We start from the raw sequence: 61,276 nt of genomic DNA on the forward strand, positions 1-61,276 counted from the left end.
TGCCACTCAATTTCTTCTTAGATTTTTATTTTCTGAGTAAAACACTGTGTAATTACCGCATTCAAAATGTCTATTTCCTGTCCATGTTAGCTTGCTCACCCCAAGTAATTCAATGTTTATACATTCTATCTTTTGTTTTATCTAGCTCTCAACTCATGCTTTTCACATTTCTTGTTCCTATAATACATGTTGTGTAGCTTTGGATTTTTCTTTTAACTCTGAGCAGCTGAATGTCCTTTCAGCTTGAGTCTAGTTGCATAATTAACCACAGCCTGTCATAGTTGTCCTCTGCTCTTCCCCAGTAGCTCATTGAGTGCCTTCTAACCTGAGAGTTTCATCTTCTTGCACTTTCTTTTCTTTATTTTGGTTTACCTCATCATAGGGTTTCAATGATAAGACATTCAAAAGAGGTTTATCACGCCTCCTTCTGCACAGTACTAACCAGCATTAACTATGGTGTCACTACTGTTGTCTGTGAGAGATCCGCTGCCAGTGTCAACCCCCCCCCCCAAAAAAAAAAAAAAAAAAGGAAATTCCGCATGCCCGATAACTGTTTGGTACATTTAGTCTGGCTCCTCAGCAAAAGCCTGTCGTGGAAGACCATACCAGCAGCACTGCCGCCTTTAGCATAGCCTCTTATATCACAAGAGCACACAGGCCCACCACCATGGAAAAGTAGTGCCATGGGTGAGTCTTCCCAACTAAGTTTTACTAATGACAAATAATTGCAAACTTATTATATAGAGTTCTGGGTTCTAAGACATCCTCTCCATGCTATGGCTAGAAAGCAACATCTGTTCTGTGGTTAATCTTAATCTAAGAACAGAAATGGGAGGCTGTAAAGTGGCCCCAGTGTTTCAGCAGCAAAGGGAAGGTCCTGACAGGATGGAAACTGATGCAGGTAGAGGAGGAGTGGTAAAGCACTATGGGAGATTGCAAAGGTTGCATCTTACAGTTGCTTACTGCCAGCTGCTGGTCTAATTCCAAATCTGGTTCTCTCCATTGTTACCCAGTGCCAGAGAGCCCAACCCCATGGTGTTAACTATGGTCAGCAATTATACAGCACACAGAGCCACTCTCTGTCCAAATGTCAGTTTATCTTTCAGCATGAAAGATTTCACAGTATCAAAAAGTAAAGAAATAAGAACCCAGACAGGCTGGTGTGCCAGCTGTCACTGTCACAGCTTAACCTATGTTCTTGGAGTAATAGGATGGACATAGTTGAAGGGAGAACAAGCCTGGGTAGACCCAGCAGGCAGAGTCCGACCGCCACCACAGCTCACTGCTGAGGTTATGGTTGTTAAATATGTGTGAGAAATGGTTAGAAATACTGTGCAGGTAGGATTTTGAAGAAATAAGGGGATTTAGGTGTGCCGCCAAGTTCTTCAGCTGAAACCACAGGAAATCAAAGGTAGATGCCAGGCTGGTGTGGTAGGACAGTCCATATCACCTATGAGAAGAAAATTATCAGGACTGGCCTAGTGAGGATGTCAGAATGATTGGGTGCTGGAGTAATACTGAAGAGCACAATTAAGGCCAGCAGCAGCTAAATGTATGAGTCCACTGTTGCCATGGCTTTAAGGTAGAGGTGAGCATCCTGTAACCCTACAGATATTAAGTACTAGTTCCATCATCCCTCTGCAGTGGCCATGATGCCACAGGCTAACTGGAACTGGAATTAAGCAATATTGGGAAGGCCACAGATTTCCCCAACCTTGTTCTAAGAGGAAAGATGCATATACATGGAAGTCGGCTGTGTGGGCTCAATTACAATAGAGCAGGTCTAGTGTACAGCAACAGTAGGACTACTCTACCTTTTTGTCATGGGTCTACCAATGTCTTTGTAGGGCTCTCCAATAACTGTTCAATCTAGAGATGTAAAGGGGTCATGTCATTGATACATTTTTCGGATAGATTGTGATTAAGCAATAGTGTAATCTTTTGTTAAGAACAAAAAGTTAGAGGATTTTGCTGAGTCAGCTGTGGACCTTTAAGGGCCCATTTACACTGTAGAAATAATGCAGTTTGACATCACTTTAAGTGCTATTGCTCCATCCTCTGGAACCCTGGGATTTGTAGCTTTACAAAGTCTAGCTTTCTCAGCCAGCATGGCAGTGCCTCATAAAATTCCAAACCCCAGGATTCTATAGGATGGAGCTCCGGCAGTTAAAGTGATGTCAAACTGCATTATTTCTAGTATAGATGCATTGTAAAACTCATTTTGCAGTAGCAACAACCAACCTGCTATGACATCACAGCTCTGATGATACTAATTGGGATTGTCACTCCCACTATCATCAGAGAAGATATTGCATTGTAGGATGCTACAGCAGGGGAAGAAGCAAGCCCTTAGGGTGGAGCTTGAATTTGTAAACAGATGACCAGAAAAGGGAGAGTGGTCTTTTCAGCAGAATGGGATGGACAGCTGCAGCAGATCTGGGAACCAATTCCTGCTCCTTCCTGCCACCAAGAGCTGTATCAGCTCTGTACCCACACTACTAAAATTCCATGGCAAACAAGGAGGCCTCCTTTGAATCCAGCAGGAGAAGCTCCTTTTAAAGGGGGTTTCATTATTTACTACGTACCTAATTTCAGAACTGTTTAGGTTCTATCAATGCTAACATACAGAATTACGTCAAATGAGGTTGTTTCCATACAAGACTTTCCCATGTAGATATCACTTCCTTGTAGGAAATAACACATACATGGTCATGTGTAAAGAGCACAAACATGTTTATTTTGTTGCAGAAGCCTGCAGCCAATTCATAGTGTCCTGCCGTATGTAACGGGTACATCTGACAGGAATGCACTTATCTATGGACAGTGTAGACAAAGTTGCCTACACAGAAGTGATATCTCCACTGGAAAGCTCACAGTCTTATGGGAAGTGACCTTAAGCAGCTCCAGAACATGCCTTAAATTCTCAGTCTGGAGCTTCATTGTTCAGGAGATGAAATTGCTGTGTACCAGTGGGTTATAAGGCTGCTTGTCTGAGGAGGAGAAGCAGCCCTTCCTCTGATAAGAGATTCCTGGAGAAAACACTGCATGGCATGGCATGGCATAGCACAGCATTTCAGCTGCAAGGATAGCATTCCCTGAGATGAGGGGAGCACAGACGAAGACTGAATGAGACATGCAGTTTCCAGAAGTTGGATGACAGCTGTATCACACCTAGAAGCTGTGCCATTGTTTGTGCCAAGAGATGGATGGCGTAGTCACACCACTGTGCATGGCAGCTCCATACATGCTATCTGCCATTCTGTGAATCCAAAGTCACTGTGTGGACCCGAAGTGAGCACTCAAGGGCACAGGTTCCATCACAGTGGCTTGCTATAGCTGCCCATTCCTCCCAATGGGGTCACCACCCTTCCCCCAGGGACCAGAAAAAGCCAGAACAAACAACAGAAAAGTTGGGTTTTTTAAATAAAATAAAAAATTAAAAAGTCCTTTATTGGGTGCAGCCTGGTCCCTGTGCCACGCTGGGCCTTGGCCGATCAAGACTGCCCCTGGGCTTGGGGCGGCTCAGTCAGGATCTCCCCGAACGTCGAACACTGAGAGGTGAGGGACACAGGGGCTATCCAGGCCCCACCTATAGGCTAGGAATAGGAGCCCCAGGGGGAAAGGGAAGGAGGATAAGGGCCAAGGGTTGGTGAGGTCAAGTGTCTCTCTATGGGTTTGGGGGAGGAGAAGTAAAGTGTGGGGCCCTGCACATATACCAGGGATGCACCGCACACCTCACTGAGCTGCACTTGAAGTGGTTTTCTTCAGGGTGAAATTGGTCCAGTTCACAGCCACTTTCTGCCGGGTCTGCTTGGCTGAGTCCAGGCAAAACCTGCAAGCACAGAAAATCCAGTGAGGAGGACTTTCATCCACACACTAGAAATGTAATTCTTTTCTAATTATGTTCTTGAAGGAAAGCAAGTAATCTGAATCTTTCTTGTCAATATGACAAAGCCTTTGAAACTGACATTTTCAAGAGTCTAGTCTTAGACTCTTATTTTGGTGCAAAATGTTCATGTCTTGTGTGTATGCAGAAAATCCTATTTTCTATGCAGGAAACAGTATTCACATACTGTTTTCTGTGCAAAAAAGTCCTTGTGCACATTTTGTTCAGAATTAAGTCCTGAACTATGAAGATTCTCATCAGTTCAGGATTCTCATCATCAGGGTTTTCTGATACTTGCGAAACACATTACTGGCCATTTTTTGAAATGTTCAAATATTCTTTCTATCCCTATCACACACTCTTACACACAAGATAAAAGTTGCATTTTATTGTGTCTGTAAGCATGCAGTGTCCAAACATCTGGTGTCTCTGCAAAATTGAGGGGCAGTTGTCTAGGATTATTTAGAGTCCCATTTCTATGACAAAATGTGATCGTTTGTAAAATATAGGAGGCAAAGAAGAATGATATGAACTGTTAGAAGGAAGCTAAAAGGGCAGGGATTTGGGGAAATCAGAGACACAAAGGATGAAAGAAGTCAGCCTTACAGGTAAAGGGATTAAGGATGACAATGTACAACAGCTGAAGAAAAAGAGCAAAACAGGTAGTGAGCTCAAAACTGGAAAACTGCAGGGAGAAGGCTGTGATTTGAGGGAAAGACAGGTGGAGGAGATGGATTAATGAAACATGGGTCCAGTGAAAAAGAACAGCTGGGAAGAAAATCAGGATCAAGATGACTAGAAGCTGTTTGCAAAACAAACAAGCATTTTCAAAGCAGGAATGTGGATGGTCCTCCAGATGTTGGACTGCAAATCCCAGTATTCCTCACCATTGACTATGTTGGCTAGGACTGATGACTTCACAGCTGGTGGGATTATGGGGAAGGTAGTATGAGAGTGATAAATATGGATTAATTGGTGGATTCTTGTAGCAGAAGGAATAAATGTCTAAATACAGAAGATGATTGAAGGTAAGGATGGTCTCCAACGTCTTTGAAAATGACTAGTACTCTTCTAAAGGAATCCTCCCAAAACTTAGATTTGTCCAACTAACAGCCTGTTCCCAATGGACAAGGGTTTCAAGCAGCAGATTATGTACAGCCATTTCTATATGACTTCTGACTTGGTTTTAAGACAAACTGCCTTGACTACTGTGGTGAGCAACTCTTAATCAATGGGAGATGCACAGACAGTGTGATTCACAACTTTTGATGCCATTGACTTTGGTAAAAAGAACAAAATGTCTTGGAAAGCACCTTAAGGAACAGGTTTTATTTGGCACAAGTATTTATGGACTGCAACCTGCTGCAGCTACACAATAGCCACAAGGTGCCACAAGACTTTTTGATGTTTTTATTGCAACTGTAAAAGCTCTCTGGAAAATGTTGCAATGGAAGGTTATTATGGTTTCCTTCAGCACTGCTTGGGTAGGATTGCTTTTTGGGAATACTCGGATCTAAACATTTTCTTTCTAGATTGCAGGATGATTCCAGATGCTGATATCAGTGGCTCCTTTCTACCCCATGGCACATGCACTACACAGTGCTGCAGAAAACACTTTATCCCTTATACGATTTACCATATATATGAAACCAGAGGGTGGAATTTGTTGAAAGGAATTTGAAGTGAGGTATCATCAGTATGCACTGTGTTTCTTTTAGATCTAATCCACATCTAGTAACTGTGGTGAATGGGTACTTGCCAGAATGGGTAATAAACCAGATGAGAACAAATGGAAGTTCACTCTAGATAATACTGAAGTACTGCTGGCTAATAAGGGATACCAATGGAAATGATGCTTGTGCTGTATTCTCCTATCAAAAATGAGGTTTGGCGCTCTGAAATACCTTTAGATCCAGTTTTATTCGTGGATACCCATAGAGAATCTACTGTTCAACACATTTTTTGCATTTTGAGTGAAAAATATTTACCCATTTACTCTGTAATACTAGATACAAATGCATTATGTTCTATTAGAGACTTTCTATGAGAAACATTTTAAAACTTAACAACTGTTTTAGAATATGGTGGTCAGATGATTTCACTGACAGCTACCACACTGTTGGTATTTTGCTGATATTGAAAGTTCAGTAATTCAGATTGTCAGTGTTAATGAAGCTTTGAACAGCAAGAATCAAGGGCCATTTTTTTCTCCTAGACAGAACCTCTCCAAATGATGATATAGTCTCCTGAGGGCATGATCTAGGCATCCCCCTTATAGAGAGCTAGATAGGTGAGTACCAGCTAAGGTCCCTTGTTCTGTTAAGTTAAATTCTTTTTAATTTTAAGCCATCTAAAACTCCAATTTTATGGAAAGGTGGGGTAAATTTTCTGGAATCAAAATCATTTCACATATTGATCAAGCAACACGTTGAGTTACACAGGTCTTGTATCCTGCCTAAATAACAGTTCACACACACTGAATACTGTACAATGATGAGTAAAATGTCCATTTATGATTCTAGTTACAGGCAACCACCTCAAATTTTGTTCTGATTGCTACATGGAACAGTCTATCCTGTACCCACCTTCCCATAATATGCTGCACCAGGGCTTCTCCTCCCCAAACAATAGATGACACCTTCTCTGCCCATTATAACATCAAATGATACAAAATTACAGGGCAGAAGTGTGCATATATCTGTACCCTAACGATGCTTACAACATTTGAAAGAATAATTTACAGACGAAACCTATAAATGGACTTATGTTTGGACATTTGATCAGCTTTTAAAAAAACTTAATAATAATATGTTTTTCTCCCTTTTCATTTTTCTGCTTTACTATATTGGAATATAATACTGAGAACCTTCCTTGTGTATTTCTGTTATGCATTTAAATACACAATGGAAAAAACAATAACTTTCATATCCCTTCTGAGCTAGTCTCAGCCATGTCTGGCGCTGGTTTCCATTCCCTTTCAGGTCACAAAGTCCCATTGTCTAATGCAGGGATGGGCAAAGCCTGGGCTGTAGGCCACAAGTGGGCCCCCTCGGGTTAATTTTTTAAATTTTTTTGCCCTGCAGAAGATTTTTATTATCATTAAAAGGAAGGTAAACTATAATTTCAAATATAGCCAAATGCTCTAGGAAAGGAAATTAATTTTCTTTATTTATTTCTTTGTAGAAATATTTAGGGTCAATTTGTATATTTTAAATATATAGAATAATGTGTGTTAATAAAAAAATATTTTTTAAAAAATTATTTGCTCTAAAATGCCCCCAAATACACTCTAAACGAAATGGGGGGGGGGGGGGCATTTTTTCCATGTTTGAAGGTGCCCCTAGGCCATTTTAGCTCTAAGAAAGGTCTTTTTAAAAACAAGTAAACTGGAAAAACAAAGGGATGCAGTGGTTTAGTAGTTAAGACACTAACTTTGATGATCACAAGGTTGGGAGGTCAGCAGTTCGAGACCCAAGTGCCATGTGACAGAGTGAACTCCCATCACTAGTCCCAGCTTCTGCCAACCTAGCAGCTTGAAATCATTTAAAAGTGCCAGTAGATAGAAGGTACCGCTTTGGTGGGAAGGAAACAGTGTTCTGTGCAACCATGCTGGCCACATGATCAGAATTGTCTTTGACAACGCTGACTCTCTGGCTTAGTAACGGAGATGAGTACTGTCCCCTACAGTCGGACACGACTTGAAAATCTTGTTAAAGGGGAAACCTTGACCTTTATAAATTGGAAAAAGGCTTGTCCTTGGACTAAAATGGCCAGGGGCTAAAAACATGGTGGAAATGTATCCCACAGCCCCTACAGGTATTTGGGGTTATTTTATTATAGGGCCGGGATGGCAAACCTATAGCATATGTGCTGGAAGTGACACACGACACCATTTCACCAGGCACGGCTGGTGAGGGAGAAGGCGGAAGAGGCACTCACGGGCCAGTTCTGCCTCCTCCCTGCCATTTTCAGGTCTTGCGTTGTCTCTCTGACACAGTGGGAAGCCAGAAAATGGCACTCGGGGGAAGGATCCAGAGGCACGCACGTCTAGCTCCTCGCAGCCCTCTCCTGGACTCTCCAAGACACTTGCAGGCCGAGAAAAGGGCGAAGGCAGGAGGAGCGACCAGCGCATGCCAGTGGCTCCTTTTCTGGCCTCCAACTATCTCTAGAGAGATAGCTGGGGTCTGGGACAGGTCTGTGGGGAAGAGGGATGGGCCACGTGCCCAGTCCTCTTCCACCCGGCTTGCCATTCCTCCACCCGACCGGCTGGCCCTTCAGAAGCCATTCCGGTGGAGGAAAAGCAAGTCAGGGAGGAGAGGCTTGGGTCGCATGCCTGGTCCTCTTCCCACCAGCTTGCCTTTCCTCTGCCTGAACAGGCCCCTCGGAGCCTGTTCCGGTGGAGGAAAGGCAAGCCGGGGAGGAGAAGCTTGGGTCACGTGACTAGTCCTCTCCCCTAGCATGTCTTTCCTCCTACCAAATGGGCCCGTCGGAGCCCGTTCTGGTGAAGGAAAGGCAATCCGGGGAGGAGAGGGCGGGCTGATGTCTCCTTCTCCCCGCAAGGCCTTGCTAGTCTTGAGTTGTTCTTTGAGGGACACCTCAAGACTGGCAAAGCCCTGTGGAGGGAAGAAGGGGCAGCGAGGCAATGCCGCTTTCTCCCTGTGAGGCCTTGCTAGTCCTGAAGTGTCCTTCGAGGGACACTTCAAGACTAGCAAAGCCCCACGGAGAGAAGCAGGGGCCGCAGGGCAACACCTCCTCCTCCTCAGGAGGCCTTGCTAGTCCTGAGGTTTCCTTCCAGGGAACACCTCAGGACTGGTAAAGCCCTGAGGAGAGGAGCAGGGGCTGTGGGCCAACGGCGCAGACCCATTGCTCATCTCCCCCACGGGCCCTTATGGGCCCCCAGTTGTCTCTGAGAAACAGCTGGAGGCCAAGGGAAGGGCACGTCACCCCCCCCCCCCAATTTTACCAGCTTCTAGCTGTCTCTGAGAGACAGTTGGAGGCTGGGAAAGATGGGGGGAAGTCCTACCACCAGAAGCCCCACCCCCAAGGGTAGAGGCCCTGCCCTGGCATGCAGCCTCCTCCTGAGGAGGCTGAAGCCCTGCCCCCAGTGTGCGGACCTGAAAAGGTTCACCATCACTTAGGGGGTATGGACCTTGCAGTCTAACCTCTCATAATAGCCCACCCATGGTCTAATGGGAGGAGGTCTTACCTCTTGAAGTACTCCACTTCTCTGTCAGTTTCATCCATTTCCACACCATCCAAGTCTTTGGGCAGGAACACATCGTCTAGCAAATCAAAACAGCAAAAATATTCATTTTCTAGGCACACAGTGTCTCAAACATAAGAGACAGTAATGGGGATTTCCTTCCCAAACTAAGGATATGCGCTCAGACACCTAAATCAGGAAACTTCCCTGCAGTGATCCTGAAGTCCACATCCTGGAGGCAAAAATGGAGATAGCAGGATGCGTATGAAAGTGAATGATATTATTATTATTATTATTATTAAAACTTTATTTCTATAGCGCTATAATTATACACAGCGCTGTACAAAGTCGGTAAAATTAGGAGTAAATAAAAGCCTGCCTAAGGCGTACATTCTAAGATAATAACAATTAAAAGAGGAATAGATAAAATTACCATATAGAAAGGAAAAAACAGATTAAAAACATCAAATATCAAACAAATCACATCACATCAAATCAAATATGATAATGATCTATCCCATGTTGGTAATGCAATAGCAAGCGAGAGGGATAAAAACATTTGATGTCTCTCAAGACAGCATACAGCGGAGCCAAGAAAGTTCACTTCTCTTGGTATGTACATCGCCTTCCCTCCTAGTCTCCCCTCCCCAAAAAAAAACCACACACACACACAGGCCATGGGGAAAGCCTCTAATACTCACCAATGGAAGGGCTTGCTTTCTCCATTTTGTTCCTACTCTTCTTGCCTTTACCCTTAGGCTGGGGCAAGTCATCTGTGGCAGCCATGTGAAAGAGATGCCTGTCATTAGTTCCAGGAGGTGGCTCTTGGTCTGACTGTTCAGCTCTGCTTTCACCTCTCCGGCTCTTCCCATCAGTGCTCTTCTCTTTGTCAGCCTTAGAGCCACCACAACCCCATCCCTGGCCCTGTCGCAACCCTCTGGCACTATCACTTTGCTCTGTGCTGCCGCTGCCTCTTGCGGCATCCAAAACAGTGGCCTTAGGAGGATTCTTCTGTCCAGCCCCCTTGGAGCCAGAATTATCACTAGTTGTGAGAGTCTCTCCCTTTTTTGCTGGGCAGCCTTGCCGCTTAGCCTTCCTCTGCTTTCCTGTGGCTGGCACATGTTCCTGCACCTCCACTCCCCTGCCTGGCACTGTCTCCTTAGCCTCATGGCCAACCCCACTTTCCTGGGGAGAGTCTGTTGCCTTGGGTGACTGAACCCAAATCATGCGGGAGAGATTGGGCACAGCGTTGAGCCGTTTCACCACGCCATTCTCAGAGGCTGGTGGAGGCACCTCTCCAGGACTTTCAGCCCATCGGGGGCCAACTTCATTCTGCAGCAATGTATGATTATGTGGTGCACCCAGGCTGAGTGGAGACAGGTCTAGGTCAATCTCCTGCAGCTCAGAGGAGCCATTGAGGTGGGAGAGCAGGTTCTTCTGTTCCAGCACGGCTGCTTTCTTGGGGAAATCATTGACATCTAGATTGAGGTCATAGACGCTGAAGCTGGCACGGATGGAATCCTTGATAGTGTTTTTGATCTCTTGCAGTCGGCTGCTCAAAAAACTGTTAACTCGCTCCAGTTCGAGCTGGGGCCACTCTAGCAGTTTTTCTTCAGCCAACTCCTGGTCCTGACCTGTGGGTGGAGTTCGGTCCACTCGCTTCTGGGCCTCAGCCTCAAGCTGCGCCTTTTCCTTCTCCTGAAGCATGAGAAATTAACAACATGAATCCTATTAAGAATGACAGCATGCCAACTAACAGCCCAGAAAAGGAGGTTCGGTGGCAAGACTGAAGGACAGCAATCAACCAGGGGCTGAGCCAGATGAGCTTTTCAGTCTGACAAGCCAATGTTTTTATGCAACTGCATGGGCACTGTAGCAAACCACCCTATATACCTGGAGAATTGGTGCGTGGACCAATGAGATGGCATGTACAAAGCCTGCACTATGACAACAAACCTTAGGGGAGAGTTGCACTGCCAGCAATTTCCCACAGCATACAAACTTCAGCAAGGCACCTACATCCCTAGCCCTAAACCCAGCTCATGGCACTGCAGCATGGGGGGAAAGGATGGAATTTGAGACCACAGAAACATAAGACAGAAAATTTGTTTGGCCAAGCTCAGGAACCCAGATGGAAATGATGGGAAGCATTTTGAATTTATCATCAACCACAGTAATCTTTTCAGCTCACTTTGATTTCTGATTTGTTCACACATTACAGTGGTACCAATGACTGTAAATACAGAGTGTACAGATGGGGAACCTTCCTTCCCCTTGGCCTGCTATCCCCTGGGCAAATCTGTTGCAAAACTTATGACAGAAGCAGGTATAAGTAAAATCATAAGTGTGCAGTGCTAAAGTCTCTCTCTCTCTTTACACACACGGTCTTAGTCCAACTAGAATGCTGCCCCACTTTCTATTTCTACTTCAGAAAAATGGTGAGCGATGGAAACTACTGAGGTGTATACAATTTCACGTGGTATGGAGACAGTAAAAAGGGAGACAGCCTTTACTTTTCTCTTAATACTTTGGCCAAGACTCATCCACTAAAAATGAATGGTGGGAGATTCAGGACAGACAAAGGGAAGTCTTTCATCATACAGTATACTGTTAAACTATGGAACTCACTGTCACAAGATGTATTGATGGCTTTCATATTGGGTGACTTTAAAAGAGTATTGGATAAAGCCATGGGTAATGGAGCTATCAGTGGCTACAGATCAGGATGGTTATATGTCACCTTCGGTATCAGAGGGACCATGCCTCCATGTATCAGTTGCTGGAGAATGTACTCACAACCTGCTGATGGGCTTTTCACTAGCAACTAATTGAGCACTGTGCAAACAGAATGTTGGACTACATAGGCCTTTGGTGTGATCCAACATGGCTCTTCATGTTAAATTTTAAAAACTTATATTAAGTTACTAAGTTTTAAGAAGGTTTCAGCAAGAAGAAAAGTGAATGCCACGAGCCAGACAGAAAGGCCCTGCAGGCCAGTTTGGGCACACAGAGAGGCTTTGCACATTTTACATACTAATTCCTGACTACTGCGCAATACCAGGCAAAACACCATGACTGAAACATACTATATAAGCAAGAATTATTGATGCAAGTTCATAGAAAAACGTGCTGTGAATTTGCATCAACCTCTTTCTCTGAAGTTTTTTGTTACTCTTCTTTTGTCATCTGTGTTTTTCCTCTTTGTGCTGTTTTGATTCAAGTGAATAGTCAGGTGAGCCCCCTTTGAGAAAAACTCAGGGGAAGGGAACAGAGCTGGGCTTCATTCGTGGGAAGTATTCAGGAACCGATAGACAATTGCCCTACCCCTGTGGGAAAAGGGAATGCTATAGCAATGTAGACTAGACTCTTAAAGCAAGTTCCTTCCCATTCCCAGTCCCACCCATGGAATCAGGCAGGCTCTCCCCTTCATGTGCTAGGAGGTTTGAACCCATTTGCTCTCTCTTTCACATATCGCCACAAATGCGCTCAGCCCACCTTTTTCTTCTGCTTGTGGCGTGCCCGTTTGGCTGCCTTGGCGCTATTGAGGGGCTTTGGCTCAGTGCTGTTGATGTAGTCCAGGAGCTCATCCACATCCCGGTGGTCTACAGCTGGCTCTCCTGAGCTGCTACTGTGCCCCAGCTTTTGAGGAAGCTCCTCTTTTCTTTTGGTCAGCCGAGAACGCAGCTTCTCCCGGATCTCAGCGTAGTTCCGGCTTGTCGGAGCAGCTGGAGGCTGTGGACAGAACTGGGCTATTGGCCTATTGTTGGTACAACAGGATGGAAAGCATGGGAGTTGCCACCCCACAATTACTATGCAAAGCTACTCCTAAGAATCTTTTCAAAGCTTTCCCCTTTGTAAAGCTTTTCCCACTAACCAAGGCTTTGCAGAGATTCGCAGCAAATTAAATCCACATCAACATTTACACCCAATTCTGCAGAAGCCTAAAGCTGAAACAGCTGAGAACAAGAGCAGGGCTTTCTTTCAAAAACTCTAGATAGGAATAACTGGTCAGGACAGAACTGGCCGAATTGTGAGGATGACTAAGGCTATAATACTGAGGGAGCAGTGTGAAGGGAGCATGTCTGAAGGCTATAAAGGCCAATTGCTGAGCGACTATGTATGCCATGCCTATATTGCCAGCATGCCGTTCTTCAAAAGGCCATACCACCCACATATAACCAAATGGGTTTACAAGCAAGAGTCGTTAATGTTTTTACTTACCGCATTGTGGCCGAAGAACTCACAGTAGCAGCAGTCACAAAACTTCCCATCTTTCTGGGTTGTGGAGGAGGAAGTACAAGAGCTACGTTCAGAGCTGCTGTCCTCATCCTCACCAAGCCCCTCATCTGCTTCACACGACTGCGATGCATGACAACTTGTACCGTTTGGGAACTTGTGGCCCTTACAGGCAGGGTCCCTGTGATGTGGGGGGGGGGAGGAAGAGTGGCACAAGAAGGAGAGAAAAAGAACAAGCAGGTGAGAAATATCCATTGTGATCACTTCATCTCCTAGAGGGTGTGTTAAACTGAAATTTGTAGTCAGCAAGCGACTAGATGAAGATCAATAAACAGGTGCTCAGACCAGATCTAATGGTGGAGGTCAGTGTGTTCAAAAAGGAGCAGCACTCCCATGGAATGAGAAAGTTCACACCATGTGGAGGGACACTTAGATCCAGCCTCGAGCTTGTCTTGGAGAGCATGTCTTTCACCAGTTTTGACTAGTGCACCAATTTGGAAAAGCATGGCTCTGTTTGCAGTTAACTATGACCAGATTACTGTAACATGGAACTGTGTTTTGAAAATTGTTTAGAAATTTCACCCAACCCAGAAGATTGAGTGAGATTATTAACAGCATTGATTCCTCACTTGTGTTGAACTGTACTGGCTTCTAGTTATGTTTTCAGCAGCTCAGTTCAAAGTCCTGGATTTGACATGTGCTTTCAAGTTGACTGTCAACTTACGGCAACCCAGTGAATTTCATAGGGTTTTCCTAGGCAAGGAATCTTCAGAGGTGATTTTGCCAGTTACTTCCTCTGAATTATAGCTGACAGCACCTCGTATTCATTGGCGATCTCCCATCCAAGTACTAATTGTCTCAGACAAATCTCTAAAAGGTTTGGGAGCAGAGTAAGTTGACAGTAAGCTTTTCTTACATAAACTTGCCTCATTATTGAGATCATCAGTGAATATCCTGCTCCAAGGAATATATTCCTTGTCTTCAGGGGCTATTAGGGAAAGAACATTTTCTGTTGGAACCCTCCATTTTTGGAACAGCCTGCCCTACACCCAAGGAGATCTGTCCAGAGTCAACCAAAGTTTAGGAATTGCTCACTGTGGTGTATCTGACAGGTCATGCATATTACTGTAGCTTGACTTCTACTACTGTTTGATTGCATTTAGTATGTTTGAGATTTTCAGAATCGTTTTTGTTCTTTGAGCTGTGAGTCACTCTGGACAGGGAAAGATATATAAATATTTGGGTGGGGGACACACAAATCAAATCCCACTCATGTCCTCATTCCTGCAAAGAGAACATAACATTTGTGCCCAACTTCTCACATTCCTCCACAAAGGGCAAAAAATCAAGGCAGTATCAGTTTTTAACGATGCAAGTGAACTCTCAAACATTAGTGGAAGGCAAATGAACAAAATACAATTGTCAGATTTCACCACTTCTGTTTAAAGCATGGTTGGGGACTCTTTAGCACCTACAGACTCCACCAGTGAAGAAAGAAGAATTAGGCAGGTGAGCAACTGAGCTCACCAGAACTCTTGAGCATGCTCCTTAAGGCCAAGACTGAGCTGGCTGTTTTCCCTCACTAGAGAAGGAAAGGGGGAAATGAAATCAATTTAGGACTTAACTGGCACCATAAGGAATGCATCCTTGGGGGTACTGGCTGAGTCTATTTCACTCCTCTCTCCCCTCTCCTAACAGAAGGCACAGTAGTAGTGAAACTGACTCAGAACTCATCCAGTGCCTGGAAGAGTTGCATCTTGCTTTGTGCCTCTTTCTGTGAAAAGGAAAAGGTGGGAAGGAGCTGGAGGTCAGGGCTTTGAAGAAGAGCTTCCTCCGACATCTCTTGGTCCTCCTAAAGGTAATTCAGCTCTGAGACCAATTCAGTTCTTCATCCTTGATTTAAGGATGCACCAATCCTCCTTAGGATCATAGTGGTTTTGACAGATCTTATCTCAAAAGGGTGACATGATAGCAGCAGTAAGAATCTTATTTAGACAAAATTGGCTAAATAATATGATCCCATTGATACAGGATATAAAAATTACTAGAAATGGCCAAATCGGATAAACTAACATGCCTTTAGAAAGAGAAACATGTAGATAAATTTGCAAAGGATTGGGAATGTGTAATATGTATATACTCAAATTAAAAACATCTTTAAAATTATGTTAGAATCAAACGTTTTTTAGTTGAGGGACAGTATGATTACTAGAATCAAGCATCAAGCTCTGCTAGGTTGAAAGTCAATGTATGTAGCTGAGGATGAATGTAATTAAATGATGTTTGACTTCTGTATGATTTTAAGTGTTGTAACAGAAAAAACTTTTTTTAAAAAAAAGATGTGTTGGGGAAGCATCCCTAAAAGTCGCAGAATTGCTCTGATTCCAATTCTTGTGGCTAGAAATCAACATTCATTTGGCAGCCAGAGAGAACGCAGCTGCTTACATGTCACAGGTGATGGAAAGGCTCACTTTCTGCCTTTTAGGCCACTGGTGTGACTGGCTCAGTTCATTCACACCAAACAGAAGAATTATATTACACTGTTCTAAAATGTATTACCATGCAAAGGGACCTGCGATCTAATGAAAGCAATGAGAACTTTTGCCTGCCCAGGCAAAAGTTTGCAGCATACTATCCTGGGGAAGTTGCTGAGAAAGCAGTCCATTTGGCAACCCCGGCAGCCCTCACCAGCCAGAGCTCCACTCACCTGTTGGTGTTGGGCAATTGATGTGAGGCAGTAGGAGGACCCAATGAGCCACTGCAATGGCCGTTGCATGGGTGCGTGCAGCCTACAGGAGGTGGTATCTTCAGCAGTGGCACATTGGCAGTGGGTAGGTGTGGGCTCTTACAAGATCCGGTTGGAGGGGACTCTGCTCCTGGCTTTGGGGCTGGTGTGTGTGGACTGAGGGCAGGTGCAGGGAACGGGGCCGCCAGCGGTGAGGAGCTCAGGTGGACGTGAGGAGGAGAACTGAAGGGTCCGGGGTGCGCAGGCATCTGCTTTGTCGGGAGGAGTGCTGGTGGCTGCGAGGGGAGGCCTGTGGGGCTGTTGGGAGGAGCAGTGAGGTCCACGTGCCGATGGTGCTCCGAGGAGTGGAAGGCCTCTCCTGCAGCCAGACAGGAATAGAGAAACGTTGGGTCCAATCTTAAGAAAACAGGCTTCTGCATATGGTTCTGTAGGACAGAACATCCCACAGCTGCTACGCCCACACAGTAAATGCCTTCTGACAGAAACTACAGGCTCCTCCCCAGAAATATCTCTCCTCCTCTAATCCCTCCAAAGCTCTAAGACCATATACGTAGACCCTGCAGTTTAGTCCATCCCAATGTAGTCACCATACCCACAGCTACAGGTTGTCTCCTAGTTGGGATACTTTTCCACAAATGATTGTCATAAAACAGAGCATGCTAGGAAATCCAGCCACACAGGCCCACATTCAAAGATATGTACAAGATCCTTCCAAGTTGGGTCTCTTATGCTAAAGTCAACAGCAAGGCAACCCAGCATTAGGGCCCACAGAGGCTCCAGGAGGAAGTTAGAGCCCTCAGCAGGGGCCCCCACAATGTGGTGGCACTTTTGCCCTCCAGGTTTGGTCTGTTGGCCTTCCCCAGGCCCCGCACATACAGACCTGGCGGGGTGGGTCTTCGGCACATGCTCTTGAACTGCTTGGGAAGCGTTTTGCAGAAGTCGAGTGAGGTAGGCAGAGGTGAGCCTGGGGTGCCGCTGGGAGCTGGGGAGAGCGCGTGGCTGTAAGGACAGGCTTTGAGCCCACCTCCCACAGCAGGGGCCTGGATGGCACACTCCGGAGGGAGGCCGGGGTGCTTGTCACCTGCAATGGAGTCAGAGATGGAGCTGGCTGCTCTCCAGGCCTCTTGCTTACCTCCCCATTTGTGGCACATCAACTGGGCCCAAAAAGGGAGTTTGTGGCCATGGAGGCCTCTGGTAGATCGTCAAGGGCCCAGTCAACAAGGGGCCTTTCTGGAAAGCACTCCTTGCCTTCAGAAAAAGAGCGAGCCACAGGCTTGTGTACAGCCATCTCTTCTCAGAAAGAATATAGTGACAGGATGGCAGATACCAGCGCACACTAGCAGTTGTGACCTCCACCCTGACCCACACCAATTTTCATACAACTTTCTAAAAAGAAGCTGTAGGGAGAACCCCACAGCTAGAAGGGAGAAAACCATCACTAGCGCAGTGCCAACCTGAACTCACCTGGTACAACAGGTGTTCCCCCGAGGGAACTCCCCGGAGCTGCCCCATTGACATGCTGGGAGTTCCAGAGCCCCGAGAGCTTGTGCGCAGACAGGAAGGAACTGGGGTCCCAGTCTCCTGAATTCCCATGGCACGAGGATGAAGATGACGAAGATGAAGAGGAGTGGGAGCCTGCCCCGCAGGACTGTGACTTGCAGGCTGTATGTGACAGTGAGACCTGCAAAGAGAGAGCTGATGGCTCAGAAGACAGCATGTTCTCTTAAAGCTAATCTTGTGTGGAATGGGAACAAAGAATGTCACTGTGGGGCATAATGGTCAGTGTTAGACCGGGACTTAGGAATTCTATGTTCAAGTCCCAGCTGGGCCACAAAACTAACCAGTCACTTTCTCTCAGCCTGACCTACCTCACAGGGTTGTTGTGAGGATGAAGAGGAGGAGAGCTATGTACACCACTTTGCACTCACTGTAGGGGAGGCAGAATAGGAATACAACAAAAAAATAACAGCTATCTGATTGCAGTCAGGATATGAGTATGCCCAATGCAGAAAGACTTTTTACGCAGAGTGTGAACTTTAGCTTCTGCTACGCAAGGGCATATGTCCTATAGTAAATGATGAGCCTTGATATAATGCTTACCGCTAGTGCCTGCTCCTGGACTGCCCTCCTTTCTTCTTCTTCTACACTCTGCCTGCAACTCTGGCAGATCCACAGTGGCATCTCTCCCAGCAGATTCTGCACCAGTGTTGGTACGAAGTCTGGGGGCAGCCGCTCACCTGGGGATACCAATCCATTATGGGATGGCCCTCCCCAGTCTTTACGCTCCCGATGGCACAGCAAGCAGCACGTCTGCACCGACTGGTTGGAAGTAGGCAGCACCTGCAACAAGGCACACACAAAACATCCTGAGCACATCACTGACAGGAAACACATAGGCTGCCACTTTGCTAAGTGATAGTCTGATCTGCTAACCACTACCACTTTGTACACAGTGCTTGCAAAATTATGAGCATACCTCCACCTTAGAAAAGTTGTTTTTTGAAGTACAACTCCCAGAATCCCACCGCCAAAATGGGTAAATGCACTTCTGTCCACAATTAAGACAACAGTACATTAAAATGTTTTTACAGCTGTATATAGATATATGACCAACTTGGATGTTTTTAAAAGAAATCATTCATTTTTAAAAATAAACAGAATTGTGTTGACAAATTATTTTTGTGGGGGTTAAGGAGGATTTCAGAACAGTATTAAGTATGCCAAATATAGTCCACTCTGTCGCAAAGGGATTTTAACACCATATCCAGTTAAAAAATTAAGTGCACATGATTCATTTCAACACAACATTTTATTAAGTAAGAGCAAATGGATATAGGAATCTCAGGGCACATCTACATGGGCCATTTGCAGCGGTTTCCCCCCAACCCCACATCGCTCTACCAAGGCAACACAGGGTCAAGGGCCCAATTTGACTGTGGACTATGTAGAAGTGGGAAGGGCAGTCCTGCAGTGAATCCAGGACATCTTTGTATTAAACTGAATTGAAAAAACTCACCATTTGCTCCAGATATTCCCAGAAAATCCAGAGAATTTAGGAGTAATACTGAGAGGTTGTCTACACAGCGATCTGCTGGGTTGCCTGCTGACACCCACCGGTGCAGGTTGTTCTTCTAAGGTCACAAAGAGGTGCCCAGTCAATGTGGTCAATGCCGGGTGCCTCATTTCTGGCCTCAGAGGGAGTGATTTGCAGGAACGGGCGGCACCACAGAACACTGTGCAGACAGTCGTCCAGTGTTGCTCCAGAATGTACAGGTAACAGGGAAGTCAGGGTAGCTTCAGAGCCAGAATAACCTGGGGGAAAGAGATATTCACCTCTACAAGTTGCACAGTCACTGCCAGCACATCCAGAAGTGATGCTGCATCACTTCCAGCCAAAACACTTAGGAAATTTGGGGGGGGGGGGGGCAAGGAGGGGCAAGAAGAACTAAGTGCCACAATTTTGTGACAGTTTGAGCACACACACACCCTGAGTGTTTCAGACATGCTTTTGGCCTCAAAGTACTTTATGGAGAATGTCCATGGGTTTCAGGAATTACAAGCAGAATCCCAGGGCCACTTGTGACATCTTCCCCACCCCAGTAATGCTCCTGCACCCTGTGTTACCCAGATTGGAGGCGGGCTTCTGGGAGCGGCACACACAGCCTCCCTTGGTGCCACCCTGTCCTTCTCCTCAGGAGGAAAAGAGCAGGATGGCCCTGGGAGGGAGGGCCTGATTGGGTGTCACCCCCCCCTTCTGAGGTATCACCTGGTGCAGGCTGCGCCACTGCCCACCTCTCTTTTTTGGTATTGCTGTTATTGTTTGAGATGTCGAGCAACAAGTTGAGAGCCCATCATGGTTCACACCTGGACTGAATGTGATACAAAGTAGAAAGACATGCTGGTGAAGGCTACTCTTGCCACCACTCACTACAAAGGGCCATATGCATAGCGATAAGCCAACAAAGGCCAACAATTTTAAACCTTGCTCAGACTGACAGTCTTTCAAGTTGCTTTTGGTTTTCTTGTAACAAAGAAAAATCTGCTGGGTATTCAGAATGTGAACCTGAAGTGCCTTTTATTATAGTTTTGTCTTCAGATTTCTTTCTCTCCCTTATGCTTTTCAGACAATGTAGCCTAAGAAATGAAAAAAACCATGTGGGTGTTAGAGGAAGATGAAGAACAGAAAAGAAGAGCTGAACAGGAGCAGAGTGATGGGTTGGTGCTTCGTATTGGTTTATAAGTAAAAGTTTTTTTTTTATTTCTTGCATCCTTCCTGCACATGCATTTCTTCTTACTCTCACTCATTTCTTTTTTCAGTTGGGTGAATGGGTACGAAAAGGGGCTTTCCAAAATGCACGTAATTGTTTCCTTCTCTTCCAGATACAAAATTGGGCTGGAGGTGGTGGAGGTTCACTTTCATGCCAGTAAGGTTTTAGTACAATAATTTTACATAAATTTAAACACCAAGTTTGAATTAACCTTAGTATAATAAGTGTCTCCTTTTCAATATGAATGTAATTACTGTATGTTTTGTAGTTGTCTCGTGTAAACATAACTAACATTCCTATTGTTGCCATCAACTGCTTCTTAGAACTTGGAAAGTTACTTTTAAGAAGAAAAAAATATGACATGCTGAAGCCATCTAAAACTAAGCAACTGATAGGCAGGATGGTATTTTGGATCCCAGAGTATCATCTTCCAACTGCTCAGTTACTGATTATGATTATGTCATTATAATAATTCTTCTGAAAAGTAACTTTCCAAATTCTGCTCAGCCCAGTATGCTGCTTTTCAGACCCAATATTTTCAGCACTATCTCAAGACCCTGCGCACTCAGGAGGCAGGCAGCCTGTCCTTTGCTCAGTTATTAGTGTGACTGAAGACAGTGGAACAGCTGCAACATGCAAGGCAGAGAGATGATCTTGCTGCTCCTTTCATTCTTCCCACACAACTGAGACATGGCCGTTAGCTTCCTGTCTGTCTCTGAGGCGGAAGCCAGGCAACAAATCGGCCTCAACAGTGCTTAGAGATGGTGACAAGCATGAAAGAGTTAAGCCAGGGTCGCATTGTCTCCTCACCAACTGGAAAACCAGGACAATGGGTGGTGCATCTAACTGCTGCTGCAAAGCAGATGGTTTCTCCTCAGACACAAGGTGAGACAAAGCACAAGGGCAAATAGTGCACTGGAAGGAGACAGAAGGAAAAGTGGCCTCCTTGACTCACAATCACTGCAGGAACAGGTGTGCTCAAGGGGTAGTCACACCGGGACATGGGCTGGGAAGTGTCAGACCACATCCAGTAAAGCAGACACAGCCCATGAAGGGGAAAGAATTAAAAACATATCACAAGTAGGGGAGGAAAAATCATATATCTATCCCCTGAGTCAACAGCTGAGGCAAGTGGCTTTTCTAGTATTCTTTCATTATTATAAAGCCTGAACATTCCATAAATCATCTAGACAATTTGTCTTATCAGGAAACCTGACATGGAGAATGTACCTTGGAATGGACAAACCCTAAACACATGTCCAAAACTTCACATCAAGTATGGCTGTGTTATAGCACGTTTCTGAAAGATATTTGTACTGAAGGCAGGTGCCCCATATTTGCAACCCACCCAAATATGTATCCAAATTTCTCCTTCTGACACCACTGAAACAACCAAATACAGTATTCAAAGCTATTGCAAGGATATGCCATTAGCAACTGTAATAGAAACATCCATTATGAGAGTTCAGTATTCTCATTTTAAATCAACCAGGATACAAGTCTCAAAGTTTGTCATTGGGATCAAACCACTTCCCTGTCTTGCATTAAGCCTTAAGTACCACTTTGAGAAATTTTAGCTTTCAAATACATCCACTATACTAATACTGCAGTTGTGACTATACAAACAGGAGATAAGCCTTCCTAAACAAATAAAAGTTCTTCTCTGACACATACACACTTTAGTTTATCAGTGCCTCCATTGGGTTAGGACTGTGGCACAGGAGGCAAGTTATATGGACACCATGGACACAAATAATGGATCTAAGTACAAATCAAGCTCCAGTTTTCACTAGAAGCCAAAATGAGGCTATTATAGTTTGGACATATCATGAAACAATATGACATGCTTTAAAAGATGATAATGCTTGGCAATGTAGAAGGCAGTAGGAAGTAAGGAAGACCACATTACAAATGGATTGATTCAGTGATTGATTCAAATATACAGTATGTAATTTAGCCATTTGGCAGGAGATGTGGGAGAAACTTAAACTGATGAAAAATGACTTCAAGAACTTTAGATCTGTGATTTTTGATATGGCAGAAGACAGAAAACCAGATGATACAATGGAGCATCCGATGGGAGGATCAAAGGGAGATTAGAATGTGAAGAAAAAACTATGGATGGTGATTTGAAGTCAGACCAAAATAGTTTTGGAGATTTAGAAATGATTTTGGAGGAACAAAACAAACTACTGGATGTACTGGAAACAATGGCAAAGAAAGCAATATCACTGGGCACTTTGGAAACATTCGAAAGAAGAGTATTTGGATGATTTACTTGAAAGGCAGTTGAAATTTTGGAGGGTGGAAGGCTGAAATTTACAGTAAATCCATTGGAGAGAACAGGGAAATTGAGGGGAGCTTTTGAAAGACAACAATGATCTCTGGTTCTCAGCTAGATCTTTGGAAGGGGAGAATGATGAGGACAAAGTTTACAGGATCAATATCAAGGTTCTTTTTTTACTTTGATAATTTATGTTCATAGGCTGAAATTGGAAAGGTTTAATTAAAAAAACTCTCAAAGGTTGATTTTTTAAAAATTGCTACAGAAATTCTGTTGCTTGTTTGAGACTGACAAAATAAGGTTTATTGGAGCCAAGATACCATCCTGTTGCCTGATGTTTGATGTTAGTTTACTTTAAATAGTGTTGTTATAAAATAAGTTTTTTTAGGTATATGAAACTTAAGAAATTGTTTAAAATTATATTAAGGTTGATTTATATGTATGTTGGAGGGTCAGATAGTCAGGAAAGATAAAGATTGAGCTTCCCTTATTTGAAATGCTTGGGACCAGAGGTGTTTTGGATTTCAGGTTTGTTTTTGTTTTTTTAATTCTATTTTGGAATACCTATGTTTGTATGTATGTATGTATGTACATACTGAGATATCTAGGAGATGGAGCTCAAGTCTAAACATAAATTTAATTTCATTTATGTTTCATACATACCTTACACATAACCTAAAGGTGTTCTTATACAATGCAGTTGTCCCTACACATTTGCAGCTTTGATCTTTGCTGATTTGGTTATTCATAGATTTGATTAATATCTTTCCAGGGATCTCTAGGTCCTCCAGCAAGACTCTATGGCCAACGTCCAGCATAGGTCATTCTGGAAGATCTAGGGAGAACATCTCTCTAAGAATCTCTAGGTCCTCCAGCAAAATTCTGTGGTCAACATCTGGCAGGTGTTGACCACAGACTTGTGCTGGAGGACCTAGAGATTCCTAGAGAGATGTTATCTCAAATGAAAAACAAACACTGCTTTATTTGCATTTTTTCCACTTTCACAGGCATTCTTTACCCCTAACCACAGAGAATATGAAGGGCTCACTATATTTTTAATAATTTTGTGCATGAAACAATGTTTGTGTACAATGAATCATCAAAAAGTAAAGGTGTCACTATCCCAACTACCCATGGGAAAAGTTCGGGTTTTTTTTTAATATTTCAGATTTTGGAATTCCAGATAAGGGAGACTCAATCTGTATTATTATGAAGAAGAGAGGGATTAAAGTGGAAATAAAAGTAGGGGGACTGTCTTGAGAACTAGATAAGGAAAAAAATAGCTACAGTTGGCCCTCGGTATCCACGGACATGCTATACACGGATGGCAAGCCCGTGTTATCCTCAATGGTGGTGCACGCACATTGCCGCACTGCCATTAGAGACAGCCCCCACTGTCCTGTGGCAGTGCATGCACACAGCCATGGTGACATTAAGTGATAGTATAGTTTTTTGTGGGTTTTTCAGGCTATGTGGCCATGTTCCAGAAAAGTTTCTTCCTGACGTTTCACCAGCATCTGTGGCTGGCATCTTCAGAGAATGCTTTGCCTGGAAAAAGTTGGGTGTATATATACTGTGTGAGCCTGGGAATGCAGGACTGATTTGCATGTGTATTGTGCATTGCATGTGCATTGGATATAGCTTTGTGTGATGGACTAGGAGGAACTTCCTGACAGTAAGGGCTGTTCAACAGTGAAACACACTCCTTCCTCAGAGAGTGGTGGAGTCTCCTTCTTTGGAGGTCTTTAAGCAGAGGCTGGATGACCATCTGTCAGGGATGCTTTGATTGAGATTTCCTGCATGGCAGGATAAAGGGGTTGAACTGGATGACTCTTGTGGTCTCTTCCAACTCTACGATTCTATGATTCAATGACTCTGGAGACCAGGATTCGATGAAAATCTGATTCTCTCCAACAGAGAAGGCTAAATATCTTACACGAGGCACATGTCGATGACGTGGCTCATGCGTCATGTCCAAATGGTGCGGCGCAAAGGGACGTCACAGCGCTTGTCACACTCTCTCAGCATTAAGGGAAGGTGAAGGCAAATCCCCTCTGAACAAATCTTCCAAGAAACCCATTGGGCAAGTCACACTCTCTCAGCCTCAGAGGATGGCAAAGACAAACCCTCTCTAAACAAACCTCCCAAGAAAACCTCTTGAAGGCGCACACTTGCACACACCCAAGTCACCAAAGGCAAACTCTCTGAACAAACCAAGAAAACCCATTAGGCAAGTAAGTCACACACTCTCAGCCTCAAGGAAAGACTGGCAAAGGCAAACTTTCTGAACAAACCAGGAGGTTTTGAAATTCCTCCTGGGCAGAAATGTAGGACATGTCCTGGATAAAGGATGACGTCTGGTCACCCTGGTAAAATGGAGGACATTTTTACATTGCTCCTGGGCAGGGCTGAAATGTATGCTGTATCCTGGATAAAGGAGGACGTGTGGTCATCCTACCAAAAATGAAAGGCATTTTTACATTCATCCTGGCCAAAAGGTTGAAACATAGGACACGTCCTAGAAAAGAAGGACATCTGCTCATCTTACAAAAAATGAGGACATTTTGAAATTCCTTCTGGGTAGAAGTCTAAAATGTAGGATGTGCCCTATAAAAGGAGGCCAAAAAAGAGTCAAGCCTTGATATCTGGACCCCAGAACATACTCACACTCCCAGAATCCCAAAGCCATGAGCCAGAAAAGAGCCAAGCCTTGATATCTGGACACCAGAACATACTCTAACTCCCAGAATTCCATAGCCATGAGCCAGAAAAGAGTTAAGCCTTGATATCTGGACCCCAGAACATACTCTAACTCCCAGAATCCCATAGCCATGAGCCAGAAAAGAGTCAAGCCTTGATATCTGGACCCCAGAACATACTCTAACTCCCAGAATCGAATAGCCTTGAACCAGAAACGAGTTAAAGCACTGCCAAACCTGGTTATTTCTTCAGTGTGGATGCAGCCTGATGCAGCCTCTCATCCCTCCCTCCCTCTCCTCCAGGGCTTTTTGGCTCCTCCCCTTCAGGCCCCGCAAAAAGTTTAGGGGTGGCACTTGCCCTTCTCCTGGCTTTGCCAGGGCTGGGAGGAGAGGAAAGGGCGCTTGTTGGAGCATGCACGTGTATGTGCGCAGCCCCAAACAAACGCTAGGGTGCCACTTACGCTTCTCCTGAAGCCTAGAGGAGCGCAATTGGCACCCTGGTGTTTGTTTGGGGCTGCGCGCGTGCATGCGCGCGCTCCAACAAGCGCCTTTTCCTCTCCTCCTGGGGACGCACAGCCCAGCAAAGCCAGGAGGAGCGCTTTCAGCACCCTGGGGTTGGAGCTGTGTGCGGCGCGCACGTGCGCTCCAAGAGGAGCGCAAATGCCGCCCTTGACCTTTTTGCACCCCTAGGCGACTGCCTATGTCACCTGTATGCTAGAGCCGGCCCTTTTAGAACACCAAATACACAGATAGTGGCAGGGACGTAGCTAGGATTTTAGGAAGGGGGGGTCCAGACTAAGTGCCACCATTATAATGGGGCTTGGGTGTGGTGGCGCAGCAGCACACACCATTCATTTTTCTAATGGAAGGGGGGGTCCAGACCCCACGAACCCCCCCCCCCCTTTGGCTAAGTCCCTGACAGTGGGGTGTGCCCATCACATCACGTCTGCTGGGCAAGACAGAGAGAGTCTATCTGGCCCAGTATCTCTACTCTACATTCTCTGGGATGAAGAGAATACAGTACTATGCATTTCTGGGTATCATCTGAACTTCTCTACAGTGAGGGCTCTTTCCAAGTAGCTTGATCACTCTGGCTATGCATCTTGGTCTACAACTCCAAATTCAAGCCCCTCCCCCTGTCATGTTTGAACGTATGTTCTTGCAGCCAGGCAACCTACACGATTGCTGAAAACAGAATGGGACAGACCTGTGTCTGATTTTGATCATGAAGAACACGAGCACAATGAAAAGTAATATAAAAAACCCCACAGTTTTTAACATAAGCAATTCTCCCCTACGAAAACTCAGGTGGAACAGTTCCAGAATTGTAACCCCTCACATACAGGTCTTTGTTCTAATGACAGACTTGGGGGTATACTTATCAAATTTGCAGATGACACCAAATTAGGAGGCGTAGCTAATACCCCAGAGGACAGGATCAAGATTCAAAATGACCTGAATAGATTAGAAAGCTGGGCCAAAGCTAACAAAATGAATTTCAACACTGAGAAATGCAAGTTACTGCACTTAAGGCAGAAAAATGAAATGAACAGATTACAGGATGGGTGACACTTGGCTGAACGAGACTACGTGTGAAAGGGATCTGGGAGTCCAAGCAGACCACAAATTGAACATGAGTCAACAGTGCAATGCGGCAGCTAACAAGGCCAATGCAATTTTAGGTTGCATCAATAGAGGTATAGTGTCTAAATCAAGAGAAGTATTAATCCCACTCTATTCTGCTCTGGTCAAGCAACACCTGGAATATTGTGTCCAGTTCTGGGCACCACAGTTTAAAAAGGATGTTGAAAAACTGGAGCGTGTCCAAAGGAGGGTGACTAAAATGGTGAAGGGTCTGGAAACCATGCCCTATGAGGAACGGGAGCTGGGGGTGTTTAGCCTGGAGAAGAGAAGGTTAAGAGGTGATATGATAGCCCTGTTTAAAAACTTGAAGAGATGTCATATTGAGGAGGGAGCTAACTTGTTTTCTGATGCTCCAGAAACTAGGACCCAGAGCAATGGATGCGAGATCCAGGAAAAGAAATTCCACCTCAACATTAGGAGGAACTTCCTGACAATAAGGGCTGTTCGGCAGTGGTACACACTCCCTTGGACTGTGGTGGAGTCTCCTTCTTTGGAGCTCTTTAAGCAGAGGCTGGATGGCCATCTGTCAGGGATACTTTGGTTGAGAGTTCCTGCATGGCAGGGGGTTGACTGGATGGCCCTTGTGGTCTCTTCCAACTCTATGATTCTATGATTTTATGATTCTATGTGTGTGTGAAGGCGCTCCTTCAAATCACCAGTCACCTTGTGGCAACGTCATGAATTTCATAGGGTTTTCTTAGGCATAGAATACTCAGAGGTAGTTTTGCCATTTCCTCCATCTGAAATATAGCCCACAGAACCTGGTATGCACTGGTGCTCTCCCAACCAAGTTCTTACCAGAGTTGACCTTGCTAGTGTCCAAGGGATCTAGTGTCTGTAGGGTATTTAGACAGATAGCTAGCCATAATTCTAAATTTCGTTTTCACTCATCTCATTTTGTGGGGAGGGGGGAACCCATGTCACATGAAGATTAAGTAAATGCAAGATTTGCTCCCACTGAGAAAAATAAGAAAGTTATCTTCATTACTAACAAAGCATAGGGGTGGCTTCAAGCTGCCCCTGACAAAGCCAGATTGGGGTTGTGGCAGCTGAACACCGCAGCTCCAATCTGTGTGGCACTGGCTCTATTTCTGGCCGTGGAAAAGCCACCTTCAGGGGTTCTTCTGTGGCCCCACGGCAGCTTCCCGGCCTGTTGGGGGCTTGTGGTGTGTAACCGCCACTCCCCCAGGACACCCAGTAGCCGGCCCCCACATGAGCAGCTGGAAGCCAGCTTCCAGTCAACTTCAGAGCATGTGGTATCAAAACGCCATGCTCTGAAGCTGCCTGGATAGCGGCACAAACAAGCAGTCTGTTTTGGCCCCAAAAGCCTCATTCTCTGAAGACATGCAGAGATATTGTACTACATAGTTTCACAGCATGCTATTTCAGTGGATGATAGATGTTATTGGTGACACAGAGTCTAGAATGATGTACTTGGCTGTTCAAGGTAATCATTAGCTTAGAACCCGGCAAAAAACTCAAGAATCTGTTATGTTAATTCTTCTATCCACAAATATCTTGTAGCCTACTAACATCATGTGCAGCCCAATGAAATATATGCTTACTTTACAGAAAAGCTCACTGAGTTCAGTGCAGCTTACTTCTAGTCCCTGATCATGAAGCACTAATTATTTTTTAGAATTTCATACACATATGGGTAAAGTTATCCTAAAGCTGCAATTAACATCAAATCTGTCTACCCAATGACAAGGTTTATAACACCTTTTACAAAAAGATCCCCCAGTACCAACAGATTCTAACAGATCAGCCTGATATAACAACATCATGGTGTCAAGAACAAGAATCTTGTCTACTCTGAAGCAGGTCTAAATTTTACAAAGATGCAATAACTACTCAGCCAGGTTAAAAGTGTCTAGAAATACTTCTCACAGAATAAGATCTATCCCAGAGTAGTGATTTCTATCAAAGTATCACCAACCCATAGCTACAAGACAGGGCTACTGCCAGAAGACTGGATTGAGATTGCTAAATGATTTCTGCAGATAACATATGGGGGAAAGCTTAAATTCCTGCTTAGATATACCTTGAATCAATTCCAAGCTTCTCTTTACTACCTCTGAAGTTTAACAGCAAATAATATTTCAGAAAGAAACCCCATACAAAATGAGAAGTATTAGTGTTAACTTCAGCAGGAGAAAGTATTTAGAGGAATTCACACGAATATTAATGGAAATAATATTTCCATTCAAAAACCACATCATCATAGCCAAAACCCTCACTAGCTTTATAACTTCAGCTCCATGCCTCCTTAGTCCTGTACCCAACAGCAAACAGAATTATTAAACTTGCTTTATAAGGCAGACACCCATATTTTAGGACATTACCAATGAAAAAAATGGAGTCAAGGTAGGTGCACAATATATCCATTCTATTTCTGAACACATTTGGTTTATATACATATGGTATTTGACTTGAAGGCACACAACAACAATATATATACTCAGGCCCCGTCTGCATGGGTGAAAACCCCCATTCCCATCCTGACGCTGGTGCTGCCTGATGACACAACCTCTGGTGAAATGCTGCAGGTCTTCTCCATTGTTGGCAAAGTTATGGCCTGGTGTTTCCTCCAAACCCCTGGATTACCATGGGGCTTTGTGGCATATAAACATCTAGACACAAATTGGGCTGGCCTGCTGTTCATGGGCCAGGCACCGCACCACTGCTCTTCCCTATACTGAGCCTGTCCCCGGAGTCATGGCTACTGCTTCCCTATCTGCAGGAGCTCTGTGGCAGGCCACCCTGTGTGCCACCACTACTCCTGAGGGTGGACTCATCAATGTAAAAATGGAGAAGACTGGGTAGTCCGTCACCCCCCCCCCCCCCCAATCACATGGTCCCTCTACCCTCTCTTCTCATTGTCACAAAAGCAAGGTAACTTTCAGGAGAAGCCATGGCACACCAGGCAGCCTGCAAGTATGGAAGCAGCAGCCACAGCTCCAGGGATAGGTGACAGGACAGCCATGCCAATGGCTGTCCTGTCAGCCATTTTCCCTGGAAGATTAACCATCCATTATGAAACCAAGCCCTCCCTCCAGTCCATCTGCCTTGGTCCAGGCCTTGGAGGTAGAGAGGAACTGCTGGACCTCTTACCCTTTCCCTCCACCACTCCCTTCTCCTTCTGTGTCATGTCTTTTTAGATTGTAAGCCCGAGGGCAGGGATCCGGTTAGCTAAAAAGATTGCATGTACAGCGCTGTGTAAATTTACAGCGCTTCATAAATAAAGGTTAATAATAATAATAATGCAGTGTGGACCCAGTTGGCCTGTATGAACAACACTGCTGCCACCCCAGGTTTGGTCCAGTGTGCACGCCTGCCATTGCAGCCAATCCAAGGTGAGTTCCAGTGCACAGTGCTGTAGAACTGGTCTCACATATATGGCCAGTGCAGACAGGGCCATAGGCCTATATTTTTCTTCAAAGTTAATTACTGGGCTGCATTAACCAGAAATTGATAGAAATGCAAAAATTCCCCTCCTTTCAATCTATCACTCACTTTACATATACCTAGGGTTGCCATAATTGTCCACTTTTACCAGGGACAAAATGTGGAACAAATTCAAGACCAAACTGTAGGACAACTGCAGGACAAAACTCAGCCCAAAATGTAGGACATTGAAGAAAAATGGTGGACCTTAAATGTCCTACATTTTGAGCTGAGTTTTGTCCTGCAGTTGCCCTACAGTTTGGTCTTGAATTTGTCCTACATTTTGTCCCTGGTAAAAGTGGACAATTATGGCAGCCCTACCCACCTTTCCCCCAAGATTACAGCTTATCTTCCCATCTCTTGCAGATGGCATTTATTTTGATTTCCTTCACCTGTGGTATCCCCTTCTGCTCCTTAAAAGGAACTCCTATGGGTGCAGTGCTATTCTCCAAGAGATTCATATTGGCAGATTTTTTAAAAATGGAAGTGTTTTATGTAAGAAGTTAGAAGCTGGTGATAAATTCCACCATAAGCAGATATACATATAAAAACTTCTTAGAAAATTACTTAAGGAAAAATTTCATTGGTTGGTCTGTGATTGAAAAGCAGATTTGTTTTTTTTTAAAACTATTTTGATTTTGGTGTATTTACTGTGTGTACTCATGTATAAGTCCAGAGATTTTAGTTTAAAAATTGACCCAAAAAAACTGGGTTGACTTATCCACAGGTCAGTGTAACGACTGTACCTTAATTTTTATTAATATAAGAACCATATCTGAGTAGAATGGTAAAAAGCGAGAGCTTAGTCTATCCTGAGAGAATCTAAAAGAAGCACTGACTAGCTCTCTGCCACAGCACTGCTTCTTGTCTTTTTGAATGTCTGGGTGAGAAAACAGCAGTGTGCTTTGGCATTATTTTCCTTTAAATCCTTTGTTATAGGCCCCTAACTTTTACCTTCAACTTATACACGGGTTATATCAAAATCCAAAATTTTAGCCCCAAAACCTGCCCGTGATTTATACATGAAGTCAATTTACAGTTGACTATATACAGTACTCTAATGTAGGAGGAAACAACAAGTTTCTTTACATATAAAGCAGTTGTGTTAACATGCACATTTATGTAAATTTACCATTGAAAGGCCCGATACAAACAGGCCAAAATAAAGTTGCTTCGGGTCTCTTTGGAGGTATGCTGTTTAAATGATGCATGGGTCCTAAGAGTCTGGAAGTCGCGCCAAAGCCACGCTCCAATCCTTAGCACTGGAGCGCAGCTTTGGCGCAGCTTCTGAACTCTTAGGACCCATGCATCATTTAAACAGCATACCTCCAAAGAGACCCGAAGCAGCTTTATTCTGGCCTGTCTTGTATCAGGCCTATGGCAGCTAACCTAATTACATTTTAGTTTGCCTAGCAGACCTAAACAGAACAATGAAAGATGACTACAGAAAAAAAATTAGTAGAACATATAACCAAACAGGCAATTTAACTCTGATTTTATATATTGTGACTTTTAGGTCCTCATGTACGCTTGTAATTGTAAAACTCAGTACAGACTTGCAAATGTTTTAAACAATAAAACCTATTTTCCATATTAAGTGCATCTACCTAATAGTTTCTCAGCAATTGACAAAAAAGTAGCAGTTGTATAAAGTCAAATGGTGGTGTCTTTAAAGTACTGAACTTCTGTTTGTTTGGTGAATGGCTTTCTACTAGGACAGATAAACATATTGGCTTTATCTAAGCACAGTACATAGCAAGTCTTATCAGCAAAGCAGTAGAGCTTGGAAAAATTATTTTTTAATACTACACCTCCCACAGCCAAGATAATCATATCCATGCTGATTGGGGGATTCTGGAATGTACAGTTCCCAAAACTAATTTTTTTTGAAGTTCTGCAATAGAAATATAGACTTTGAAAAGATTCCATCATACTTTAAACAAATAGATCCCTGGGTGCCCTTGCCAAGATCATCCATTAATATGAAAGCACTAATATGGTGCCGGGATGTACTTGCCTGTTAAATAGCAGGCCAGGCAGTGTCCTATATTTTTTTCAGGCCCAGTGGTTACCTTCAACTCCTTACATCTCCCAGATAGAATCATAGAGTTGGAAGAGACCACAAGGGCCAGCCAGTCCAACCCCTTGCCATGCAGAAAGCATCTCCGACAGATGGCCATCCAGCCTCTGCTTAAAGACCTCCAAGGAAGGAGACTCCACTACATACTTGGACTCCCAAATCCCTTTTACACATAGTTTCATTCAGCCAGGTGTCCCCTATCCTATATCTGTTCATTTCATTTTTCCGTCCTAAGTGCAGTACCTTACATTTCTCCCTGTTGAAATTCATTTTTTTAGCCTTGGCCCAGCTTTCTATCAAGGTCATTTTGAATCTTGATCCTGTCCTCTGGGGTATTAGCTACTCCTCCTAATTTGGTGTCATCTGCAAATTTGATAAGTATGCCCCCAATTCTTTCATCCAGGTCATTGATAAAGATGTTGAATAGCACTGGGCCCAGGACAGAACCCTGTGGGACCCCACTGGTCACTTCTCTCCAGGATGAAAAGGAGAATGGCTGACTACATAGAGATGATTATTATAGCCTCTCACTGCTTGTCCTCACTGCCAGTGCCTTCCACTACTCAGATAGAAGTGGAATGGATTCTTGCAGCAATTGCAAATAAGGGTGCTAGTCCTTTCTTAGCACCAGTATGAGGAATATATATTGCATTTATTGTTTGATTCTCCAAAATTAAATGTAACAGTATGGAAACTTCATTCAGTGCACTGAGGGGTGTGCATTCCTTGGCATTAGTACCCCTGGCTTTCTTATGCTAAAGAGCAGAAAGGCACAGTCAGCCTGAAAAAGTGGCTATTTCCAAAGCATGGCTTTGTGGTGGTCTCTTGCCATGCTCTGTTCCTAGCACACAGTTGGCCCTTTGGGTGCTCACTCAGAGGCAGTTGCCAACATACTGACTTAATGTGACAGCTGTTGAAAAGAAACATACAAAAATAACTTCAGTTAATACACCTCTGGATCAGGGCCCTGAGTGGCAAAACTGTAACTGGTACTTCAGTCAGGAAGGAGGAGGCTTGTTAACAAGCTTTGTTCATTAATGTTGTCAAAATTTGTTTGACTACCCCAAAGTGGATCAGATGTGGTCCAAGAGGAAATGAGAGTGGGAGTTGAACAAACACTGCACAAGAGCAACACATAAATTGGTGTGAGCATAGGTAGTCCACTACAAATAATAACTAGCAATGATAAGACAGGATACCAACAGGAGACTTACATACTGTTTGCATTACCATGTCAACCTTTCTCCATAAAGGACACCTTAGAACCTACCAGCTGACAGTTGTGACTACAAGGAGTCACACCAAAAACTAGGGAAGACCTTAGTGCTGAAAAATCCAGTTGCAATATTAAGCAATGTGAAGTTATGAACAAGTCTTTCACTTTGCCTGCCCTGTCTTTAGCTGTATGGCAAGTCAAAATCCACCTCGTGAAACTGAGGGATTACTACCAGACGTCTTTTTCTTTTCTTCCAAAAAACGTATAATGGTAGCTCTGTGCTGTGTCTTTTGCTTGGAGGAATAACTTTCTTTTTAATTACTTTAATTAGACCATTGTAAGTTACCCTCCATACAGCTCACTAACAAGCATAGTGAAGGTCAGCTCTGCCATTACAATTCTTAATTGGTTAGAAATGAGCGGACAAGAAAAACTTGCCTCATTCTACTGAAGTAAGGTTGCTGGTTTAACTGCAGCTTTGTATGCCTTTGAAAGTGGCAAAGAAGGGACATGATCAGTAGTAGATGATGCTATTCTTGTTGCTGCAGTAGCAGAAGATACAACTGCAACTTCTCCTTGTTACATAGCTTTTAAAGTCACATAAGCTCTGTCCTGTATTGTGTGTGACAATGATCACCTTCCACTTTGCTGCTTGAGTTTCCAACTTTCTGCAGAAACCTGCAAAGTGCCAAGGGGTGAACGCATGCATATGTCCAGATTAGTTTTATATTACTAACGCATTTTTAGCTTTCCATTTGATACAGGGAAGAAGGAGGAGAGGAATGTCCTAAGATCTCACTAACTAGTGTGCATTATTACTGCACTGTCCCTTTCACAGAGCATTGATAGCTTCCATAAGAAGCAGGCTGTCTTGTATTTATCTATCGCTTCAAGATCTCTGCACTTTTTTTCTCTGATGAAGATTAGATTCCTTGATTAAATGAAGAATCACTTAGTGTACATGAAACTAGGCATAAAATACGTTCAAGGCCTGGAAGCACTGCACAACTCTATTCCTAGTGAGGCTTGCTAGTATAGTACATAGCTGGATCTATTACTAAACAATATTGAATTTTTTTGCTTGGAAAATGGGCTCTATGTGAAAGACAGGACAAAGAAAACAAATACATACATTTGTTTAAATGCACATGGCAATTCAGTCTTTGCTTTCTGGGACTTTTTCTTTCTTCAACTAAACCAGGTATGCCAGCGGAAAATTAACCTAGTCTTCTGCGATGTCTACCAAGGTTGCCATTACAAATCACTTTCTCATATGTATCCTTATGGCTGGATAGGTGGAATGACACATTAATTCGGTGACTCTCTTCTTCCCCCACCTGTGCTCTGTATCTCAAACAGGCAACTATATCTAGCTAAGGATTACTTCTCTGTTCTCCTAGTTCACATGCCACTTCCTTTTATAATTTTATTAACAACGCTTTGCAAATTATCTGTAACGATATCTGTAACAATAAGGCACTTCAGATGCTACTCCTATAGGCATCTTGCCATGTTTGTTTCCAAACATCTTGCCGCTCTGACCTATCTGGATTTGGAAGCTTTCTCTATGGGTTAACTTCCAATGCAGGTTTATACTGAGTTGCATTACACTCAGGTCATTAGTGTAACAATTATGTCAAGCTGCTACAGGTACAACAATTGCTCTGAAGCCAGCAACAAGCTAGCTTTCCCAAGAGAGAATTGTCTTCTATTTTTAAAATGCATTTATAATACTAGACTTAAAGAACTTGCAGTGTTTTGAAAACAATTATAGTGCACCATAATGGATATTAACAAAGCTGTTACTAGCCTGCTGTAACTGACTTCTATTTCTGTACTTATTCCCTGTAGATGTTCCAATATCCTTTTCATGAACCTGTTGCTCTCGCAAGCATTTCTGTCCATAGTGATAACAAGTATTAAGCCCTCGATAAATGCTCTTGGAGTGAAGCTAGGCCTTTGAAGGAGTAGCTCACTGAGCTACTTTGAGGTGCATCATGTGCAAGCATCTTCTCTGATCAGCCTCACTCACTTTGTATGGTCCTAACTCACTCCATTCTTACACAGCAGCATGACTAAACATGGGCTGCCATCTCCACAATGGAGATCATGACACTGAAACTGAAATAAAAATATCCAGGCATTTTTGCTCTAGGCTGGGGAGTTGACCAATTTCATGCATGCAGGAAAGGGGGTTCACTGTAGCCAAGCTGTGGGGCTTTATCACCTCTCACTCCAGCAACTTGACCAGGTGAGGTCTTCCTCCCTCTGCAGCACCACAAGCAAGTAGATGACAGCAAAGAGTGTTTGCATATCTGACAAGGTTGTCTCCTTATTTTAATGTGCCATATCTCCATTTCCCAAGGAGAAGAAAGCAGCATAGTGTGGCTTCCTAGCTGCATCCAACTGTGAGAGGCAGTGCCACAGCTGGTTTCACAAGCATGTAAGAAGAGACAAGAAGTCATGTTAGTTAGGAGTCCAACATGGTGAAAGCAGATGGGGCAGTGAAACAGGAGCAAGGATATCAGACATCCTTCCTATAGAAGAGACAGGCCAGTGATGATTTTCCACCCAGGCTCTCAGGGCTTTTGGGCTCTAACCCTAAATGACTTATCTGTTGTGAACCTTGATATTATAGTCTCTCAAAAAACTACTTTGCTGTAAGGTCTGCAGTACCAAAGCAAGGAATCTCAGATTGCAACCTATGCCCATATACCTAGAAGTAAGTGTCATTAAACTTTTACCTTCTGAGCAAAAAAGACATGTACATAGGATTGTGCTTTCAATCTCTAGTGCTCTGAGAGCAACATGGCACAAATTAAACAGCAAAGCAAATGTTTCTAACCCTCTTCTAAGCCAGCTACCAGCCTAGCAAGGAAAATGCTACTTCCTAATATCTGTATCATGAAGGTGGCTTGCTCTGTAGACAGCCTCGGTCAGGTTCTGAATTGCAAGGAAGCTTAGAGAGAACCTTCCTCTCTCATCTTTCATGACAAGGCACACTACATCATGGGTCTTGGGGAGGGGGATGTGATTTGGCTAAAATTGAGGGATTCACAGCTGGGTGTCTGCCAATTTCATTAAGGGATCCCCTTGGCTTTTCACTTATAATTTGAGCTACATATCAGGCCACATCTGCACAACTATTGATAGACAATCAGTGCTGCAGCTGTTGAAGACAAGGAAGCATGGGCAGCTAGGAAAGCTTCCCTGCCCTCCAAGTGCAGGGGTCTTGCTTCCAGGAAACTGTATGTGGCAGCAGTGTGAGATTCTTTATGTCGGCCAGACAGATGTCATTTCAGGTGAACTGTATCCTCTCCATGCATAAAAGTGCCTCTGTGCTTGTTTCCCTTGGAATATCCACCCATCTGCTCTTGTTAGCCATACTAAAAAAAAAAACACAAGTGTAAACAAGAGCAGTGGCCTGGTTCCTCCTAAGGCTGGAAATGGTTTGCCTACTGGCACATTATGTACACATGCCTCCACTTCCATTTCTAGAACTCTGGCTGAGCCTCTTCTAGGTCTGCTGTCTGCCAACAGAAGCCTAGGCTCCCAGAAGGCTAATTCCACAATCCTTAGTTAACAGAAAGCTGTCCTGGGGATTTACCACCCCGGCATCCATGGTGAGCAATACAGATGCTGGAGCTGCTTGCCCACCGCCAAGGAGGTAGCTGCTCCCTGTCTAGATGCAGGCTCAAGGCAGCCTGGTCTGGTTTTGGGAACATCCTCCTTTGTCCATGCCAGTTTCTAGTTCTTTCCTTGGTAAACGGCATTCTGCTTGCAGGACAAGCTCCTGTTCAACTGTCCCACAACAACTCGGCACAGCACCGCAAATTCACCCAGCTGTCAAGATAGTGAATTCAGTTCCCTTGGAGGATGCCACATCACTTGCCCAGTGACCTTCTGTAGAGCACTGCTCACTGCTGTCGGGCTCCTGAGTCCTCTAGCAGCACATCTCCCCCACCCACCCTCCCCAAGGCAAGAACCTTACAAGGAACCTCTCCCCTGAAAGCATGCCATCCTCTGCTGTCATGCCATGATCTCTTCATTGTTCAGTAGGAGCCTGAGCTGCACAAAGATCCTGCTGACTGCCTACAAGCTGCTGGGAAAGGAAGAAACAGGCCTAGGCACAATCTGAAGGGCAAGATGCAGCATGGTCCCAGGGCAGGGCCCAGCACTGCCTTTAGCCCCATGGATGGAGAGGAGCACTCCCAAGACAGAAAGAGAAAGCTAGGCCACAGGTATTGGACACTGGCTGAGATAGATACAGAAAGACAGGCATCATTGGATGGATGGATGGATGGATGGTGAAACAGACAGACAGATGATGGAAAAGGATGGATGGATAGATAGATAGATAGATAGATAGATGGAAAGGTATAGATAGATGGACAGATAGCTTGATAATAGAAAGGGACAGACGGATGGAGAGACAGACAGACAGATGATAGAAGATGGGAAGGTATGGATAGATAGATAGATAGATAGATAGATAGATAGATGATAGATAGATAGATGGAAAGGTATAGATAGATAGACAGACAGATGCAAAGGGATGAATGGATAGGCAGATGGCTATGGAAAGGTATGGGCAGATAGATGGACGAATGATGGAAAGGTATGGATAGACAGAGAGACAGAGGACAGGTCTGTAGAAGGCCTCCTTCCGCCTGACTCTACCAAGAGGTGGATGTACAGAAAGGCAGAGCCTTATCCACAATTGAAGCCTGGGAGAACCAGAGAGCAGCCCAGGAAGAGAAGCCACCTAATAATAACAATAACAATAACGATGATGATGATGATGGAAGAAGAAGGAGAAGAGAGGGCTGCCTGTGGCTCTTGTGCTGAGAGGGGCCTGGTGCCCTGCTGGGAGGGAGGGGGTCTCCCTGGGGACTGACCTGAGCGCCTCTGCCGCCGGGGTCCGCGCTGCTGGCCAGTGCCGCCGGGGCCGCCTCTGGAGCCTGGGCCAGGCCTGGGAGGGAGGGGGAGGGGGAGGGAGGGGGCGGCTCCGGGGGGGCTGCCGCTGCGGAGGAGGAGGAGGAGGAGGAGGCCCCCGCCCGCTCTCGCCGCGCCCCCGACGAGGCCCCCGCCGCCGCCGCCCCCGCCGCGCCCACCGCCTTGTTCCGCCTGCGAGTCATGCCCAAAGACGTTGCGCCCTCCGCAGCCTCCGCGCCAAACACAACGCCAACGCCAACGCCGCCGCTGCCTCTCTGCCTCCGCCGCCGCCGCTGCCTTCAGACAGGACAACAGCCAATATGGCGGCGCGGCCCGTCCGGCCCCTGCCCGCGGGGGGAAGACTCCGCCGCCGCCGCCGCCGCCGCCATCGCCGGAGCGGGCAGCCACTGGGCAGCGCGCCCCCAGCGGCCGGAGGGGGAACTGCAGGAGGAGGAGGAGAGAGGACACAGCGGACGCCTCTCCGCAGGGAAAGAATAACCCGCTCTGGCACCGCTTTGACTTGGCGGCTGGCTCTCGGCTGTGGAATTCTGGGAGTTGGGGTTTGTTGTGGAGCCCACAACAAACTCCCAGAATTCCACAGCAGTAGAGCCAGAAAAGACTTAAAAGCGGTGCCAAAGCGGGTTATTTCCCGGCCTGGATGCAGGCAGCCCAAGGAGCCCCCTCCCTCCCTGGCTGCCTCTTCTGCACTGCAGGATAATCCGCCTCGACATCGCTTTAACTGCCCAGGCTCCGTGCTGGGGACTTCTGGGGGATGTCATGTGGGGATCCTTCTATGTTTGTTTTGGTGGTGCCAGAGCTCTCTCACAGGGGAGGATTAATGTCTATGTATCCATACCTTTCCATCATCTATCTCTCTATCCTTACCTTTCTATCATCCATGTATCTATCCATCCATACCTTTCTTTCATCTCTCTATCTCTCTATCCATACCTCTCCATCTATCTATCTATCTATCTATCTATCTGCCTATCTATCTGCCTATCTATCTGCCTTATCTACCCAGACATTTCCATCTCCATGTCCACTTAGCAAATCCCCCAACCCAAGAGGGCTACTGTTATCAGCCAGCCCAAAGGCACAGCTTGTGACTAGTATATTGTGCCCTTCTTGGCCAAGAATGGTATTTTGTTGCCTGCTGTATTTTGTTATTTAAATGTTAACACTGTGTTACGTCTTTGTTGTTTTTGCAGAACGTACACACCATAGGCAGGTTTGTCTTGTTTTATTTTGTATTCTGTTTTTAACTGATTGTATGTACAGCACTGTGTCAATTTACAGCAATTTATAAATAAAGCTAATAATAATAATAATAATAATAACAACAACATCACTTTTTGGTGGGTTTTTGTCTGAATTCACTGAACTACAGTCTGTAGAGAGATCTTGTAACACCTTTGAGACTGATTGAAATAAAGGCCTCATTCCCACTTACAAATAAATCGCTTTGCTTAGAGAACCGAATCGATGGATCTGTTCAGCAGCGGAGCCTGTTTCACACTACATTTGCCCCAATCGCATTTTCTTGCTGCAGAATAAAATAAAATAACCCACTTGTGGTTCATATTGACGAATGAATCGATTCAAAATGGACCCGCTCCAGCCAGATAAAGGGCAAATTTAAATTGATTGCGTTCTGGTTCACACTTGCACAGAATCGATGTATCCAAAAAGATGCAGAAAAAATCACCATCAAAAAGATACAGATTAAATGGTGCATGGCCCCCTCTCCAAATCGCTTCAGTGATTCAGTTCAAGTGTGAACCAGGGTCATTTAAACCGCTTCAAACCGATTTGTGAACCAGTTTAAAACGTAGTGGGAATGAGGCCAAAGAAGTTGGCAGCATGAGTTGTCCTAGACTAAAGTCTACTTCCTCAGATGAAGTCTATGAAAGCTCCTGCTCCCAACCTCTCTCTTTCAGTCATTCTCAAAAGTGCTACAAGATTTCTCTATGTACTGATTCTACAGACTAACATGGCTGTGTCTTTGAATTTCACCAAACTACAGTTCCCAGAATTCCCTAACAGTTAAAGCAGTATGGATGCAGCCCAAGAATCTTTTCAAAGCCACTGAGGTCCAAAACACACTGCAGAAATAATCCAGTTTAAGACTGCTTTAACTGCCCTGGCTCAGTGCTAGGGAATCCTGGAGATTATAGTTTAAATTGTGGCACCAGAGCTCTCTGTTGCAGAAGGCTAGATGTCTCACAAAACTACAGTCCCCAGAATTCCCTAGCAGGGCTGTTAAAGCAATCTCAAACTGGATTATTTCTGCAGTGTGTTTTGGACCTGGGACATTTTTATTCTCCCAGTTTCCCAAGAGACAACCTGGTTCATATGAAAAAGAGTGGAGGGAAGGAGTAGGGACCTGTGACACTTTAGAGATCAAGACGGAGATTATCGCACACAGACAGGATAGGGACAGGATTGCTCCCCCATCCTTATCCCATCATTAATGTACCCGTGATTGCAATAGCGCAAAAGGCTTTCAAATCGTAGCACTGATCCTACATTAACCCATAATTAAAGTGGCATTGCAATAACGCAAACTTCCGTTAATGCAAAATGCTGGCCAATTTCACTTTAATGACGGGTTAATGACAGGAACTGAGAAACATCATTTGAAAGTCTTGTGTGTGATTGCAGTCAGTTGCGTTTTTCAGACAGGTTAATGGCGGGAACTGGGCAACATAATCTGAAAGTCCTTCCTGCAAGTGTGTGGGAAGGACAAGACAAGAATGGGACAAGGACAGGATAATCCCTGTGTGATAATCTCCTATGAAAAATGTTTGCATAGTGTTTGCAAAGCCACAATCCCCCCTCAGTTGTCCCCATCCAAGCATAAGTGCTCTCTTCCTTTCAAAAAGGTCTGGCTAAGTAAGCCTATCCAGAAATAAGAAAGGCAGTCAAGAAATAAGAAAGGCAACTCTGAAAGAACTAGACAAAACCCAGAACTATAAAGATATACAATTCAGCACAAAACTTAAAATCCTACAAGCCATTATATTCCCTATCACCATGTTTGGATGTGAGAGTTGGACAGTTAAGAAAGAAGATAGGAAGAAGATAAATTCATTTGAAATGTAGTGCTGGAGAAGAGTGCTGAGGATATTGTAGCCACCCAAAAAGGCGAACAAAGGGGTCTAAGAGCAGATCAGGCAAGAAATTCCCTTGGAAGCCAAGATGACAAAACTGAGGCCATCATACTTTGGACACATCATGAGAAGGCACAACTCACTTGAAGAGACAATAATGCTACGAAAGGTCTAACGCAGTAGAAAGAGAGGGAGCACATGCCAGATGGATAGACTCAATTAGGGAGGTCATGGGCAGGGATTTGCAGGACCTAGACAGAACAGTGAAAGACATGGGTCTTGGAAATGTCTCATCCACAGGGTCGCCATGAGTCAGAGCCAACTCAAGGGAAGTTAACAACGACCTTAACCCTCAGCGCTTTTGCCCAGCATCTCCAAAAAGCTGACCAAGTATGGTTTTTTTTCCTATGACAAAACTATGGGTAGGGATGTGGTGGCTTAGCAGTTAAGACCCCAATCCTGATGACTGGAAGATCAGAAGATTGGCAGTTTGAGGCTCAAGTGCTGCATGATGGGGTGAGCTCTTCGGTTTAGAAACAGAGATGAGCATCACCCCCTACAGTCGGTTATGACTAGACATTCATGTAAAAGGACTACCTTTAGCTTTTTAAGCTATGGGTGCATCCACACTGTAGAAATAATGTAGTCTGACACCACTTTTAAGTGCTGTTGCTCCATCCTAAGAAATCCTGAGGTTTGTAGTTTTACAAATTCTTTAGCCTTCTCTGCTAAAGCGTACTGATGCTTAAAAAAACTACAAATCCCAAGGTTCTGCAAGATGGAGTCATGGCAATTAAAGTGATGTCAAACTGCATTATTTCTTCAGTGAAGATGCACCCTGAGAGCCAATGTGGTGTAGTGGTTTGGGTGTTGGACTGTGGTTCTGGAGGCCAGGGTTCAAATCCCCACTCGGCCATAAAAATCCACTGCGTGATCTTAGACAAGTCATACTCTCTCAACTTCAGAGGATGGCAATGGCAAACCACTTGTGAAAAAAGTGCCAAGAAAATCCTATGATAGATTATGTTAGGGTCACCATAAATTGGAAACCACTTGAAGGCACACAACAACAACAGATGCACCCTGTTCCACTGCTGTTGGTGTCCATGTAAGCCTCTGCATCTTGCCGCACCCCTCTGTACTCTACCATTTCCTCTTCAGCCTTACAGTACATTATGTGGGGAAATACCTTGTCTGTGACTACACTTGGTCACAAATATGGTATATGGTGTGCATTTGTGGTCATCATACCTTGATGAGAATGTATTGTAGAACTGGGAAAGGTGCAACCAGTGTAATCAAAAGACTGGAGCAACTCCCTCTGAGGAAAGGTTGCTTCCTATGTTAAAACGTCAAGTTCATCTTGTTTATCCCATAGTGTAGAGACATCTAAGACCATGAGTCATTCACCCCAGCTGATTCCTAGTTGTTGTTTTCTGCCCACTCTTGGGTTCTTGTATTATTGGTCCAATTCCCCCTGTATCATCAAAACCAGTTTCCTCATGCTTGGTGTCCCCCTGCTCTCTGGAATGCTATTTCGTTCTTCTGTGTAACTCAGTGTAAAGGCATGTGATCAGATTTGTGAAACTCCTAGCAAATACATATTGTGATGTGCAACCCATGTCCTGCCAGAAGTCCCTCTTCATGAAAGTGCAGACTGTGGTCGAAGAAGCCAAATCTTTCTTGATGGCACCATCTGCAGAGCCAATTGTTCTCTTCTTGTGTTTTTATTCCTCTTCCTGGGCTATGTCCTTCAACAGGAAGGAGTAATGCAGTAACAACCTGTTCCCCCAGGTCCTTTAGCTTCCTCCCTATAGTCTCATAGGTGTTTATTACACGTGAGACTGGAACTCTAAACCAGAGCGCTTCCGTAGCAGAGTCACTTTGAATCCAAGGCAATTCACGTGATGAACTATCACACGCGAAGAACGAAATTGTGGTAATTACAGGGTCAAAACAGAGTGAGTGCACATTGTATTACCACACCAGTACATACCATGCGGATTCAACGATTCAAATTGGCACCCTTGCACATGCTTAGTGGGAGTTTGAACGCATTGTGAACCTTTTCACTTCCATGGTGAAGAATGGGGGCACTTCCTGATTCCAGTTTCATGTGAATGCTAGCCTCATGTGAATGACTGCTTCACATTTCCTCTTCCCTTCTATTTTATTCCCCCTGAAACATCTGAATGTGCCATCCCTGCCAGTCCCCCAAACCCTCCCAGCATCATCCAAACTTGCCCTCCTTGACAGACCTCCATTTCTCCCTGAAACATCCAACACTCTTTCTATGGACTTTGGAGTCCGTTTTTTCATCCTAACCAGCAGCCGTTTCTATGGGCTTTGGATTCCGTTTTCCCTCCATACTCCTGAGTCCTCTCTGTCAGATTTCCCTACATCCTGCTTCCTGCAAACTGTCCTGGCTCAGTGTTTTGGAATTCTGGGAGTTAGAGTTAGTTGTGGGGTCCTTGGCTTGAGTTGGAGTTTGTTGCTCCCCCAGCCTCCGATGGCCCCCTCCGTTGCTCCCATCTCTCCCCCCAGCCTCCTGATTCATTCTCTTCATCCCTGTTAGCTACATGCAAACCTCCGTTCTTGAAGGAGCACCAGAAGCAAATGGGGCAAAATTGCAGCACAGCATCATGGGAAATGTGGGACCTTGAAGGTTTGGGGGGGTGTACCAGGATGGAAGCAAAGTTGTATTCCACACCAGACCAATTCGGAGTGAAATTGAAGTGAGCTTAGAAGCAATTTTTGTGAATTCGCTTGTTACCGAATTCACCAAAATGCAGAGTCACTTCGGATTCACTGTTGATGCGCCTCGGAACAACCCATCCCCCCATAGAAAGCAATCACATGTGGTAATACATCACGTTATCATGTGTGGCTTCGGATCAGAGCTGCAAAAACCTTCATGTGATAAGGCTCTTTGTCTCTTGCCAATGTAGACTGGCAGTTACATAGCTTTAAAAGGAAGACTGAGCAAATTAATATAGGATAAGGTTATGAGCGACATCTAGTCGCAATGCATATATCTTCCTGCCAGTGTTAGATACAGTGTACCTCCATATATCAGTTGCGGAGGAGTACAAGAGGGAGGGTGTTACCTTAAAAGGTGAGGGAGTGTGGGAATCCCCAAAAGCAATGTCAGTGTCTCCTTAGAATTTTGGGGAAATTATAACTCAAAAGGAGGCCTGCAATAGGAGGGTAACTTTTTGGATCTTTTCACCTGTGTGTATCACTATTAACTGCAGAGAGACTCCAGTTTCAGAAAATAGAAGGATTTTATTTAGGAATGTACGAGGGTGCAGTGAACGGTTAACAGAATGAAAGATGCAGAAGGTTGGATAGTGAGAAACAGGTAAGTAAAGAGGGCAATAATTGCCAGTCCTGAAAAGGGGTCCATGGAAAACTGATAGCATCTGAGGACAACACAGAGAGTGGGACCCTAATCAGCTGAACAGAGCCCTGATCTGTGAACAAAATGGCTATGGCTGGGGCAGATATTTATATTCTATTTCATACCCTCAGGGGATGCTTGATGTTACCACACGGTGTAACGAAGGTTTTTATAGTTTCCCCATGGAATTGACAAAAGGGATCCACAATGGCTAGTGACTCCAGAGTAATAACACATTGATTGTATTTGAGACAATCACTGGATAGACAGGAAGGACGAATAGGAACACAGCCTCGGGTAAAAAGGAAAGTATGGTCGTTGATTGCTTTTGCAATAGGACTCACTTTGGCCTGACGCAGATGGGCCAAATAAAGCAGTTTCTGGCCATTTCAGGGGCATGGCATTTAGACTATGCATGCCTCCAAAGTGCCTAGAAGCCACTCCGAGGCCACTTAAGGTGGCCCAAAGCTGCTGGCAAAAGGAGCATCTGGCCGCTCCTTCATGCCAGTCTGCTTCACCCCAGAGTTGCAGAGAGCTGGAAGGGGGGGCAACAAAGTAACCAGCAAACCCATTTAGCATTTATTTTAGCCCTGTCTAGGTCTTTCACATGTCCTTAAGTCAGTGTGACTTCTTACACATGTGATGTCATAGTCTCCATAGGTCATCATGACATCTTAAAACTTGTCCAGTGCTAGATATTAATTATCAAATGCCATATCAAGTGAGGGGGTGTAGGGTATGTTAGTAAGGGCTACTACAGTCCTGCTCTGCTTGTGGGTTTTCAGTCTGCATATGGATGGCTACTGCTATGAAGACTAGATAAGCTTCTAGGGGCTCAACATACAGCCCCTAAGGGGCAGCTCTGTTCTGTCCCTGGAAGAACTGGATCGGGGCCGCAGCAATTGCATGCCACAGCCCTTATCTGGCCTCTCCGTGGTGCAAAAAGAAGCTGCAAGGGTGTTGTAGCCACTGCTGCGGCAGCTTTTCTTTGCTTCTTCAGTGCAACATGTGTAAATGCTGCGCTGAAGATGCTGTGTGACACTGCCCAGTATGTGGTTGCTTGGGCAGCATCATGCCAGTGTGGGGATGGAGTCAGGGCAGCCAGTGTGCAGTTGCCACCACCACCCCACACTCTGCCCCCGTCAACTCTTTATGCCAGTCTGTACAACCCCTTAGTCTGTTCCAACATGGCTGTTCTTGTTATAAACTGGAAAAAAAATATTGATAGCAGGAATGGGAGGTCAATATATCTGAGAATTATGCTGAATGATAACTATGTATTTAGAAATAATACTAAAGTGTTAATCAGTAAAATTAAATCACACCAAAACTCCAATATTTGCACAAATGGAACAATTACACTGGATCCAAAATCTTTTCACACCAGATGTTCTGAAAGTGGTTACATTTGTAATTCAAGGAACATTCCGATTGAACTCAAGAAGGACTTTTGCAGCAGTTTGGACAAAATGCAGCAAATTCTAAAAAGACCATTCATTTGTGATCAGGGATGGCTCTGCCATGTAGCAGAAGGAGGCTGCTTCATTCAACACTTTAAGGGCACAGGGCAGATGGATGGAGGAGGAATTGGAATCTAAAGGTGCAGCAGTACTTGAAAGGGTGGGCTGTGATGCAATGGGGCAGAGGCACAATTTATACTCCTCTTCAGGTACAAAAATGTTGGACCATTGCTGACTGTGAGGGCGAGCCTGGACATTCCATTAGCTGCTTATCATTGCTGTTGTGTGCCTTCAAGTCACTCCCAAACTATGGCAACCCTACAGTGACCTGATCACTGGGTTTTCTTGTCAAGGTTTGTTCAGAGGGGGTTTGCCTTTGCCTTCCTCTGAGGCTAAGAGAGTGGTATTTGCCTAGGGTCACCCAGTGGCTTTCCATGGCCAAGCTGGGATTTAAACTCTGGTCTCCATAGTTGTAATCCCAATGCTCAAACCATTAAACCATACTGGCTTTTCATGATAATCATACTGTAATAAAAAGCACAACACTAGGACAAAGTCTAACTAGAATGAAAATCCGCCAGACAATACCTTTCATCTAAGAAATTATTTCTATCCCAGCAAACTGTCGCCGTTCTGGAATCTCTGGCATACTAGGGATGTAAATATTTTGCTTAATGCCTTCTTGCTCTCAAGAATGAATATTTTCAAAAGTTTCCCACACACACTGGGAAATTAAGTTAATTTTTTCACATTTTTGTGTTTTCTTTTTATTTTGTGATTTTTTTTTATTTTCAACCTCCGCTTACACTTTTGCACAGAAAATAGTGTGTTTTGTGTAAAAAAATGAAAAAAACATTGATCAGAACAAAGACTTCAGTAAAAATAAGAAGACAATTAGAAATGGGAAGGAAAGCCATGAATGAACTAAGCAAGATCCAAAAAAGTAAAGTTATACAAATGAGCACTAAAATTAGAATTGTTCAGTCCATTGTATTCCCCATCACGATGTATGGATGCGAGAATTGAACAGTGAAGAAAGAGGATAAAAAGAAAATCAACTCATTTGAGATGTGGCGCTGAAGAAGAGTGCTGAGAGTACCATGGACTCAGGATGGCCAGATGTCCTAACCACAAAGGAGGACAAAGTACTGCAAGAAAATAGTAGATAATGAAAGTTAAAAATACTAATATAAATATAAATCCATGATTCTTGGTGATGCCCAAAATGAAGGACATTATGGTATTCTTCCTGGACAGAAGGTTGAAATGCAGGACATGTCCTGGAAAAGGAGGACATCTGGTCACCCTTCATGGGTTGCTGTAGTAAGATGGAGAGTGAGAAAGGGAGAGCGGGTGAGGCTAAGGCTGCCCAGGTGGCAGAGAAGGGAGGGGAGAGCAAGGCTAATGAAGAGGAGGAGCCAGGAGGGGGCGGAGAGGAGGCCCTAAGGGGTTTAAAAGAGGAAGGGCTGAGGCACTCGGGGGAAGGGCAGGATGCGGAAGAACTGAGCGTGAAGCCGCGATCGGGGAAGGGAAAGGTCAAGTGCAAAGCACACCTAGGCGAGACCAAACAACGGTCCCCTGGTGGTGAGTTCCACAGGCCCACCGAAGAGGGCCACATGAGGAGGTACAACCCTGTGACTCCAGGGAGGAAGGTGACTGTGGGTTATTGGGCCCAGGAGACTGGAGCCCCAGAGCTCTGAGTGAGTTGGAGGATGCATGGTGGGACCCAAATGGGACCAGAAGGGAATTAGGGTCAGAAACAGTCAAAGGCGAGAAGGCCGAGTACGAAAGCCTTGAGAAGAGCTCAGGGCTTCGGAACACGCAAGAGGAAGCATACACCTGAATAGCACCCCAGAAGAGGCTGCAGAACTAAACCTCGGGAGAGGCTCTTTTATGTTAGAGTTGGCTGAAGAAAGCTTGTATTTTGTTGAAGGTGTTGTTATATTAAAAAGTTGCAGAACACGTGGAGTGTGGACAATAAGTTTGTTACACACGTGTAGCTCAGGAGGAGAAAGGAGGAGGAGGAGGGACTATGCAGCCTGCTCCAACAGCCCCGCCCACAGTTGCCAAAAAGGCAAACAAATGGGTCCTTGAATAGATCAAGCCTGAACTCTCCCTGGAAGCCAGGATGACAAAACTGAGACGGTCATATTTTGGCCACATCATGAGAAGGCATGACTCTTTAGAAAAGACAACAATACTAGCAAAGGTAGAAGGCAGTAGAAAGAAGAAGACCATATGCCAGATTACTAGACTCAATTAGGTGGCTAAAGACTTGAATCTACAAGACCTAAGAAGGGCAGTGGAGGATAGGGGGGCTTGGTGATGTCTCAACCACAGAGTCACCATGAGATAAGGTTGACTTGATGGCAGCAAACAACAATAAGAACAATGATAGCAATTTACTGGGAGTTTTCTTTTTTAGAGGATATCACAATGTGTTAATTACGGAGGATAAGAATGTCTGCAAATATTCTTTGCTCTCACCAGTACCAAATGGATTATGCCAATATGCAATGTTATTTTTAGTTACCTAGTTTGTTGTTGTTAACACCCTCGAGTCAATCTCGATCCATGGCAATCCTGTGGATGAGACATTTCCAAGACTCCCTGTCGTCCACTGCACTGTTCATTTCCAACAAACTCATATCTGTGGCCTCCCTAATAGAGTCCATCCATCTAGTATGTGGCCTGTCTTCCTTTCTACTTCCCTCCACCTTTCCTAGCATTATTGGGAGTTTTTTTCCCAGTGAGTTCTGCCTTCTCATGATGTGTCCAAATTATGACAGCCTCAATTTTGTCATCTGGAGATTTCTGTCTTGATCTGTTACTTAGTACACACTAGTAAAAATGAAGGATACATCTGCTGCCTCTCTTGCAGAGGATAGTGTTCTGCAAGCAAGTGGAGACCTTCAAGGTTCCCCAGCTCTAGTATCTGAAACAGAATCTGTAATGGTTATTCACCTACTAAGCCATCTGATATTTTGACACCTGAAATTAACTAGCATTTGGCTGCCAGAGTGGAGGATCACTGACAATGCAATATGTCAGTGGAACATTGGATAATTGCAAATTGTTCCTGTTACATGTAGAGAAGTCCTAACTGACCAAAACCTAAAGCAGATGCTTATTTGGAGGAAACTACCTCATCCTAAGCAATACATCAGATAACACTCCTAAAAATGTTTCAGATAACAGAGAGACAATTTGCAAGTCACATGGTTGTTGTTGTTAACTGCCATCAAGTTGAATTTGATTCATAGAAACCCTTTGAATGAGACACCTCCAAGTCATCCTATCATCAACAGCCTGCTCAGGTCTCAGAGCCATAGCTTGCTTGAGTCTATTTATCTGGAATCCATCTGTTTTCCTCTTTTTCTACTGCCTTTTACCTTACCAAGCATTTTTCATATGGCCAAAGTATGACAGTCTCATTTTAGTCATCTTGGATTCTAGGGAGAGTTCAGGTTTAATTTGCTCTAGGACACATATTTTTGTCTTTTTAGCTGTCCAAGGTATCTATAGAACTCTTCTCCACTAGCACATTTCAGATGAATTGATTTTCTTCCTATCACCTTTCTACACTGTTCAGCTTTCATAACCATACATAGACATGGGAAATACAATGGCATGGAGAATCCTAATGTTAGTATTCAAGGTATATATCTTTACACTCCAGGGTCTTGTCTAGTTTCTTCACAGATGTCCTTCCAAAGCCTTAGCCTTCTTCTGATTTTTTGATTGCAGTCTAAGTTCTGATTAATGAAAATTTTCGTTTTCTTAATGTTCAACTATAAACCTGCCTTTTCACTTTCTTCTTTGACATTCTTCAGTAATCTTTCCACATCTTTACTATTTTCTGCAGTATAGTGTCATCTGCATATCTTAGATTGTTGATGTTTCTTTCTCTAATTCTCACACCTCCTTCCTCTGAGGCTAATCCTGCTTTATGTATGATATGTTCATCATACAATATAAATAGATAGAATCATAGAATCATAGAATCGTAGAGTTGGAAGAGACCATAAAGTGATAAAATGCAGCCTTTCCTAACCCCTTGCTGACTGAAAACCATTCAGTTTTTCCGTATTCTGTCTCGATGATAGCCTCTTGTCCTGAGTGCAGGTTTATGCATTAGGAAAATCAGATGTTATAACACACCTGTTTATTTAAAAGTGATCCATACTTTTTCATGATCTATATAATCAAAGGATTTGCTAAAATCTATAAAGCACAGGCTGATTTTCTTTTGAATATTTTTCAAAATCATGTAAATACGGTGAGCTGTTGGTATCTGCTGGGGTTTGGTTCCAGGGCCTTGTCATGCTGTGGATACAAAATCCATGGATGCTCAAGTCCCACTATATACAATGGCATATTAAATGATGTTCCTTATATAAAATGGCAAAATCAAAATTTGCTTTTTGGGATTTATGTATTTTTGGAATATTTTCAAGCCATGGATAGTTGAATCTGTGGATATGGAGGGCCAACTGTACTTTTAATAAATGAGGGGGAAAGGCAAGAAGCGTGACAAAAAATACTGCTGATAATGGGCTGGAAGATCTCCATAGAACTTCATTTGATTCTCAGCTTCTTTTTGGCTTACAGCAGAGGGCACTGTGCTTTCGTTGCAGGCAACATTCATATAATTTGTCCTGTATGTGTATGTATACATTCAAGCTGCCTGTCGACTTCAGACTTATGATGACACTATGAATTTCATAGAGTTTTCTTAGGCAAGGAATACTCAGAGGTGATTTTGCAAGTTCCTTATTCTGAAATATATAGCCTTAGTTATTTGATTAGTAGAGATCTGCCGCACACACACTTGGACTACTCTGTGCAACAATGTTGTGGCACGGAATAATTTTTTTTCTGGCAACAATGTATTATGAGCTACTTCAGATGTAGTCCAAAGTATTTTGGGGTGGCTTATCCTTTTGCTGGCAAGACCTATTTGCTCCTGGTGGAGATGAAAACTGCTAGTTTTAGATCAGCACACCCAGATACATTTTTGGACTCTTTTTGGACTGTTGCTATAGAAAACATCTTTGTATGGAACTGAACTTTAAAAATTACTTCTACATTGTTGGTTAGAAGTGTACAGTGGCTGGCACCGTGTTAGTGGGATATGCAAGTGTAAGTCACACTACACATGTGAGGCAAATTATCTGTCATATTGCAACAAACATATTCTGCTCCCAGAAACAGAAGTGGAGTTGCATAGTTGAGTATTGTGGATAAGCAACAGCACCCAGTCATTGACATGTGCTGCATAATGTTGCTATTCTGCATGGTGGTTGCGTAATGCTGGCACAACACACCTCTACAGGATTCTTTGATTCTATGCAGTTATACACTATGCTGGTTGCAGCCATGGAGTGACCTATGATCATGTAAGATTGTTTCACTATAAATGTCAGCATTATGGCTGCCTTCTAGAATTCTCTCATGAGAAGTACCTTTGACCATAGGAAGAGTGCATTTCTCTCCCAGTCATTAAACTAAAATCATTATCCACAGCCTAACAACCAGGATTGGGTGGCAGAGAGTATCTGGGGCAAAATGTGTGAATTCCTAACCGACTAGAGACATGACAGGTTTTAAGAGCTGGTTAAGGCTGCCTCTGCTGAAAGAACAGAATAAAAATGAGTGGTTTAAAAATATCTTGCTACTGAACTGTTTGCTGATGGTGTATCTACAGATGTTGTAGGACACTGCTTCAGAAGGAGCTCTGTAAAATCTAGGGTGGAACATCCACAGTTAGTAGCTATGAGCACAGATAAGAAGAAAAAAGCTGTACATTTCTGGGAGAAACTCAAATGCATATAAGATTCAGAACAGCATAGTGGTGTCACTGCAGGGTGCGGACTGCACCTGATGGCACCATCAGAGGGAGTGACACCAAAATGACTTGCCTATAAAAATTTTGTTCAGTGTTTCATCAGAAATGTATTATTTTTTATAAACATATCCCTGTAGTTATACCCACTGAAACATGTTTTGTAAGTCCAGCTTACATATGTTGTATCAGTATACCTACAAGGCTAAAACTCTGTTCTAATTTGCTTTTTGAACCTTCTAATGCACATGTGCTCTGGCTCCAAGTGGGAAAGTGAGGCATGGAAAGAGGGAGGTCAGGGGAATATGGGAAGAGCAGCTGAACCTATTTGGGGGCATGTAGGGAGGGGGGAATAACCCTAATGGTGACTCCTTTTACACACATACACACATGCCTGTTGTCCTTGTGGGAGATAGGGCCTGTTGTCCTTGTGGGAGATATTTGGGAGGATGGAGTTCATAGCCACCATTGCCACCATATGAGGAATAAAGAAACGACTCTGAGCATACGTAGAATGCCTTTTCACCTTTGTCCCACCCCACCACCCCATGACTGTTCTGGGTCATGACGAAACACAGCTGGTCCAAGATCAGTGTGCTTCTTCTTTTAGGAATTTAACTTCCAGTCAAAGCTGTCATTATTATCCAGTTACAAGGACAATTCAAAACACATGGTTTTATCTGCATGTGCTACAAGCATGTGCAAAAACATTCAAAAATGAAAAAAGCATATTTGAGTAGGATTTAAATCACTGATGATGTTTCAGAAAAGTTTCAGTTGGGTACTACGGAGGCCAAAGCAGCCTTGTCACAGGACAGGCCAAGAAGAATGTCAAAATATCACTTTCAGCTTTGGATAGAAATGCCATAGACATTGTTTCTTGCATTGGTCCCACTATTTGCTTTTCTTCTCTTTATCTGCCAAACAACCCCTCACCCATGCATCTGATAGTGTACCAACCAATCCATGAGACCTATGGCATAATACATTTGCTGCAGTAAAGCTAGTAGAATTCTGTGCTGACTGAAGACTAACAGCTGTTTCTGTACAATTCCTGAGTATCATTGTACACTAAAACTGTTAATCTAATGCAGTCCACACCTTCATAGCAGATGCAACAGCTTTATTGCTACACTACTGCTTGCATTCTTATTAATTCTTTTTGTAGAATATGTATCTTGTATAACAATTGCATAGTAAATCTTTTTGCAGAATATGTTTCTTGTATAACAATCAAATATTAAAGCTATTAGCTGTTGTGACTGGGAAAGAAAGAAGATGGGATAGAATCATAGAATTGTAGAGTTGGAAGAGACCCCAAGGGCCATCCAGTCCAAACCCATTCTGCCATGCAGGAACTCACAATCAAAGCACACCTGACAGATGGCCATCAAGCAGCTGTTTCCAAAGGAGACATAATAATAATAATAATAATAATTATTATTATTATTATTATTATTATTATTTATATCCCGCCTCACTACAAAATGCAATCGGGGCAGCTTACAAGATTAAAATATACAGTCCGAACCCTCAACCCAGTCTCCTTAAAATACAATTAAACAATGTAGAATTTAAAACATAAAGCATACTTAAAAACAATACAACAAACTGTGGTGAAGTCTTTAAGAAAATGTATTCCACTGTCAAACAGCTCTTACTGTCAGGAAAGTCCTCCTAATGTTGAAGAGAAAACTCTTTTCCTCTTGTTTGAATCCACTGCTCCAGGTCCTATTCTGTGGAGCAGCAGAGAACAAGTTTGCTCACTCCTCAGTATGGCACCCGTTCAACTATTTAAACAGGGATTTAAATATGTGGGAGATTATGGTCCTTTTTATTACTTGAAATCCTAAACTCTACCTACTTTGTTGTGTTCCAGAGCAGCCTAAGCAAAAACCTGCTGCATTCCAAATGGTAAATACAGCTCTTCTTGGCTGCATCATAGTTATACTGTATTTATGCCAAGTTCCTTCAACTATTAATCTAATTTTGTCAGCCCCTCATATCACTTAACTGGATTAAAACTATTTAATCTGGAGACTATACAACTCTTGATTACCATCATTTACTGTGTGTGTTTTGACAGGTCTCCTGGGACTGGACATGTTAGCTAATCCATAAACTGCTTGATTTAGACTGATTATCCCATTGTTTCTTATTATACCATGGAGCTTAATTTAGGATACTTTCTTTTGTTTGATAACATAAGATGATGTACAGTGAAGTAGGAAAAGTTAATACTTTATAAAGCTGATTTAGTTGTTCCAACTGTAAATTGGACTGATTTAGATCAATTGTATTCTCCTGTGTGGTGTGAGGTATTATTCATGAGTACAAGTGTTGCTTTGCTGGAAGATAAGCAAAAAATTTGCCAGTATTTTCTGCTGCCCTAAAGCTAGAGAATTTTGATTTTTGGATTTCATTTCCCAATTAGCCAAAGTCATTACTGAAACAAATTATTTTGGGCTAGAGAATCAGTAGCGACCATTTAATGTGATTTTACTAGCTTACATATTAGACTTAAAGATTTCACGGAAAAGTGTTTATTGACACATACCAATATGTAAAAATACAATAATATGATACATTTATCTTAACATTTCAGTACAGCAAGGGGAAAGTATGTTGCCCTGAAACCAGCTATAATAATTTTACAGTGCCTGTATGCTTCATAGGGATAGTCACCTGAATGATCAACACGTTCACAAGCATTATATCCATTACAGTTGTTCCGATTGAGGAGAATTGCATTTTTGCATTATGTTATTTACTTATGTGAACATGAATTTCTAGATTAAATACATTTTCCATCTTACTGCTTTATGCAAAAATTAACAAATAATTCCTGCTCTTGATGGCTGCAATCTTTTAATGGTCATAAAATATCCTTCCAAAATCCTCTGAAAAGATCCTATTGTCAGTCAAGAGGCATAAGGTTAAACCAGGAATGGCCGAAGTGCAGTCCTTCAGATGTTGTCAGTCTGAAACTTGCATAATGCACTATAGTTTCTAGGCCTGCTACGTCTTGGTTCATCAATATCTGGAGAGACACATTTTGCCTACCGTTATAGCACAATTCTGTGTTCTCAAAGTATGTCCCACTGAGTTCAGAGGATCTTACTCTCTGGAAAATATGAATACGACTGCAGCTTTAAGCATGGTGTTCTTACAAGATCTAGAGCAGAGAAATATATCAGATGCTCATGCCAAGAACATCATCTTAGATATTTTAAAACTCACCCAAGATTTTAATAATAAATATATCTAAAATCGGTTGGTGTAACAAAATAACACAAACTCCCAGTGGCATCACTAGGGCTGGTATCACCCGGTGACCGGTGTGGTAACTCATGGTGTCACCCCCCCCCCCATTGACCTCCTCACATACCTCACCATACAGAATCCAAAGTTAATGTTTTTTGTACTAGTTTACTTATAAATCGTAATTTCCATATGTCCCTAAATATAATGGTAATAGTTGTAACATAAACAATTAGCAAAATTAAATTTATACCTTTAAATTATATCATATACACAGAATAAATGTGTTTCCATATACATAATTTCATGTAATTAAAGTGAAAATTTGGTAAAATGTGATGTTTTTAAATAAAATCTTACATTTTTACTTTTTTAATTAAAAAAATTCAAATTCAAATTTGAAATTTTAATTTAAAAAAACCTGGTGCTTCTCCTTTCTCCTCCCACCGATCCTCACCCCACTCACACCATCACTTCATTATTTAAAAAGATACAGGCAAATGCCATAGCCCGTTTCTGCCAAAATGAAGATTTCTGAGGAGCAGTGGTGTCACCCCGCTTAGAGTGTCATCTGACATGGTCCACACGCACCCTCTAGTGACGCCACTGCAAACTCCTATTAATTAGTGGTGCTTAAGGTTCATGTATAGGCTCTTCAACTTAAAAATATGGCCAATGAGGGCTCACTCTACTTAACTGTGCATAGCACACGTTGGGATTTATCTCTGAAGAATCACACATAGAATTTTTTTTTAAAGGGAACTGCTTCAGGGTGGAATTAGTAGGGAGGTTATTTTTTTAAAAGCACATCCCAAACTGTAGTTAGCCATTAGGAAACTTGTTTTCACTTCCCTAATTCCTGTACAGTCACTCAGCTGTTATTTTTGGCCAGACAATGGCCTACGTCATCTCTTCCAAACAACCAGCTTGACTCCTTATCAAGAATACCTGCAGGCTATGAGATGTAAGAACAAATGTTGGTGTCCTTTTCCTCAGGGGTGGGAAGTCTGGCCTTTTAGATGTTGTGATATTCCCAGCTTTAATCATCTCTTTTCACTGGCCATGCCATCTATGGTTGCTGAAAGCTGGAGTCCAACATGTGGAGGGTGATAGGATGTCCAGTCCTGCTTTACATTCAGCTTCTAGCTAAAAACAGTATATATCATTGCAGTAGATTAATAGGTTCTTGAATCCAGGCTGGGCAGAGTTAACAACATTAGCCAGAATCCTGTAACAGGTTATATTTAATTAAGTAACTTCTCCTGGCCTGACCCCTCAAACTTGATGGAAACATGAAGCTCCAATAATCAGCATAATGGCCCTCCTTTTTCCCATGCAGCTGAAGCCTGATAAAATAGGTGTGTTGTGGGGGAGTTATGATTGTGGCAAGTGTAAGTCACTATCATGAATACAAAACAGTTACCTAACCATAACTGTTTTGTATCCGTGATCACAGTCTAGTTACAATTTTGTCACTATTGCCACAATCAACATTTACACACCACCAACCTATTTTACTGGGCACCAGTTGCATGGAGAGAAGGAGGCCCATTCTGCTGATGAATGGAGCATGGGTGAATGATGTTTCCATCAAGTTCAGGGGGGATGGGGAGGGGGAGGCCAGAAGACATTACTTAAATACTTAGTATATGGTGGCTCAATGGTTAAGACACTGACTGATGATTGCAGGATCAGCAGGTTGGCAGTTTGAGGCTCAAGCACTGCGTGATGGAGTGAGCTCCCATCACTAGTCCCAGTTTCTGCCAACTTAGCAGTTCAAAAGCATGTAAAAATGCAAGTAAATAGGTATCACTTTGGTGGGAAGGTAACAGTGTTCCATTCAGTCATGCTGGCCACAGGACCACAGAGTCGTCTTTGACAACACTGGCTCACTTAGTTTAGTAACGGAGATTAGTTTAGTAATGGAGATTAGCACCATCCCTTACAGCCAGACACGAGTAGACACTCACGTCAAAGGGGAAACATTTACCCTTAAGAAATTCTGTGCGCCTCAGTGTTTAGTCATGCTGGCCATATGACCACAGAATCATCTATGACAATGCTGGCTCTTCAGCTTAATAACAGAGATGAGCACCATCTCCTAGAGTCAGACACAACTAGACAATCTGCTCAAGGGAAAACCTTTACCTTTACAATCAGCCCTTCCCTTACACGAGGGATCCATTCTGGGGGGGGCCCTGCCCACGTAAAGGGAAAACCTCATATGCACGCACCCCATTAAAAACAATGGGGTGTGTGCACATGGCGCATGCGCCTTCATTTAATTGTAGTGCAGCTTCAGCGTAATCTGAAAGCCGTGTAAACAAAGCCGTGTACCTGAATGTACTTTATAAACTAATATAAGATTCTGGCCAATGTTATTAACTCTCCTCAATTTGGATAGAAGATCCTATTAGTCTACTGTGGGAATGTGTACTGTTTTAGCTAGATGCTGAATATAAAGTAGGCTTGCAAATCCTGTGACCCTCTACTTGTTGGACTCCAGCTCCCAACAACTACAGATACAGGATTCTGGGCAGTGTTAGACTGTCCCTTCTAGTCCTTCCTGTGTTATCATGTAAGCTGAATTTCATTGTTTGTAATGGTAGCAAATCTCAAGCTTCTTACCCACTAAAGCCTAAGCCTTTGTTGAAAGAGAAGACATTATATGCCCTCGAGAAAAGGGAAAGCAATTTAAAAATAAAACAAAACTGACAGTGTCTTTAAGCTAGGGTTATCCCCTCAAAGGGCTGGGTTAAAGAAAGATTCTAGGTTACAGTTTTACATATTGAGGATATAAACATGATTAAACTAGTTCAAGCAATCATCAGCTTCCCAATGAGTGGTACCAGAGCACCTGGCAAAGAAAAGAAGCTCTCATATTTGACTTGTGAAAAACTATTTTTCCTCAGATCTAATTAATACATCTGCAGAGAGAATAGGTGTTGACAGTCAGATTGCTCTCCTGGGTCCTCCAATTGGTCTCTGGTGAACTCAGACTTTTTTCTTAGCACTTTACTACCTTAGATACGTTAGGAGGCAACCAGGAACATATTCATATTAACCTTCCCTTAGACTATGGAATGTTTTATTACATGTTTGAAATAGTTTGTAGGAATATAACAAGATGTTCATTTAAAAAATTAAACCTCTAGAAGCCTTATTCTTTACATTACATTAACATTTCTTGTGACCCATTGAGAGCTAGCTGGTGCCTCTAACATTTTACATAGGGACTGTGTTTATAATACCACACAGTGGTGATGGCAGCCACTTTTTTTTCTTCACCTTCCCCTATCTATAAAGCATCCATTTGCTAAATGAATTATGACAACCAGCAGAACCCCTAAGCAGAAATAACATACCCACTTCAGGAAATGTTACATCATTAGCTAAAAGATAGTGAATAGGGGAGGATGGAAAGATACGAATAAGTGCTTTATAACACTTTGGAAAAGATGTAAGTCTAACCAGCATTGCTTGAATACATACTGTATTTTATATTTGCTCATCAAAACAAATCATGAATCATGATTCCAAATCTAATAATATTTTGTATTCAGACCTGTTTTGCTGGTCACTGGCAGTTGAAGGATTGTTTGCAGGAAGAAATGGTGTCCAGCTGCTTGTTAAAATGTATCTCAAGAGAGAAGTGGGATATGATGTATTTATTGACCTGGGTCTCTTTCAACCACAGAGACTGTTTTGAAGACCAAGGTACATCATGTCAAAAATGCTTCAGAACAATGCAGAAGGTGCTTTTTCTTCAGTCAGTGTATTTACAGTCTCCAAAGAGGGGGCATCAGGAGGCAAGGACTGAGGACCTTGTATGACAGCAAGTATTCCAATTACCCCCCTTCTGTGGCCCACTGAGGTCTCAGCAATCCAGCACAGCATTCTAATTCAGTCTTCCCCCTTTTATGGCTCTTCAATGCAAGCAAGGCAGAAACACAACAGGTACAGCTTTCTGTGTTGCTACATCTCCATGGCAGGAAAAGTGATGATAAATAAGAGGCACTGGTTGTTGCCGTTGTTTTGTGCCTTCAAGTCATTTTTGGCTTAGGGCAGCCCTATCATGGGGTTTTCTTGGCAGGTTTCTTCAGAGGGGGGTTGCCATTGCCATCCTCTGAAGCAGAGTGTGACTTGGCCAAGGTTACCAAGTGGGTTTTTAGGCTTGAGATCCTGTCTGATCTCCAGTCATAGTCCAATGCTCAGACCACTAGGCCATAATCACTTATGGTTCAAGCACATATTTGAAATTGCCTTGGGCTCTGGCCTTTACACTGATAACTAGGATGAAAATGAATTACGTTATACACTCTCAGCCCCAGAATCCTGAAGGAAACTGATGCTGCAAGCCTTCTGTGAAAACTATAGGCAGGCTGGGATGGAAGCCACTTGGGAAGCCATGATGGTTGCCAGGTAAAGGATGTCCCTTTTTTGAGGATTGTAACATTTCTTCTTTACGTTTTTGTCAGGTGTCCCTTTCTATAAGGGATGTCCCTTATTTGAAGGTCAGAAAATTTGTTCCTTTACTGGGCTGTCAGACATTTTATTAAAACAGATGACCCTTAATGAAAGTCCAGAAAGTTTGTTTCTTATCGGCCTGGCAGGTGCCCCTTATTAGAAATGTCCTCTATCTTTTTGTGGGTTTTTGGGGTTATGTGGCCATATTCTGGAATAATTTATTCCTTTATTATCTGTGCCTGGCATCTTCAGAGAACGTTGGCGTGGAAGTGAGTGGGGTATATGTATGTGTGTACACACACACACACACTGTGTGACCCTTGGTTGAGAGGAAGTAATTTACGTGTTAATCTGTGTGTTGGTCTGTTGTTGAATGGCAAGGCCTCAGGGTGTCTATTTAATTAGTGATCCATTGTCTGTTGGGAAAACCCCCTGACCCTGGGTAATGTTCATTTGCATGGGCTGGGTCTTGACTTTGGTGTTTTTCAGGACTGGTAGCCAAACATTATCCCTGTACAGATGGGCCATTAAGCACGTCCTGGCGACGTACTAGGGTTGCCTCGGGGTGTTGTTTATATACGCCCCGCAACCCTAGTACGTCACCAGGATGTCAAAATGGTGGTGCCCTGTCTACATGGATGCCACCATTTTGACGTAACGGCCATGTCACATCCAAACGGTGTGGCGCAGACGTTATGTCCTGGTGCTGCTCCAGGGTGCCGGAAGGAGCTCCGAAACAGAGCTCCTTTTGTGTATCGCTGACGCAGCCTTTACACAGCTGCGCCAGCGATACAAAAGAAAAAGGGGCCAAGCGGCCCCTTTCTCTCTTTCCCTGCCGCTGTTGGGTTGTCCTTGGGGCATGAAGCGTTTTGCCGCTTCCCCGAGGCCTGGAAAAGTGGTGGATTGGGGCCTCCAGGGCTGCCACTGTGGCAGCTCAGGCCCCGATCCGTCGGGGAAAGGGGCGGGTGCAGGCCACCCCAAAGGGGCAGTCTGTATCCCGCCTTTGTTTACTTTCAGGGCTTTTTCTTTCCTGTTGAAGTTGTCCAGGTGTTTGTGGATTTCAATGGCTTCCCTGTGCATTCTGAC

At 43.7% G+C, this 61,276-nt stretch overlaps 1 protein-coding gene across 1 annotated transcript; it reads right to left on the minus strand.

The window, feature by feature from the left end:
* Positions 1-3,410: 3,410 nt before the first annotated feature.
* Positions 3,411-38,847, minus strand: FAM193B (family with sequence similarity 193 member B). The gene is made up of 10 exons (XM_089516046.1): positions 38,608-38,847; positions 18,172-18,411; positions 17,536-17,752; positions 16,952-17,152; positions 16,033-16,429; positions 13,311-13,506; positions 12,585-12,821; positions 9,791-10,787; positions 9,093-9,168; positions 3,411-3,832 (listed from the first exon to the last, which is right to left on the minus strand). Exons 1-10 carry the CDS (start codon positions 38,845-38,847, stop codon positions 3,736-3,738), a joined length of 2,898 nt encoding a protein of 965 aa, XP_089372172.1. The 3' UTR covers positions 3,411-3,735.
* Positions 38,848-61,276: the final 22,429 nt, after the last annotated feature.

Source organism: Sceloporus occidentalis, unplaced genomic scaffold, assembly GCF_023333645.1.
Source record: "Sceloporus occidentalis isolate IW3139 unplaced genomic scaffold, rSceOcc1.0.p SCAF_1, whole genome shotgun sequence".
Lineage (NCBI taxonomy): Eukaryota > Metazoa > Chordata > Lepidosauria > Squamata > Phrynosomatidae > Sceloporus > Sceloporus occidentalis.

Excerpts from the sequence above, each read along its gene's own strand:
- FAM193B (XM_089516046.1), bottom strand. The coding sequence starts at position 38,847 with ATGACTCGCAGGCGGAACAAGGCGGTGGGCGCGGCGGGGGCGGCGGCG. Across the intron at positions 10,788-12,584 it reads GCCACAAGCAGAAGAAAAAG|GAGAAGGAAAAGGCGCAGCT; the intron begins GTGGGCTGAGCG and ends CTCATGCTTCAG. Across the intron at positions 3,833-9,092 it reads GAAGTGGAGTACTTCAAGAG|GTTTTGCCTGGACTCAGCCA; the intron begins GTAAGACCTCCT and ends CTGTGCTTGCAG.